The sequence below is a fragment of the Gadus macrocephalus genome, chromosome 9 (genome assembly GCF_031168955.1).
Source record: "Gadus macrocephalus chromosome 9, ASM3116895v1".
Lineage (NCBI taxonomy): Eukaryota > Metazoa > Chordata > Actinopteri > Gadiformes > Gadidae > Gadus > Gadus macrocephalus.
In genome coordinates, this window is record NC_082390.1 from 20,577,891 (window position 1) to 20,649,979 (window position 72,089).

At 45.0% G+C, this 72,089-nt stretch overlaps 2 protein-coding genes and 1 long non-coding RNA gene across 3 annotated transcripts; 1 reads left to right on the forward strand and 2 right to left on the reverse strand.

The window, feature by feature from the left end:
• The first annotated feature begins 6,163 nt into the window (after nt 1–6,163).
• LOC132464806 (guanine nucleotide-binding protein G(i) subunit alpha-1) lies at nt 6,164–36,611 on the forward strand. The gene is made up of 9 exons (XM_060061412.1): nt 6,164–6,593; nt 21,916–21,958; nt 22,203–22,344; nt 23,978–24,135; nt 25,045–25,173; nt 28,134–28,263; nt 28,355–28,508; nt 33,094–33,285; nt 35,554–36,611. The coding sequence occupies exons 1-8, from the start codon at nt 6,476–6,478 to the stop codon at nt 33,282–33,284; spliced, it is 1,065 nt and encodes a 354-aa protein (XP_059917395.1). The 5' UTR covers nt 6,164–6,475; the 3' UTR covers nt 33,285; nt 35,554–36,611.
• Nucleotides 36,612–53,418: 16,807 nt separating this feature from the next.
• On the reverse strand, nt 53,419–54,487 carry LOC132463928 (putative nuclease HARBI1). The gene is given in 4 exon segments (XM_060060041.1): nt 53,419–53,599; nt 53,710–53,805; nt 54,027–54,409; nt 54,412–54,487. Coding segments are annotated over 4 exon segments (726 nt in total). The 3' UTR covers nt 53,419–53,428.
• An 11,291-nt stretch (nt 54,488–65,778) lies between these two features.
• LOC132463923 (uncharacterized) lies at nt 65,779–66,290 on the reverse strand. Its single transcript, XR_009527144.1, has 2 exons — nt 66,158–66,290; nt 65,779–66,081 (listed from the first exon to the last, which is right to left on the reverse strand). It is a non-coding gene; the product is annotated as an uncharacterized LOC132463923 (long non-coding RNA).
• Nucleotides 66,291–72,089: the final 5,799 nt, after the last annotated feature.

The window sequence follows — 72,089 nt, forward strand, 5'->3', positions numbered from 1 at the left end:
TCATCACATCGAGGACATCATGTGCGACCTCAACCTCGACAGAAATGCGGATGTGATTTACCTTGACTTCAGTAAAGCCTTTGATAAGGTAGATCACAAAATTATTTTAAAGAAGCTGCGCTCTTTCGGCATCAAAGGCAAGCTCTACGACTGGATTGCTAGCTTCTTGGCGGGCCGGAAGCAGCACGTCATCGTAGATGGAGTCAGGTCCTCAACCATAGAAGTCATCAGTGGGGTCCCTCAGGGTACCGTCCTAGGCCCCCTTCTTTTCCTCATCTATATCGATGACATCTTCTCTGTTGTCAAACACAGCAAAATCAAAGTGTTTGCAGATGATTCTAAGCTCCACAAAGACATATCCTCGCATGTTGATCGCATCCTTCTCGAAGAAGATCTCCTCTCTGTGGTCAACTGGGCAGAGGCCAACAACATGGAACTTAACGAGGAAAAGTTCCAGCTTCTGCAGCACGGCAAACTGCCTGACTGGAAGCAGCCCTACACCTTACCATCTGGACAAGTCCTCCATGGTTCCGACCATGTGAAAGACCTGGGCGTCTATGTTGATGTCAACCTCAATTGGAGAACACACATAGCTATGAAATCCTCCAAGGCAAAGAACATGGCTAGCTGGGTGCTACGCACTTTCACCTCCAGGGATGTAGCCACCATGATACTACTCTACAAATCCTATGTGCGGTCCCACCTGGAATACTGCTGTCCACTGTGGTCTCCTCACCTGCAGTGCGATATTACCCAACTTGAAGCAGTCCAAAGATCCTTTACTGCGAAGATTCAGGGACTTGGATCGTCAAACTACTGGGATCGACTCCATCGCCTATCCATGTACTCCCTCCAACGGCGGCGTGAGAGATACACCATCATCCTAGTTTGGAAGATCTACAACAACATCATCCCGAATGCTGTGAACCTCGACTTTCGCGAGACCTCACGGCACGGCACTTCCTGCATACGGCCACTAGGATCATCGAAATACAGCAGCATTAACACCTTGAGGTTCCACTCATTCGCCTCGAGAGCCTCAGCACTGTATAACGTGGTCCCTCCTAGCATCAAAGTGCACACATCTCTGGCTACTTTCAAGTCAGCACTTGATGCGTTCCTTCACACTTTCCCTGACACTCCACCAACACCTGGGTACACTGGACAGAACAGGAACTCAATGTTGGAGTGGGCCGGTAGCACGTGTCTGTAATGTTGCTACAACACTGGCGGTGGAGATGCGAGACATCTTGGCCTGAGCCCTCCAGCTCAAAACCAACCCAAGTAACCCAAGTAAGTAACCCTCTGGTCTGGTCAACCCTCTGATCAACCCTCTGGTCAACCCTCTGGTCAACCCTCTGGTCTGGTCAACCCTCTGGTCTGGTCAACCTCTCTGATCAACCTCTCTGATCAACCCTCTGGTCTGGTCAACCCTCCGGTCAATCCTCTGGTCAACCCTCTGGTCAACCTCTCTGATCAACCCTCTGGTCAACCTCTCTGATCAACCTCTCCGATCAACCTCTCTGATCAACCCTCTGGTCAACCCTCTGGTCACCTCTCTGATCTTATGGCTTATCAACACGGGAATGACCCCCACTCACACCGTAGGGAGCTCAGCAGGCGTCATGGAGATCATAAAGCTGTAGCGGTCCATACCACTCAAGCAGGCGTCATGGAGACCATAAAGCTGTAGCTGTCCATACCACTCAAGCCACTAAAGGTACGGCCACACCAAACGCGTTACCTGCGTACCACGCGTATAAAATCGGCAATTTTTCCATAGGGCATTGGTTTACGCGCGTATGAGGTGCGTACACGCGTATCATGCGTACCAAGCAACATTTTACTCGCTGTAGGGGCGTATGAGGCGCGTACATATACGCGCGCATATATACGCGCGTACATATACGCGCGTACATATACGCGCGTACATATACGCGCGTACATATACGCGCGTACATACAGGTCCTTCTCAAAAAATTTGCATATTGTGATAAAGTTCATTCTTTTCCATAATGTAATGATAAAAATTAAACTTTCATATATTTTAGATTCATTGCACACCAACTGAAATATTTCAGGTCTTTTATTGTTTTAATACTGATGATTTTGGCATACAGCTCATGAAAACCCAAAATTCCTATCTCAAAAAATTGGCATATTTCATCCGACCAATAAAAGAAAAGCGTTTTTAATACAAAAAAAGTCAACCTTCAAATAATATTGTTCAGTTATGCACTCAATACTTGGTCGGGAATCCTTTTGCAGAAATGACTGCTTCAATGCGGCGTGGCATGGAGGCAATCAGCCTGTGGCACTGCTGAGGTCTTATGGAGGCCCAGGATGCTTCGATAGCGGCCTTAAGCTCATCCAGAGTGTTGGGTCTTGCGTCTCTCAACTTTCTCTTCACAATATCCCACAGATTCTCTATGGGGTTCAGGTCAGGAGAGTTGGCAGGCCAATTGAGCACAGTAATACCATGGTCAGTAAACCATTTACCAGTGGTTTTGGCACTGTGAGCAGGTGCCAGGTCGTGCTGAAAAATGAAATCTTCATCTCCATAAAGCTTTTCAGCAGATGGAAGCATGAAGTGCTCCAAAATCTCCTGGTAGCTAGCTGCATTGACCCTGCCCTTGATAAAACACAGTGGACCAACACCAGCAGCTGACATGGCACCCCAGACCATCACTGACTGTGGGTACTTGACACTGGACTTCAGGCATTTTGGCATTTCCTTCTCCCCAGTCTTCCTCCAGACTCTGGCACCTTGATTTCCGAATGACATGCAAAATTTGCTTGCATCCGAAAAAAGTACTTTGGACCACTGAGCAACAGTCCAGTGCTGCTTCTCTGTGGCCCAGGTCAGGCGCTTCTGCCGCTGTTTCTGGTTCAAAAGTGGCTTGACTTGGGGAATGCGGCACCTGTAGCCCATTTCCTGCACACGCCTGTGCACGGTGGCTCTGGATGTTTCTACTCCAGACTCAGTCCACTGCTTCCGCAGGTCCCCCAAGGTCTGGAATCTGCCCTTCTCCACAATCTTCCTCAGGGTCCGGTCACCTCTTCTCGTCGTGCAGCGTTTTCTGCAACACTTTTTCCTTCCCACAGACTTCCCACTGAGGTGCCTTGATACGGCACTCTGGGAACAGCCTATTCGTTCAGAAATTTCTTTCTGTGTCTTACCCTCTTGCTTGAGGGTGTCAATGATGGCCTTCTGGACAGCAGTCAGGTCGGCAGTCTTACCCATGATTGCGGTTTTGAGTAATGAACCAGGCTGGGAGTTTTTAAAAGCCTCAGGAATCTTTTGCAGGTGTTTAGAGTTAATTTGTTGATTCAGATGATTAGGTTAATAGCTCGTTTAGAGAACCTTTTCATGATATGCTAATTTTTTTAGATAGGAATTTTGGGTTTTCATGAGCTGTATGCCAAAATCATCAGTATTAAAACAATAAAAGACCTGAAATATTTCAGTTGGTGTGCAATGAATCTAAAATATATGAAAGTTTAATTTTTATCATTACATTATGGAAAAGAATGAACTTTATCACAATATGCTAATTTTTTGAGAAGGACCTGTATACGCGCGTACATGTACGCGAGGAGTTCAAAAAATTGAACTTTTTACGCTCATACGCGCCGCAATAGCCAATCAGCGTTGAGCTTGACCCGACGTCACTGGCAGAGAGTAGTGAGCTTGGACAGAAGCATACGGCCGACATCTTTCTTTATTCTGTGTGGAAATAGTAACATAGTTACGCCATTAAATGCTTTTATGGAAACATTTTTAGCGAGAAATGTGCATTTTACTTTCATAATGTTCGCTCGGTGAATGTGAAGGATGTTTGGTTTGATAGTTATGACGAAGAGGGAACGCTCCGTTCACTTGCATGGACAGAGTCTCTGGTTACTAATCAACCTCAACGTCTTGGCGGACTATATATCTGCTGATCAACACTACGAATGCTGGAAACACACCAGACACACCATGTGAAGTTATTTAACCCGATTATTGTTATTTATATCCGAGATTATTTAATCTAACCCGATCTAAACTCTATCACCCAAACACGGCGGCGTTTGGGTTTCCTACCTCGGACTCCAGCGCAGCCATGTCCATGGCAGCCACGGCCGGCAACTTTCTTTATTCTGGGTGGAAATAGTAACATAGTTACGCCATTAAATGCGTTTATGGAAACATTTCTAGCGAGAAATGTGCATTTTACTCTCATAATGTTCGCTCGGTGAATGTGAAGGATGTTTGGTGTGATAGTTATGACGAAGAGTGAACGCTCCGTTCACTTGCATGGACAGAGTCTCTGATTGCTAAGCAACCTCAACGTCTTGGCGGACTATTTCTCTGCTGATCAACACTACGAATGCTGGAAACACACCAGACACACCATGTGAAGTTATTTAACCCGATTATTGTTATTTATATCCGAGATTATTTAATCTAACCCGATCCAAGCTCTATCATCCACCCAAACACGGCGGGGTTTGGGTTTCCTTCCTCGGACTCCTAAATCCAGCGCAGCCACAGGCTGGGGGGGGGGGGAGAGGAGTTTTGGGCGGTCTCATCTACGCGCGTATGCGTACGCGCGTATCTGACCATCTTTGACACAAAATGGTCAAGCAACATTTTAGCTGCATTACACGCGTACATGGTACGCGAGGTACGCGCTTGGTGTGTTCGCACCTTAAAGGTTGCAATCGGGAAACCAAAATAAAATATAAATATAAATACAAATGTGTATACATTAGGTTGTAGTATTATTCACTAGTGGTAGCAGTGTATATGGCAGTAAGATGACTGAATGAGGATGGAATTACACTTCCTATTGAGGCATGTGTATGAATGACACGTGCAATATTGTGCAATAATAGGCACATATCCGAGGCAGAAATAACAGGGTTAGGGGTCCATGCAATTATTATACATATTTTTTAAACATCTTTCTGAAGCAAAATCATCCATAAAAAGACATGATTGTTTCCATAAATGTATTAAAAACCTTGTTAGAACATGTCCACACTGTACACCATGCATAGGGAAATATGAGCACATAGGATTGAATTATGGGCCTGGTTTGCATGATGGAGGGGCCATCTGCAATGGAAATGTCCATGTAAAGTGAAGAGGTAAGCGGTGACCACAACTCCATTCCAATAACAACCCCATTAAGACACAACCATTAGCACGACACTAGCTGAACACAATGCATTCCATATTAGGAACAATGTTGCGTCTGCTAAATTAATTAACAATTTCATAGATGGATGGATGAAGTACATTTATTTAATTTATTTACATTATTGTTACTTTCATTACACTTACATCCATGCAAATGTTATTATTACAAAAATCTATGCAAAGAATTGGGGTGCACATATATATATGTCGGCAAACTTTTTCAGGGTCATAACTAAAAGAATGAAATGTGTGTTCATTGTTTCAGCCTCAGATGCTCTTAGGGCTGGAGCAGGAGATGATCTACCGCACAGCATTTACATCTCTGGATGTGGTACTCAAACGGATTACCACAGTTTTAAATCTTTCCTTTGGATATTACCAACTCTTTTGGGAATAACCGGACAACCATTTCTGTGTCATCATGACTTTAAATAAGCACATATAATGAAAAAAGTACATATGTTGCATTGTACACTTGAAAAGTTGAAATACTCGATGATTGATTTGAGTAAACTGGCTGACTGAATGTATCTATAACTGATCCAAATACTAACACACAATATCTCCTTTAGTAGAACTTCAAATCCAAGTGTCAGACTGTGTGCTGTAAACCATTATAAACCTTTTTGAAAGGCTTTTGTTATGATATCATATTACTGGCAGTTTTGTTACTGTGTTTTTTTCGTTAAATGTTCTTCAAATGCACATTGTAAAACGACTTATTGAGGAGTGTGAGAGATTCAAAACTCTACCTCTGTAAAGACAAACATGCGCATATATATATATATATATATATATATATATATATATATATATATATATATATATATGTGTGTGTGTGTATCCACATATTAATACAATCCTGTCATTTTTTATTGAAATGCACTCTGTGCTCGATGACTTGATTTGCATCAGATGCACCACGTGCTCCAGTCCTCAGGGGTGTGCAGGGTGTTGGTATCTACCGCGCAGGCGCAGCTAAATGTACCCTAAAGAACAGGAAATGAGCATTCAACACATCTCCAATAACGACATGTCGCCTGCTTGAACAGCCCCATTTCTAAATTATAACGTTGTTTTTTTTTGGCAAACATCTATTACTAACAATATACATATAGCGTGAACATACGTGGCTTTTGAAGTTTAATTCCAAAAGTCTCGACTGTGAACGGAGTGTTTTTCCGTGAGCAGGGCGTGTTGGAGTGTGTTTGGGGACTCCTCGTTAGATGTTAGCTGGTTAGCTCCGGTTCGTTACTTTCTTTGGGGTTTGATCTTCGGGGTTTGAAGATGGGCTGCACGCTGAGCACGGACGACAAGGCGGCGCAGGAGCGCAGCAAGATGATCGACAGGAACCTGCGGGACGACGGAGAGAAGGCGGCCCGGGAGGTGAAGCTTCTGCTGCTGGGTAAGAGACGGTCTGGTCTACTTCATGGAGGAATAGGGGGTCTGGTCTACTTCCTGGAGAGAGATGGGGTCTGGTGTACTTGCTGGAGAGGGAGGGGTACGGGGTCTGGGTCTACTTGCTGGAAAGGGAAGGAGTGTGAGTCGACTTGCTGGAGAGCGGGGTCTTGGTCTACTTGCTGGAGAGGGAGGCGGTCTGGGTCTACTTGCTGGAGAGGGAGGCGGTCTGGGTCTACTTGCTGGAGAGGGAGGCGGTCTGGGTCTACTTGCTGGAGAGGGAGGCGGTCTGGGTCTACTTTCCCGCAGACCATAGATGAGAACGTCAGCCTGTGTTATTTAATCACAATTTGAGGATTTTGTATCAACGATAAAGAAATGAACTTATGCGTATTGGATTTGAAAACACTAAGTGGAGTCATTATGCTCATGGGCGGGTAGTGAAAAGTTGGGCTGGAGTATTTTCTTCTGGATAGCATATTAGCCACCGAGAGCTACACTAGTGTAACACAGTTAGATATATTGAAACAGAACATATACATGAAACAGGATTAAATTAAAGATATTCATGAAACGGAGTTAATTAAAGATATTCATAAAACAGGGTTCAATTAGAGATATACCTGATACAAGTTAAATACAAGATGTAGATGATGCAGGGTTAAATTAAAGACATACATGATAAAGGGTTAAATCAAAGATGTACATGATGCAGGGGTTAAAAATATCCATGATACAGGGGGATAGCCCAGTGGCCATCAGCTAAAGACGAGGTTGGGTTTTTAGATCAAATTAATACAGAGTTAAAAGGTCAGCTACTAATGCATCTCGCATCAAACTTGTGCGTTGTAAACGTGTTTAAGATGATCAATTGCGTTTTGTTAACTATCTTAAAGCTACTATTTTGTAAATTCCAATAATGTTACATTCTGTTTTGAAGTCAACCATTAGCTGCCTTCTTGAATGTAAAACCATTAGTCTGAATTTAAATCTCAAACTCTGTCTCATGAGTGTATCAGTCGTTCAGTTATGGAGCGTTTGATATCCGATACGGTCTTCCCCGATTCCTCATTAAACCAGGACGCGGATCATTTGGCTACAACTGGGAGTGGGGGGATAGTGAGAACATGTGTGGCAACCTGGATATGCCAAAACACAACTGAGTTTCATTATGCTGCCACTGCTGCGTTAGGCTCCATCCCTTCTGATCTACAAAGGATTTGTTTACTGTGTTGAAACAAGCAGTTCCCTACAGTTGCATCGATGACCTCGTCAGTCAATTATAGAAATAAGTTGTTGGATGTACATGGGTTATTTGAGATGGACCGGAGTCGGTCTTCATGGTAGCTTATGTTTGCCTGTATTTCGAATGACCGTCTGAATCTTATGTGTGAACTCATTTGTATTATCCCCGAATGGGGAGAGGATTCTGTGATGCTATCCATGATTGGAAATCTTACACTATGTCTTTTTGAAGGGGAATATGAGCCCCATATTAGCTACATGGTTGTTATTCCAGTAAAACCAGACATTAAACGGTCTATAATGCCCTTTGAGCAAAAGTAAACACTGTCATGTTTCCTATTCTTACAACTATGTATTTTGTCCAACAATGTCCTGGGGAGAGTGAAACAGGCCTTCTTGGTGTGGCGCTGTATCCTCCCGTAGCAATTTAATATTGGCAGTGCCTCAGTGGAGGTCGCAGGCTTTTGATGAAGTGGAAGTCTGATGAGCTGTTAGTCACCTCTGGTGCCTGGTCCCACGGGGTGCTTCTGTTTATTCATTTGGGAAGGAGAGTCGGAGAACTGTTGTAGTCGCAGAGGAGCCCCAGTTCCCAGCTCAGGGAAGGCTAATTAAAATGTTGTGTGTTCAGGTGAAAACATGCCTACCTCAACTCGGCATGAAATCCTGCATGAAAGCCTCAACGGGGCAAATTAACAGACCTGTGCTGAGTATCCCCATGGCTCACAAGAAATTACTACTTGCATACCTTGGTGTTGGATGATGGAAATATGTTTGTCTAAGATGGTGGGAACCGTCCGATTGAGGTGGCCACTAGCAGTGAGGCTACAGTGTGAGGTGGACACTAGCAGTGAGGGTACAGAGTGAGGTGGCCACTAGCAGTGAGGGTACAGAGTGAGGTGGCCACTAGCAGTGAGGGTACAGAGTGAGGTGGCCACTAGCAGTGAGGGTACAGAGTGAAGTGGCCACTAGCAGTGAGGGTACAGAGTGAAGTGGCCACTAGCAGTGAGGGTACAGAGTGAAGTGGCCACTAGCAGTGAGGGTACAGATTGCCCCCCCGATAACGACTGCAGAGGCCTGTTTTGTGTTGGGTGTCTTGTACTGGCCTGTATTGTGTGAGGTGGCCTGTTTTGTGTGAGGTGGCCTGTACTGGCCTGTATTGTGTGAGGTGGCCTGTATTGTGTGAGGTGGCCTGTACTGGCCTGTATTAGTGCTGGCCCGAATTATTCGAATACTCGTTCGGAAAATTCGTATTCAAAGCTTAAATCAGTATTAGCTTCGTTGTTTTTTTCACGTATGGGACGTTACCAGAGCGAGGGAGGCAAACTATAAGCGACACAAAGCAGAGAAGCAAGGGAGGTGGAGGAAGAATAGATATCTTGTTTCCCTTTACTTTATAACACAACATCAGCGGGATCTCGGGAGGTAAAGTACTGCTTAGCGAAATGCTAACCTTAGCTTAGTTGTTTGTTTACGTTCGCTGTACAGCGCCACGCCAATCAAATGTGACTGGCTTGCTGAAGAGCGTGAGCGTCTTGGGAACACCAGGTCAATATAATGGATAGAATATGGACACTTATAAAGACAATCAATGTTCGGTATTTGTTATGGATTTATTGTACAAAGTCCCTGAAAAGATGCACGTTCCAGGATGAATTGAAAAGCTCCCGTAAGGGCTGAGATGGCAGAGGACAGCTGATTTGGAACGGAACAACAGCTGTTCACTTCCACGGGGAAAAACTAAGAAACTCCAACTTACTTAGGCCTACTAATTAACGTTCAAAAGCTATTAAATCTTCAACAAAATATGCAGATACTGTCAAAATCGGTTCCAGGGAGTATATAGGGATTATTAATGCTTTTGATGGTGTGTTTTTCTGGAACGAGTATTCGAATATTCGCTTGGAAAAACCAACGAGTATTCGAAGCCGGAAAAATGGCATTCGGGCCAGCCCTAGCCTGTATTGTGTGAGGTGGCCTGTACTCGCCTGAATTGTGTGTAGGGCTGAAACTAACGATTATTTTAATATTTGATTAATCGGTCGATTTATTTTTTAGATGAATCTGATAAAAAAAGAAACATTTGTAATTGCCGCATCTTTATTCAAAAACTGAACATTACTTAAAATTCACAATGCACGCTGAGGTGTAAAAACAGGTTATTGCTCCAACGTCCCGGAACTATTAAAAGTAATAATAAATGATAAAAAAAACAAAAACATAACTGGGATAACACAAAAAAAACATACAATGTATGATATACATTTATATGCGTGATCCGATGCGTGATCCACACATCAGTTGATAAAAAAAAAAAAAGGTTGTGCCTTCACGTGATCAATTACGGTACTTACAGCATCATCGTAGAATCGTAGCGAAATACAGTTTCTGTTTTGTTTTATTTGGCGTTCCGTAAATCCCATTGAAACGGAATCCGGAAGCGGAAATGTTTCTGCTTGGTTGTAGTCTTTTCGCTCGGTTCTTCCAACAGAAATCAAAGGATTTACAAAATGCCAAATAAAACACGATAGAAACTGTATTTCGCTACCATACTTGTACCGTTGAATATGAACTCTAAACTCTCCCAAGGCAATGCAGACATCCTGAATTTAAAGTCTTGATTCCAGGGTTAAGGATTATCTACCATCCATGTTAAAAAGAAGGAATAATGCCTCGGATTGCATTTTTTTTAAAATATTGACTATGCTTAAAGGAAGCAGGATTATTACCAAATTTTTCACTTTATTTTGTTTTTACACAGTTGAAGATTTTATTTAAGGTCACATTTGTCTTGTTATCTTTTTTGTTGTTGATCCGAAAATGATCCGACCCCTGACTCAAAAACCGTTACACGATCTGAACCGTGAGTTTTGTGATCCATTGAACCCCTAGAGACCTAGAGAGTGATTAAGTTGTATGTTTTTGTTATTCTGTCTGCTTTATTTGTTAAAATCAGGTCCAGTAGTGTTTGTGAAGGTTTTGTTATTCTTGTAGGTTTATTGGGCCCTATTGTTGTTAAGGCCTTAACAACACAGTACTTGGGGAAACACTGGGGTGTTAGGAGTTAACCAAGTTTCTGCAAGACACAGATATTCAAGGTTCGAGTCTATGATGACTATATGCTCTGTAAGGTGACCTTGGGTGTCTTGAAAGGCGCCTCTAAATTAAATGTATTATTATTATTAAGTAAATGTTCAAGTTGTTCCGTCTTTGAAACAACGCTCCGTATGTTTAAATGTCCGCCGAATATCCCTTTCGGTTTTCTATTCGGGTTCCACAATACACTCGCGTGATTGACAGTTTGAAACAGTTTGGTTTTCAGTTTTTTGTTCGTCAGAGTTATTATTCATAGTCCGTGGTACATTTGTCACAATAGTGGGACCAGCATTTAGAAGAATGTAGCCAATGTAGTTTAGTCTCCCGAGTTTGCAGCCGTAAGTGTACCTTGTAATCCTGCGGGGAATGCATGGTGGAGTTTCTCCGGTGTTGTGGGAAACTGTTGATAGACCCAAAACAGCTGTTTTACCAGTCAATAGCCTGGAATTACATAGGGTCCATGGGCCCGGGATTTAAGTGAACATCGGCACATAGCCAGCAGTGTTTCCGCTAGAAGAAATTGGTGCCGGTCATGTGACCGGGAAGGTTTCATTTTACCGGTCAAATTGGAAAAAAAAACGGTCGGATATTGTCCGTATTTATTGCACTTAAAAAAATTGATAGGCAGGCTATATAAAGAAGTGTGTGATCATATTTTGATTCGCCATGGTTGTTAAATACCGGTGCTCCGCAAAGCTTGCCGCCGGCTTTCGCTAGCTTGCCGCCGTTTAGTTCATAAACCGACGGTAGTCTATAGGGAAGCGTGTCTATGTTCCCCGAGTCCTATGTTCCCCTCTTTGTATGAGACTGGGGAACATGGACCCTTTTTTTTAAAGAGTCCTATGTTCCCTGCTTTTCCCAAAAAAGGGTCCTATGTTCCCCGATATGTATGTGACCGGGGAACATAGGACCCTTTTTTTTAAAAAGGGTTCTATGTTCCCCGGTCTGTTACTTTTTCAACCATTACTGCCAAATTCCGGCCGAGATAACTACCATTGCATGTCTTTACCTTTTGTGGAAGAGGGAGAGACGTCGGAGAACCTGACGCAGTATATTCATACGCCGGTAAACAAACCCCGAGAAGCCCAATCCCTACGAGAGCTCCCCGCGCTACGGCCATCCGGAGGCGCACAGAGCTTTTGGCCGTGATATTATTATACAATTATATTATATACTATTATATAAAGAGCTCCGGGAGTCGCAAACGGCAACAATCACTTTCTCCTCCATGCTGCAGTTCACCCCAGACTGCACTGCACTGAGTTGGCCGGTTGAACGCTGATTGGCTGTTACGTTCGACATGTCACACTGTTGAACGCCGATTGGCTGTCATTACGCGAATGCCGCGTCAAAGTTTAAATATTTTTCGGATCGTTTTCGCCCGTTTCGGCTCCGTGTGGACGGGGCCTTATTTCCAATCGGTCATTCTGACCGGAGACATTTAGAATTTTCGGTCCTCATTTTTTTCCGGTAATTACCGGACAACGGGAACTCTGATAGCCAGTTCCTCCAGGTTTTCGCGGCCTGAAATGCCTGATGTTGCGTGAGCTTTTCCAAAAAGTTGCGATGAAAGTTGCAGTGTTTTTTAAAAGTTGTGAATGTTGCGATTTTCCTGATGTTAGATATTAAGTTATTACTGCATTTTTCCCTGAGTAATTTGTTAATTAATTGATGTTTCTTTCAGTAACAACATAATTCGCCTCTGGCGGCCATGTTGTTTTGTCCATCAACTTCATTTTACTTGAGCAGTTAGAACTTTGGTCCCCAACCGCCATTAAGTTGGTCTCGCTCAAATCAACCATTCTGTCTAGGAACTGTGGTGATTTCAGTCACAGGCCACGCCCATATCGATGCCACACCATAATTAAAAATATGTGGATTTCATCTTGTTGAGAATTTGATCCTGAACAACATTTTTTTATTGGACTCAAGTAGGGCTGCAACGACAAATCGATAAAAATTGATTGCTAAATGCGTTGGCAACGAATTTGGTCGTCTATCGTTGTGTCGCGCGATTAATAAGTTACTCATAGGCGCAGCACTGTTTACAGCCAGCCGCCAACAGGTTGGTTCACGGTTCATGTACGCCCACAGCGAGCGGTAACTGTGGCCTGGCCACGGTAGGCTCTTGTACATACGTCATCACGTTGTAACACGTCATCACCAAGCGTCCGTTGCATGGACCATAATAAAGTCTGCCGCCAGTCAGAGTTTTAACAACAATGGACAACAACACAGAGAACACACCAACAGTTGAACCGCTTGACGCGATGTTTACCGTTTAAGGGGAAAGAAGGCTCGTCGCCTTTATTATGTCCGTTGTCGTCGCATGGGCTATACGCCATCCAGCTCAGGTTGCGTAACCGTGCGCGTGTCGGCTCATTAGCATCTGTACCGTAGCGGCCCGTACCTTAGCAGCACACCTCTCCCAAGTGGCCAAATTGGCCTGGCCTGGCCAGACTGGCCACACTCACACTGGCAGATTTGAGCACGGTTAGGTGTGAAAACGGCCACGGCCAGATGGCCTAGTGTGAGTGCACCCTTAGTGTGAGCGACCACAGCTTGTATTTTGGTCATATCTTAAAACTGGACTGTAGGCCTACATAAAAGTGTTGTACCTTCACTGTCTTTGGGTTAAAAAAACTCCTTCAACTCGGTATCCGTCTAGTAGTCCAACCGAAAACTGTCAGCTGCTGCTGCTGCAGACGTTGTGCAGACGGGCTCGGAGTCGGCACCGCGTGCAACAACAGTCATACAAAGCAGCGGTAGTAATCACACAACCGGACGGTGTAGAAAGTCCCGTCAGTTAAAAATAGTAATGCAGTTTTTCAATCCATGTTATAATCGGCAGGATATTGAGCTAGTTAGCTTAAAAAAAAAAAACTGACCAATGGTCACAAACAGTGTCAAATGTGATGTGTTCAGGTCGGCTCAGTAATATGATTGATGCGTTCAAATGCAGCAGAAAAAAAATAATAATAATTGAGATTTTGGTGAAAACTTGTTTTCCCAGTAATATAAAATAGATAGTAAAGATAGAATTATGACCTGTTTAATGTCCTATCTTGAACTATCATCATCTTATCAGTAATTAAAGCAATATTACAAGTTCTATTTCAAGGGGTCTCGAAAATGGTATCAATAGGTTTGACCGGTTAACCATGGACATCCCTTATATACATTAGGGTTGGGCAATCGTCTACAAGCTTCCATCGTCCGATAGCGCCCCCTAGCGATCGCCGATAGTCGATACTATCGGGGGGTCATCTTTATAATAATTTTATAATATTAATTATTTATAATAATTTCAGCGTGAGCCTCCGCTGATTTAAGTTTCGATGCGTCGGCGCCGGCGGCGCTTTCATGATGACACACGCTGATGACACACAGCTCGTAGCTGTGTTCGAAATCGTTCCCTATCACGGATATAGTGCACTATATAGGGTGCTCGCTATTTTGTAGTGTTGTTCGAATTCTCACTGGTTAATTTCATGCCCTATATAGTGCACTTAAAATACCCAAAATGTGAGTGTACATATGATGTTCCCTACGTGTTACTCCCATATACCACAATGCAATGCAGTCGTGTTTTTCCGGAGGAGAAGAAGAAGCTCAATAACCGCAAGCGGCGAAAACTACTACATTTAATGATGGAGTCTCCGGCTTTCGTTTAGAAATATCAACAATTTATTTGGGATTTAACAAGAAAATGAAACATTCAAAATTAATAAGAAAAACCTTGTTCAAGGAAATGTAACATTCAACATCAATGCAAACTCCAGCTTTCCTCTAGAGTGCCCGGTTTGTTTACACAATCTGGGCGCATCTGTCTGCGTCACACAAATACCCGGCGCATTTACTGACGCAAATGACGTTTAGAAATGTTCAGCGTAGTGTCCGAATTCTCGTTTGTACGTTCCCTATGTAGTGCACTATATGATGAACACTATAGGGAATAGTGAGTGAGTGATAGGGCTGTCACTTTTTCCAAAAATGAAATTCGAACGAATTTCCCCCCCCCCCAATTTCCCCCCCCCCCCCCCCCCATAGAACACGACACGATTTATTGTGGAAATCACGTATACCTACTGAATTCATAACAGCACAGGATAAAAACACATCTTTGATAACACATTTGTAAACACAACAAGAGGAAGCTCCGACACACAAGTGCGGCTGTCTTTTACACATTAACAATAACTGCTCGGAGCGCGATATGCGGAGCGCATGTCGTCCATGGCACGCAGCGTCGCAGCCTATATAAACGAACAAAATGTGAAGCCGACCTCCAACACGGCATGCTGCTCGTTTTATTCCTTACGGAAAGAAAATTACAAGTAGTCTCGCAGCTCTCCGTTACCGTTGCAGCTGCTTCTGTCAGCCGTGCTGTATAAGTCCCCAAACAGGCTGCCCATCGCGCCCAGCGCAGCAGCGGACTTTTCTCCCTGTCGTGTGCGACGATCAGTGTCGGTCTCCGTTTCAGTGAGCTCGTGTGAGAGGCTTTCAGTCACGAGATGTTTCTGTGCAGGGGAAAGGTGGACTAACCGGGAGAAGCGGGGATCAAGGAGGGCCGCTTTATTGAGGAGAAGCCACTCGCCGCTCTCTTCTTTATAGCGCATTTTTACAGTTCGAATGGAGAATTACACTTCGAATTCGAATTTTTCACCCCACCTTCGAACGAATATTCGAACTTCGAATAAAAAGTGACAGCCCTAGTGAGTGAATAGGGAACGATTTCGAACACAGCTCATGTACCACAGCTGTGACCCGGAAATGGTGCAGCGGGGTGTGATGTCATTTCGCCGTGCGAGCAGACCGGTAGGTTTCGAGCCCCTCCCCTCTCATCTCGCAGCAGTGAGTGAATACGGCAGGTCAGCGCTACATAGTATGTTTTCCACCGGTGCCAGTTAATTTCAATTACAATTTGCGGGGCTTTTTAAGTTGAAAAAATAGCTACCACAGCGCTTTTAAAAAATATATATATATATATTTTTTTTTTTAATTAATTAAAATATAATTATTGGCTACTTGAGACGATCGACGATGGAATCCATCTATCGTCGATAGAATTGACTATCGGCCCATCCCTAATATACATGTAAAAGTCATACATTGTATGTTTTCTTTTGTGTTATCCCAGTTATGTTTTTTAATCTTTTTATTATTTAATATTACTTTTAATAGTTCCGGGACGTTGGAGCAATAACCTGGTGTTTTTACACTTCAGTCTGCACTGTGAATTTGAAGTAATGTTCAGCTTTTTAATTTTTTTAAAAAAATAATTATATTCGATTAATCGAAGAAATAATCTACAGATTAGTCGATTATTAAAATAATCGATTAATCTGTCTAATTTTTTCGATTAATCGATGAATCGGATAAAAAAATATATATATTTAATTGCCGCATCTTTATTAAAAAACTGAACATTACTTCAAATTCACAGTGCAGACTGAAGTGTAAAAACAACAGGTTATTGCTCCAACGTCCCAGAAGTATTAAAAGTAATATTAAATAATAAAACAATTAAAAAAACATAACTGGGATAACACAAAAAAAACATACAATGTATGATATACTTTTATATGTATATAAGGGATGTCCATGGTTAACCGGTCAAACCTATTGATACGATTTTCGAGACTCCTTGAAATAGAACTTGTAATATTGCTTTAATTGCTGATAAGATGATGATAGTTCAAGATAGGACATTAAACAGGTCATAATTCTATCTTTACTATCTATTTTATATTACTGGGAAAACAAGTTTTCACCAAAATCTAAATTTTTTTTCTTTTTTTTTCTGTTGCATTTGAACGCATCAATCATATTACTGAGCCGACCTGAACACATCACATTTGACACTGTGTGTGACCATTGGTCAGTTTTTTTTTTTAAGCTAACTAGCTCTATATCCTGCCGATTATAACATGGATTGAAAAACGGCATTACTATTTTTAACCGACGGGACTTTCTACACCGTCCTGTTGTCTGATTACTTTGAATGACGCGGTGTTGATGCACGCGGTGCCGACTCCGAGCCCGTCTGCACAACGTCTGCAGCAGCAGCAGCTGACAGTTTTCGGTTGGACTATACTGAGTTGAAGGAGTTTTTTTAACCCAAAGACAGTGAAGGTACAACACTTTTATGTAGGCCTACAGTCCAGTGTTAAGATACGACCAAAATACAAGCTGTGGTCGCTCACACTAAAGCTCGATGTGGGCGTGCATGAACCATGAAACAACCTGTCGGCGGCTGGCTGTAAACAGTGCTGCGCCTACGAGTAACTTCTTAATCGCCCGAAACAACGAATCGACGACCAAATTCGTTGCCAACGCATTTAGTAATCGATTTTTATCGATTTTATCGATTCGTTGTTGCAGCCCTAGTTGCAGCCCTAGACTCAAGATCATAGGAGTCCATCTTGATATTGATGTAAGCATTTAAGTCTTTACAAGTCTTAAACCACACCCTTTTCAGAACGGGTGCTTTAAACTTTATTGTACAGACTTCCCTTTATGTCAGATTGAAGACAATAGATTGCTAAAGGATTTTTGTCTAATTCAAATAACCTAGGATCCTTAGGGAATTGTGTGTTTGTAGCAAAGCTCAAGATAGTCGTAAATCTATCCAAATAAAGGTTCTTGAGGCCTATTTGTTGTTGAGGAAGTGCATGCGTGAACAAAGTTTCATGGCTATAAGTCAAAGCGGTTACGAGATATGTTTGTCCAAAGTTAGCATTTTTGGACTGTTGCTGTAGCGCCACCTTTGGGCCAATTGGTGTAATATTTGCTCTCTGTTAATCTTGAGTCAGCCTCTATAGCTGTAGTAAGTTTCATAAAAAGTGTGCAAGGCCTTGAAAAGTCTTAGATTGTTACAAATGTCATATGCTGGTCTTAAATACTGTAACACAAGGTCTTAAATTTGTCGGGGCAGGACAATTATTTTTATTTTTTTCTCGTGGGATTTTTCAGGAAGGACATGAAGAGAGGCTTCTTTCTTGCTAGCTGCATATATAAACGATTATCTGCGTGCTTGCTAGCTAGTCTGCGACAATGGGTAGGTGAATGAGTCTCATTGAGTGACACACATGCTATGCTTGGGTTATAATACAGCGGGATCCCACGCACCATCGCATGTTTTAGTTCTTAAATTTCATTCAAGGTGGGATTAAAAAGGTCTTAAAAAGTCTTACATTTGACTTGCTGAAACCTGCAGATACCCTGTTATCAATTGACTAAATCTTACTTGAGCAGTTGGAACTTTGGTCCCCAACAGCCACTAAGTTGGTCCCGCCCAAATCAACCACTCCGTCTATGAACTGTGGTGATTTGAGTCACAGGCCACGCCCATCTCGATGCCACACCCTAATTGAAATTACGATTCAATTTCTTATTCTGAACAACTTTTGTATTAGACTCAAGATGATAGGAGTCCATCTTGATGTTGATGTAAGCATTTAAGTCTTTTACGCATTTTAAACCACACCCTTTTCACAAATGAATGGCTCCTGGGTGCTTCAATCTTTATTGTACAGACTTCTGTTAATGTCAGATTGAAGAAATTGGTCCACAGGATTTTTGTCCAAGTCAAAAAACCTGGGATTTGTTTGAGGGTATTTAGTGTTTCTAACAAAATTCAAGAAGGCCACCCTTCAATCTTTTCAAAGGAAGCCATAGGTTCTTGAGGCAGATTTGTTCAACATGAGGATATGTGCCTGTGTAAACAAAGTTTCATGACTAAGTCAAAGCGGTAATATTTGCTTTTGCTATAGCACCACCTTTGGGCCAATCAGTATAATATTTGCTCTCTGTTAATCTTGAGTCAGCCTCTACAGCTGTAGTAAGTTTCATAAAAAGGGTGCGAGCGGTTTAGGCTGTAAGTCAAACATGGCGGAATGCTAATAAAAACATTTTATTATTATGATTTCAATGGTTGCCTTCGAACTTTTTTGCTTGACACCCTAATAAAACTAACAATTACATTAGGTTTCCTCGCACTTTGTGCTTGGCCCCCTAAATATAGCTGCAAGACAATAACCGGAAGACAAAAAACAGCCTCAAGCACGCATCTGCCTGATGTTGGACAAGTTCGGAAAATGAAGGAACTGGTTACAATGGTAATACATTATTGAGAATGATTACAATTTGACAGTTTTAGTTTCACTGGACCGGCTTTTCTAGCCATTATGGCTCTGGCTTAGCGGCCCAGCCAATCAACCCTGTGCTTTCCGAAAAGAATTTTGATTCAAGTTAGTGAGTGAGATACAGTAACAAACAGGAGAGACAAGACATGAGAACTGTCAGGGAAAAGTATTTAGATTTAGATGCATACTTTATTGATCCCCAGGGGAAATTCAATTCCTTTAACATGGCGTGCTGTAAACACTAAAGATAAACAGTGAAAAAAAGCTTTTATTTAAGAACGGACAGGTGTTTTCTTTCGGCAGTGTAAAAGAAGTGTCTCGTGTTCCGAGACCCTGGCGATGGTTCATGGTTCATGTTAACCATGGCGATGTTTCATATTGACCATGGGCCATGGCGATGGTTCTTGTTGACAGTACACTTGTATCATGGCAATGGTACAAATGGACCTTGGCTCCACTTGCAGCTATGAGGCAGCTCTCTCCACTATGCACAACCCAATATTATTCCAGCTTCAAAGATGAGCACCTATACATTAGGGATGAAACGGTTACCAGTTTTACGAAATACCGCAGTAAGATTCCAGACGGTTATCATTACCGTGTCAAATTAGTATTAGTAAGTATCATTACAACACTAGGTACGTTTACATGCACAGCTTAATCAGATTAAGGCCGTAGTTATATTATGCTCCACAATCGGACAACTGCAATTGTCCGAGTATACATGGCGGTGAGAAAATCTCTTAATTGGCCAAAGCATTTCTTTCCCCGGTACAATAGGTGGCGCTGTGCCCATTTCAACTAGTGGTAATAGAGCCACCGGTTGACCTCTTTACGTCACTAGCAACAACCAACTCAGGCGACCGCAGCTTTCGAGAAAGATGTTTTCAGTAGACGGCTGTCAGTTCACTTTGGGTCCATGTCATTTCTCAGACGCTCCATTGTTCCGTCCTCTCAGTCATATGCAGACTCCTCCGGTGGCGGAGCAGCGGGTGGAGTCCAGCCGGAGGAGTCCGCATACGACCGAGAGAACGGAACAATGGAGCGTCTGAGAAATGGACCCAAAGTGAACTAACAGCTGTCCCGCATACGGCAACAATCCCTTTCTCCTCAATGTAGCGTTTCAATATGGACTTCAGAGAGTCAAAGCCAAAGTTCCTTTACCCCAATTCCTTCTCTACAATGGCTGAGATAACCCTCACTACGAGTATTTATTGTTGCTGAAGTACCAGAGAGTCGGAGAACCTGACGTAGTCTTTAAGATTCATAATATCAGAGAATATCCCCATCAGTTCGGCCGCTGTGCCCGAAGTTACTACTTTACAACCTTGTTGATGACCAACATTTAGAAAGACATGCACTTTTAATTCAGCATTGGGTGAAATCGAAATGTTGAACCTTTCCTGCTGTCGGCTCCCAGACCGTAGTCGAGGAGCACAGGAGAGACGTTGCCTCTAGGGCTGATGTTCTCTCGGGGGTAACACCCTTCACTTTGACCGGCAGTGCCGTGTTTTTGAAGAAAGTAGTCTAAACCGGATCGCTTTTAACTCACTTTATTTGTTAAAGTTTTTCGGTATGGTAACTATGAAGCAGAAGGAGGGGAATTGTATTGAACGCGCGTGGAGCGACCCAAGGCTGACCTGTCTTCCAGCCACAGGGCAACCAACGGGGCTGCCATGGGTTTTTGACCTGATCCCACTCCCGCTCCGCGTTTCTTTCAAGTAGGCATGGCCTATGTGACGCATTGGCTCAGGCTTCCGCGTCTGTCTTAAAGATGCTGCCTTCTCTGGCAGGAGTAGTTATTAGGGATGGGCATGATTAATCGACGGTCGACTAATTGATCGTTAAGAATTTCGTCGACTACGTACATTTTTCATCGATTAAACTAATGCAGTGTGCAATTAAACATTTTACCACACGGGGGCAATATTTAAATTTGCGGCTCCTCCCCCGCAATAAACATCCCGCTTTGAACGGTGAACTCTTTACGCCTAGTATTGGATTTATTGATTTATTTTGAGATTTTGCCTAAACCTTACATCTACTAAAACTTCTTTCTTTATTCTACTTCACTTTGTTGACATTCAATATTGACCCAGGTTCTCATCAGATGTTGTGCTATGGCCTTATAGTATTACAGGGCTACCAACTGATAATGACTACCTGGTATTCACTCTAAAACATGACATTTATTTTGGGCAGAAATTAAATGTTCCACTTGTGCTGTGTTCTAGCTTTATTCACTCTAACCAAATGGTATCCACATTGATTATTTCACTTGCTCAACAATCACACAGGTGTTGTCCTACTTTTGGTACCAAGATTACATATTACAGCCCTTGCAGTTGTGGAGATGTCCTCCTATTTACATTTGGTATGTTTTTTTAGAAAACAAAACGTGTGTGTGTGTGTGTGTTTCCATTTACAGCTTTTGCATTTGCCTAGTTTGTTGGCAGGCAAGTTAATCTTGTTAGAGCAAACTTTGCTTTTATACAAATTCTAGTAGACAACCTTTTTAAAAGAAAGCGGGCTGGAATGTAGTTTAGGCGTTTTACTAGCTCCATTCACACCGCCTTAGGTCTGCAGTGACGGGATCTCCTGGTTCATTGAATGTATAATAATAATGGTCTGGTCCTGTTTGGAAATTAGATCAGCTGATACTCAGTAGGCCATGTTCTTAAGTGCTTCCAGACACACTTCTCCATGGGACTGACCATTTGTTCATAATTAACACTTGGTTGGCTAAATCACACTGCTATCTGCTCGCCTAATGTCTACATAGCACCTAAAAACAGTGGATGCATTTACAGATCTCATGCATATTGTTCTGTCCATCTTCCTCAGGTGCTGGAGAGTCTGGCAAGAGTACCATTGTCAAACAAATGAAGTAAGTGTATTATTGCCTAAAGGAAAGATCCTATAGACCTCGCTTGATTTGTTTGTTACTTGGCGTGTTCATTCACTTGTAATGTTTCTAACGGGTCGATTTTGACATTGAACTTGTTTAAAATAAAGTGCCTTGCCTCGGGGACACCATCCAAAACCATTAATGTATGTGAATAAAGAAGGCCTTTTGAGAGGTCAGTGCTGTATAAAAGAAGTGCATTGAGTACATGTTCCTGTTTCCTCAGGATCATCCATGAGGCTGGGTATTCTGAGGAGGAATGTAAGCAGTACAAGGCTGTGGTCTACAGCAACACCATCCAGTCCATCATCGCCATCATCAGAGCCATGGGCCGCCTCAAGATCGACTTTGCTGACTCCGCCAGGGCGGTGAGTAGGGATGGTCTGAAACTCAGGGGAAAGGTGGTCTTGGTACATGTAGGTAGCATTTTGCGAATATCGATTTATGTTCGCTACCAGCCATTTATGCCGTTTGTTTTGGCCAGCTATGTTTCTACAGGTTCTCTGAAGGTTTTTAAAATGTTCTCTCTCTTGTTATGGGTTCGTTTGTGTCATATTGTTGATTGCACCAAGTTTGGATAATTGACAAGACCACCGGAAGACACTTAAAGCTTCTGGCCCTCAGTCTTCAACAGGTCGCCAACAACATCAACCACATCTCTCTAGCTGATGTGGATCAGCTGTGGCTCTCTCGCTCGCTATCTGTCTGTCTTGCTCTAGTGCTTGTCTCATGGTTTTCTCCAAACAATGCAGTAGTGGAGCTGTGCCCCCATGTAACCTTTCAAAATAGTTGCTGCGGCAGGGATATTCAAATGTTTCCCAATTTAGTTTCTATAACGATTCAATTTGTTTAAAAAAATGCGCTGCAGGTTTTTAAGCATTCCTGGAAGTTATGGCGTGGCTGGATGGCAGAGCCAGTGTTGGTGCTCTCCTTTGAAACACAACCCTTTGAACAAATTTAAATTATAATTCCAAATCCCCATATATGTTCAAAGTTTCATTGACATTGCTCAACAGCACTACTGCTGTTCGAAAGCATGTGAAGATAAATATCCACACGCTGTTCTGGATATCCACACGCTATTCTGGATATCCACACGCTATTCTGGATGCGGGATCACCAAAAACCTTTATAATATATATTAAATATATTTAGGAGGAAGAGCGCAAAGAATTGGTTCGGGAGGAAAGCTGTCGAGGCACTGATAGACAGTACATTTGTTTTAAAATGAATTTCAAGTGAGAAGAAGTCATATTTCAAATAAATGTACACAAAAGTGGTTGGCTACATGACAAAGAAATGCCAATTAGTGTAACACCTGAGGTTTTTTTTTATCCGTTTGTTCAAACCCTGGCTTTAGACAGATGCACGTAAACCTTTCCTAGATTGAAATTATGTCTTGTAAGGCGCTCGTGCTATTAGCTTTTTCCCAACACCAAAGCCCAATAAAAGTTCCCAAAGACCAAGCAAAGCCTCCATTATTCTCACAAAAAGTAAGCGTTTCCTGAAGATTATGAGTCTAATCGACAAACAACCTGTGGTCCGCGTGGCATGTGCTTACATTGTTTGGTTCATTTGACAGGCCTGTTTGAACTCAAACAGAACCATATCAAAGATGCATACAAAGTAGCAACTTCCCCAATAAACCGCACCAAATCTTCTAATCTCTCTGAAACTGTAGTCTTGAGGCCTGCGTGTGTTTTAGCATTGTGGGTTAAGGACTTCACTGCTAACATTGAACCAGACCAGAAGAGCATGGCAATTATCTTTGAAAGGCCAGGTTGGATGACGGTAGGGAAGTACAACACTGCTAATCAATAGTGTATATAATGTGGATCAATAACCGACTTTAGATACTATACGAAAATCCAGCCTCTTTGGAAGGATATTATGAGCTTACGTTTATAAAATAAATGATTTAAATTCCCTTAAGGTTATTGTGCTCTGAACTAAAACATCTCATATTTTAAACAATGTGTATTTGTAAATGATGCACTCCAGGACGATGCGCGCCAGCTGTTTGTCCTGGCGGGCTCTGCAGAGGAGGGCTTCATGACCGGAGAGCTGGCCGGGGTGATCCAGCGGCTGTGGAAGGACGGCGGCGTCCAGGCCTGCTTCGGGCGCTCCCGAGAGTATCAGCTCAACGACTCGGCTGCTTAGTGAGTCCTCAGGGGTTAACTAGCTTACAATGACCTGAACAAGTTATTTCAATTAAGGTATCGATATAATCACATCTCGTGACTGATATATTCTACAAATTAAGAAATACTGTCCAGCCAGTGCCTTTTTTGTAAACTCATATCGACTGACTTTAATCGTTAACAACTTGAATAAAAGTGTTGGCTTTATCTGAACAACGGAAAGGTCTATCAAAGTAAAAATGGGCCAGCAATAGTACTACATGACATCATTGTCATTTGGAATCTTTCTATCAACGCTGAAAAAACTCTGACACCGTCGAGCCAGCCAAGCTGTGCTTGTTTGTGTCCCACAGTTGCAGAGCAAGTTAGAGTGGACAGAACTATTCCCTGCCTAGTAACTGGGAGTGCCTCAATCATACGCATGTCAAAGTGAAATTAAACCCTTTGGCCCTTTCCCATAGGGTCTTCCCATGATGCATCGGAAGTGGTTGTTGATCAGATCAGGGGTAGTAATGTCCTAGTATATATTTTGAAATGGTTAGTTGGTAAGATCAGGGGAAGTAATGTCCTGGTATCATTGAGCTAATGCTACGACCACACACACACAAATACAGACCAGACACACTGACTAGACACACACAAACAGGTAGCTTAGCTCACTTGTTAACTGGTGGTTAATTTAGGTGGTTTAAGAAAGGATCGTAGATAAGGTAATCTCAGTAAGTACCTGAGGATAACAATGCATCATCGGAATGGACCAGTGGTTATTGCACCCTGAATCCTTGGGACGCAGTCACCCTGAATCAAAGAGGCATCACTGAACTCAACTTGTGGTGCCATTGGTTGTAATGGCCTCCCTCCGTGGTACAGAAGAGGAACCATTATGGCCACTCATTTGCCAAATCTCTTCCCCTGTTTTTCCCGCAGCTATCTGAATGACCTGGACAGGATAGCCAATGCTGTTTATGTGCCCACGCAGCAGGACGTGCTCCGGACCCGGGTCAAGACCACTGGCATCGTGGAAACACACTTCACCTTCAAGGACCTGCACTTCAAGTCAGTCCCTCAGAGAACCCTAGGCCTGGTTAAGAGTTCGCTAATAAAATGTACTTTGTATTAGTCCTAGACCAGACCTTGTTATATGTCCCCCATAAAATATATATTAATCCCAGTAAAGACTTGTTTTGTGTTCCAATATCCATACTATCTCTACTTACTAGCCTTAGTTTGAGCACATAGGGTGTTCCAATTCAGATCGTGTGGATCGATGTACACTATTCGTGCTCAACGGCAGCCATCATAGCTACGTAGCGGAGAGGGCGGAGCCAGGCTGAGCCAAAGTCTGGGCATTTTCCACATAGCCTGCATTAAGTCATTTTGTATTTTTTGTAGCTTTTTATAGCTGCTAGGCGTAAAGAGTTCACCGTTCAAAGCGCAATGTTTATTGCGGGGGAGGAGCCGCGGCGGCAGTCGTGATCGTAATTTCCGGTTAGTGCACCACGGAGTATTCGATTTGAAACGACACTGACATCTGAAAATTTGCGCGCTTAGTGAGTGCGGATAGTGTACTACGTTTAAGTGTTCTCATGGAAGTATGGATATTGGAAAACAGCATTGGTTAGGAGTCCTCTACTAAGATGTACTTTGTATTAATCCCAGTCCAGACCTGGTTTTGAGTCCTCTAAAATGTTCTTTGTATTAATCCCAGTCCAGATATGTGGGTGCAAGGGCAGAAGGTTTCAACATCCCCACAAACCAGCAAAGATATTTTTCCATGATGGCCCTTCCTATATCAGTAGCACCTGAGGGTGGCTGCTTGGAAATACACACCGCTCAGCGTATGTTGGAGCGAAGTCACGTAGTAGATCCCCTCAGCGTGGCATGATGTCCAGCAGTAGATCCCCTCAGCGTGGCATGATGTCCAGCTGTAGATCCCCTCAGCGTGGCATGATGTCCAGCAGTAGATCGCCCTCAGCGTGGCATGATGTCCAGCTGTAGATCCCCTCAGCGTGGCATGATGTCCAGCAGTAGATCCCCTCAGCGTGGCATGATGTCCAGCAGTAGATCCCCTCAGCGTGGCATGATGTCCAGCAGTAGATCCCCTCAGCGTGGCATGATGTCCAGCAGTAGATCCCCTCAGCGTGGCATGATGTCCAGCAGTAGATCCCCTCAGCGTGGCATGATGTCCAGCAGTAAATCCCCTCAGCGTGGCATGATGTCCACACCATGTGCTGCCGTGATGTCCAGCAGTAGATCCCCTCAGCGTGGCATGATGTCCAGCTGTAGATCCCCTCAGCGTGGCATGATGTCCAGCAGTAGATCCCCCTCAGCGTGGCATGATGTCCAGCTGTAGATCCCCTCAGCGTGGCATGATGTCCAGCAGTAGATCCCCTCAGCGTGGCATGATGTCCAGCTGTAGATCGCCTCAGCGTGGCATGATGTCCAGCTGTAGATCGCCTCAGCGTGGCATGATGTCCACTGTCACGCATCAGATTCTCAGCTAATGCTCGATAAATCCTTTCAGATTGTGCTGAAGTGCTGACACTCAATACAATTATAATTAGGGCATTTAGCAGACGCTTTCATCCAAAGTGACCTGCATGGGTTAATACACACATTGACACACCGACGGCAGAGTCAACCATGCAAGCTGACAGCCAGCTCGTCAGGATTTCGTTAGGGTCACATCAACACTCCAACACAGCTAGGAGGAGCTGGGGATCGAACTAGCAACCTTTCGATTACAAGACAACCGCTCTTCCACCTGAGCTAAGCCGACCCGACAGTAGATCCCCCTAAGCGTGTCTTGTCTTGATGTCACGCAGTAGATCCCCTTAGGGCTGTACACTGACATATATGTTGCACCTGCTATGAAAATAATGGGTCTGTGTGATGGGTGAACTCTCCAGTGTTAGTGTTGCGCATGTGAGACGGAGCTCACTGATCCCGATGTTTGATCCCTATTCTATTTAGTAGTTGTAGTCAATCATCCTATTAAAAACCATGTCCCGGCTTGTGTAAAATTCCTAGAGAATGATCCCTGTTTCCTCAACAAAGTTGTCCTCCGCAAGTAGAGCCAGCTGTAGATGTTTGGGGCTTTGTTGTACAATCAATCAAAAAAGTGCAATACATTTTGTAATATAACATTACGCCTGCCACGAATGTAAACAAGAACCGTAGAACCCATCTGGTGACCCGGCGCTCCGGGGCCGGACTGGACACTCGCAGCTCCGGGGCCGGACCGGACACCCGGCGCTCCGGGGCCAGACTGGAGACCCGGCGCTCCGGACTGGTGACCGGGGGGCCGGACTGGTTACCCGGCGCTCCAGGGCCGGACTGGTCTGGCCAACCGGTGCTCCAGGGCCGGACTGGTGCTCCAGGGCCGGACTGGTGCTCCAGGGCCGGACTGGTGACCCGGGGGCCGGACTGGTGACCCGGGGGCCGGACTGGTGACCCGGGGGCCGGACTGGTGACCCGGGGGCCGGACTGGTGACCCGGGGGCCGGACTGGTGACCCGGCACTCCGGGGCTGGACTGGTCTGGCCACCCGGCGCTCTGGGGCTGTACTGGTCTGGCCACCCGGCGCTCTGGGGCTGTACTGGTCTGGCCACCCGGCGCTCTTGGGCTGTACTGGTCTGGCCACCCGGCGCTCTGGGGCTGTACTGGTCTGGCCACCCGGCGCTCTTGGGCTGTACTGGTCTGGCCACCCGGCGCTCTGGGGTTGTACTGGTCTGGCCACCCGGCGCTCTGGGGTTGTACTGGTCTGGCCACCCGGCGCTCTGGGGTTGTACTGGTCTGGCCACCCGGCGCTCTGGGGTTGTACTGGTCTGGCCACCCGGCGCTCCGGGGCTGTACTGGTCTGGCCACCCGGTGCTCCGGGGCTGGACTGGTCTGGTCTGGTGACCCGGGATTAATCCTGTTACTGTTTCAAAGCATTATCCGTGAGCTCTTTCTCCACATGGTTGGTTCTACACACGCCGTCCCGGTAACCTCGGGCTGTGGTGTTTCTCCCTGCAGGATGTTTGACGTTGGCGGACAGCGATCCGAGAGGAAGAAGTGGATCCACTGCTTCGAGGGCGTGACCGCCATCATCTTCTGCGTGGCGCTCAGCGACTACGACCTGGTGCTGGCGGAGGACGAGGAGATGGTATTGAAACATCAGAGATCAGAATGAGGTCCCTTTACTTTAGAGCTCTTGGTATGTGTGTGTTCTTACCGGTCCTGGCTGTTTCCCTCAGAACCGGATGCACGAGAGCATGAAGCTGTTCGACTCCATCTGCAACAACAAGTGGTTCACGGACACCTCCATCATCCTCTTCCTCAACAAGAAGGACCTGTTCGAGGAGAAGATCAAGAGGAGTCCTCTGACCATCTGCTTCCCTGAATACGCAGGTGAGGTTGCCAAGAGGACTCAAAGCTACATATCACAGACATGCAAACGGCGCGCTTTTTGGCGCGAGTCGCTTTTTTATCATACATTTTGGGGACCTGTGTGATCCGTGCAGATCCGAAGAGTTTTTTTAGGGGGGGGGGGGGGGCGTGCTGGTGACAATATTCGGTAATCTGACTGACCCCCGGTGCCTTCGAAGTAAAGAAAAGTGATTCCAGAAATGATTTTGTTAGGGGACCAATCACAGCCCTTGCGTCGCGTCGAAATATTGGATGCGCATGCGCACGGTAGAGCTTAGATCGGGCTCAGAAAATCAAGCCCGACCCCGAGCCCGTGCACGTTCTGTCCGAGCCCGACCCGACACATTAACTGTAATTATGAGCCCTAGCCCGATTTCAACCCGACATTTATTTTAACACATTTGTAACTTTGTACACATTAGTTTCTAGGCCTACTCAGCTAAATATATATTTAAGGGATAATGTATAGCACGCCGGTCATTATCGGGAAAATTAGCCCCGACAGGGCGAACAGTACACCGACGCGCAGCGAAGGCGTCTTGCTTCGCCCTGAAGGGGCTTATTTTCGAAAATGACCGGCGACGTTCTATACATGATCCCGCTTATAACACGGCTACTTGCCTAAACTAAACAATGTCTTGTTTTTAAAAGATTTATGATGACTTTTTGCTCTGTAAGGTGACCTTGGATGCCTTGAAAGGCGCCTCTAAATTAAATGTATTATTATTATTCGTAGTGTTGATCAGCAGAGCAATAATAAATTGTCTGCAAAGACGGTGACGTCGCTTAGCAACAGAAGACACTGGGGTTAACAAGTCACCGGACTAGCTACCAAAGTGAACGGAGTGTTCCACGGCATTGAGAAGACCTGTGTAATAAAGGCCTATAATATTTCTGTTTATGGCATAGATTTCTCCTCAGATTAGGCCAATAAACCAATGATAAAAATAAAAATAAAAACGCTTGATCAAAGGCCCGGCCCGACCCGGCCCGAGGATAGTGGTGGGAAATATCGGAGAAGGATGCACTTATTGTGCAGCAGGACGCAGGGTGCAAGTGCAGTTGGAAGTGGTCATGGCTAAAATTAGAAGCCACGACTGAGGTGAATACAGTGAAGCATAACTTACCACTGTCTGACTTTTTAAAAAAAATTGAGAAAAAAGGATGTGCTAAATGCACACACTGCATTAAAGAAATTAATTATGCCAGCAGGGGTGTACATGCCCTGTATGCACACTTTAAGGCAGACATTCATCGGAGGAAAGTGACAACAACAATAACTACACAAAGTGTTGCACAGCTTCTCCGAAACCCTCTTCCAGAAACCCCCTAAGCAGCAGATATGATCAGGGACAGTGCCAGGCCTATACTGCCAGTACCTGTACCTGTGATCGCATATCCAATGCAGAGGTGTGTGTTTGTGTGTGTGTGAAAATAAATGAACTTAGTTTAAAAAGGCACTTTAACTGAGTAACTAATATATTTTTTATCTTTCTAGGCATATAGCATATAGCATAGGCCTTCTCATGATAATAGGATATCATGCCGTCATATCTTTTCCGACTTCGGGTAGCTCTCTTTTTTTGTCATACATGTGTTTGCATCCCTGATATCAGTTATCCTACTTGGAATACTTCAGAATTTAGCAAACTCTTTTAAAGGTCCCATGGCATGAAAATCTCACTTTATGAGGTGATCACACACACTGTAACGCAAGTGTTTGCTGTTGGTTTTATGGCGCATAACACGTCGGTTCTTTGACGTCTCTTGTATTTCCACAACGAGACTAGTTGGGGTTATCTCAGCCATGGTTGAGAAGGAATTGGGGGCAAGGAACTTTGGCTTTGACTCCCTGAACTACATGAACCACGACATGGCGGAAAAAGGGATTGTTGGCTGCGAATGTCTCCTGCTTGAGCCCCGCTTCCTGCTACTGAGTGCAGGAGGCGGTGGTGCCTCGGCAGCAAGGCTCTGGCGAGAGACAACCGCGGTCAACAATCCCTTTCTCCTCCATGTCATGGTTGAGTCTACTTCAGTTTGATGTGGACGTGGAAGAACCAGAGACGTTGGAGAACCCGTCGTGGTCGTTTGAGCCTCCAGACGAACTTATGAATCTCAAACAGCTTTTGGCCGTAATAATATATATTACATGATATAGATATCTGTATAATATGATATTATTTAGATGTAGAGCTCCATGACTGCCGGAGCACCCAGAGTATTCTTGAATATTTACAGAACACGGCTAAAGGCTGTGTGCGCCTCGCCATTGCGATACATCCACTGTAAACAGAGCGCATGGTACCGTGGCCGCAAGCTGCTCAGGGCCACACCCCCACCCTCCTCCTTGACCCGCCTCTCTCCTCTTCATTTGCATTAAAGCTACTGACACAGAAACGGCGGATTTGGGGAAAGCTCAATGTGCAACTGGCTCGTAGTGACTGTAATTCTGCACCACGGCTGAATTTCGGGAATGTCTTCAAATACTGTGGGTGGGGCCCACTAATATCTATATTAAAGCATGCCATGGGACCTTTAACCAAAGTGGCCAGTATTGTTTGGTTGGGTATCTTGCGTAACAGGGGTGCCAACATGTAGTCTCGGACATGAAGGTTTAAACTGGATAACCCTTACACCTGGGAATTTACCCCCCAACAAGTACACCATCCTGCCCCTTTTTATTTGTCAGGTTTACAGACACTCATCAATATGGATTTAGTAAATACCATTGAGCTTATTCTTTCCACATACGAAATGAGGGATATAATAAATAAATGAATAATAATGTGCAGCTTTTTCTTGGCACAAACTTTTTCTTGACGCACACGTCTTCTCGGGCCCTAAACGAAGACCCCATGACCCATGGCAGTGATAAGCTAGTGTCCTCCTATCATGGGTTCTGAACGGTGGAAGGGCCTCGGAGGCTGTCCCCATCGTGCAGGTTCTCTGCAGACGCCCTGGGTCTATCCCATTCAAAGCCTTTAACAAAAATGGTCAAATGCTAGGATCAATCAGAGAGTTTCAGTTCATGGCGAACGAGCGCCGAAGCCTAACAAAAAAGAAATGGTGGTCCACAAGGAAAGCAATAAAACGAGAAGCTGAAATGCACAATGCTCCTCATTATGGTTTGTCTCTATTGGAATCGGTCTGAGTAAAAACCTGAATTTTAGGTTAAGTTGTAAGATTGTTTGTAAGATTCTTCTTCATATCTTTCAATAAATTATTCTTTTATGAATAGTTGATCAGTCAAACAAGCAGAACTGATGACGTGAGGCCAACAGTGGTTATGCAAAGCATGCAAATAGGCGGTCAGTGTCGGAACTAGGAGGCTTTGAAGTTCTGGCCTCACCTCGGGTGACTGAACTAGGAGGCTTTGTGCTCTGGCCTCCTCTATTGACTGAACTTGGAGGCTTAGGGCTCTGGCCTCCTCTATTGACTGAACTAGGAGGCTTAAGGCGCTGGCCTCCTCTATTGACTGAACTAGGAGGCTTTGTGGCTCTGGCCTCTCTATTGACTGAACTAGGAGGCTTAGGGCTCTGGCCTCCTCTATTGACTGAACTAGGAGGCTTTGTGGCTCTGGCCTCCTTTATTGACTGAACTAGGAGGCTTAGGGCTCTGGCCTCCTCTCTATGGACTGAACTAGGAGGCTTTGTGGCTCTGGCCTCCTTTATTGACTGAACTAGGAGGCTTATGGCTCTGGCCTCCTCTATTGACTGAACTAGGAGGCTTTGTGGCTCTGGCCTCTCTATTGACTGAACTAGGAGGCTTAGGGCTCTGGCCTCCTCTATTGACTGAACTAGGAGGCTTTGTGGCTCTGGCCTCTCTATTGACTGAACTAGGAGGCTTTGTGGCTCTGGCCTCCTTTATTGACTGAACTAGGAGGCTTAGGGCTCTGGCCTCCTCTATTGACTGAACTAGGAGGCTTAGGGCTCTGGCCTCCTCTCTATTGACTGAACTTGGAGGCTTTGGGGCTCTGGCCTCCTCTTTTGACTGAAGGGCAGATCCTACCCCTAGATAATTGATACAAGTTTTTTTTTCTTGTCTATTGAGAACATGATTTAATAAATTCATGGGGTATTTAAAATATTTTGAAAAGGGCAATTTAACTAATAATTTCACTTATTCAGAATTAAGTAAAATATAAAATGCACCCGTGAAATGGCTGAAAAGCATTGAGGTAATTCTGCTGTTAACTGTTAGCTATTTTCACACTGGATTCATATTCACTGATAAGAGGTAACTTTGTTTTCATTGGGGTCGTTAATGTAAACTGGCACATGGGATTATCAAAAGATGGAGCTCTTGTTTGGTTTGCTCATGTGGTTTTGCTAGCGGTGCTGTTCAGACCTGTGCTCAGTCAGAGCGGTCATCTGATGGGTTGGATGGCTGTACAGAGCAGCGCCCTGTGGGGGCGCCATTGAGCTATTATCAGAAGCAACCAAGATGGCTGTCGCTTATGTGGGACAGGTTTCGTTGCTCTGATCGGTTGGAGGTCTATCCAAGTTACTGTAGTCTTTTTACCCAGAGAGGTAAGAAAGCCCAACTTGTGTTTGTATGCTCTCTTCAGGCTCCAACACATACGAGGAGGCGGCCGCCTACATCCAGTGTCAGTTCGAGGACCTGAACAAGAGGAAGGACACCAAGGAGATCTACACCCACTTCACCTGCGCCACCGACACCAAGAACGTGCAGTTTGTGTTTGACGCCGTCACTGACGTCATCATCAAGAACAACCTGAAGGACTGCGGCCTCTTCTGAGGTGAGCCCCTCTCCACTGTGGAGTAGGACAGGTTTTGTGTCCCCATGCTGCCCATAGCTAGATCAATCAGCCTTTGTAAAACCCTCTTTTGAGGTTGGCCATAGAGCGAAACAGAGACCGCCCATTTTGCACAGCTCTGGTCCTGGAAGTAAATTTCCCATTTATTTTCTTCATTGACTTTTCGTAAAATCGTTACATAAAGTTTTAAGCCTGGCACCAAGCCAATCATTTAAGTTCTCCTGAAAAATACTAACCTATGTGTGATGAATGAGGTGTAGAAAGTCTGTATTGCTCACACCCCGTGAGTCGGCGTGTTGATGACGCTTCGGTCTGCATTTGTATGTCATTGAGTGGCAACCTAAATGATGATCAGCCTGTTGCCTTTTGTTCGCTGAATGATTAGAAAATATGTATCATAGCTGCACGCATATAAAGAAAATGTTTTTATGATTATTTGGAACAGTTAGCTGAGCATATAGGGTCATGGCCTTCCCAGATCCTTCCCTGCCGTCAAAACAGGTTAAACGGCAAAAACGCTCTTTCTCCGGTAACACAGTCGTTTGCGACGTCTTTCTTCTTCTTTTCCCCTCATGCTCCAAACTTCCGTCGATGCTTCGTATATTGTGGATGCAGCGAAATATATGATGCATCGTTGCAGCAACATTTAATATGATGGCGATGAGTTCTGCCCGCTCTGCCTCCATGCGGCTGTGGTAAAACCCCAACAAACTACAGTGACAGCGGGCGCACTCAACCCGCCCCTTAGAGCGAACTTAGACCCTACGTCATATCCCGCCCCTTGCAATCCCGACCACCTAAACCACCCTGAGATTCTACTGATGTCTGAACGTCAACAATGTCTGCATATAAAGCATGAAGTCTGAATCACCCTCAGGGTCAAATCTCCTGATGTAAAAATGCGGAGAACACGTCTGAAAACGGCTATAGTATTGTCATTGAAATGGTACGTTCCTTTGTTCCTGACTGCAATCGCCGCATTAATAACGTTCCTCGTTTTTAATTCTGTCTCTTATTCCAGTAACGTATTCATTCAACATTATGTATACCTAGCTTTTATACTGCCACAATTACTAAAAGGCCATCCTAGTGCTATATCAAATATTTTTACTTTTATTTGCTTTTTAAACCTCTGAACAAATGAATGGGATTTTTACTTCCGGAACCAAACTGTTGCGCTCTATTACAAGCCATTTCTAAATCTGCCCTGTGACATCCCACGTGGGAGTGTCCAGCCAGATATACGATGAATAAATCAGCCTCCCAGTGGATAGAGCAGCTGTGAGGCTGATCTATCCATCCTACATTGAGGTGGACACTGGGGATGTCAGAGGGCAGGACAGGTTTCTATTGGTGCTCCACGTTAACACCTGGTGGTAAGATAGGGAACCTTGAAAGTCATAATACCGAACATTTCCTCATTCAAATATTTAGATCTATGTTCAGTGGTGGACATCAGACATACTGAGACAAATCCTGGTACCCTGGTATAAAGTCCTAACGATTTCCCCGGCCCGCCTGGTCTCTACCCTCTGTGTCTGGGTCTCTCTACCCTGTGTCTGGGTCTCTCTACTCTCTGTGTCTGGGTCTCTCTACCCTCTGTGTCTGGGTCTCTCTACTCTCTGTGTCTGGGTCTCTCTACTCTCTGTGTCTGGGTCTCTCTACTCTCTGTGTCTGGGTCTCTCTACTCTCTGTGTCTGGGTCTCTCTACTCTCTGTGTCTGGGTCTCTCTACTCTCTGTGTCTGGGTCTCTCTACTCTCTGTGTCTGGGTCTCTACTCTCTGTGTCTGGGTCTCTCTACTCTCTGTGTCTGGGTCTCTCTACTCTCTGTGTCTGGGTCTCTCTACTCTCTGTGTCTGGGTCTCTCTACTCTCTGTGTCTGGGTCTCTACTCTCTGTGTCTGGGTCTCTCTACCCTCTATGTCTGGGTCTCTCTTCTCTCTGTGTGTGGGTCAAAGTAATGGCGGGGCCCAACTATAACTGACTATTGTATACCAACCCTACCAGCGGGCTGGGCCAAGCCAAGAAGTCCAGGATGGAACTTCTCTCCCAGATCTCCCCTGCCTGAGAAATCTGTTATTTTAACTTTAGACATCGTGAGGTTGCCTGTTAATTATATCATATCCCCGTTACCCAGTGAAAACGGTAATGCAGTCGAGAGAACAGCTGGGGAGTCGATCCCCCAGTGGCAGAAATGACCATTTGACCCTGAGCAGTAACGTGACTGACCTGTGTTTGTGTGTTTGTGCAGGCAGTGCTCGGCCGCCCGCAGTGACTTGTCTTCAAAGGGAGTCTGTGACCGAGGGACCTCTACATGGACGCTGTGGAGAATGGCACTGTTAACCTCTTAACTTATGATGCTATCTAAAAGGTTTTAAAGATGGTGTGTAGAGAAAAAAAAAAAGCATTTGTGTATAATATTTGTACAACTGTCTATGGCTGGGGTTTTTCACTGTTTTTAAATGTGTTTTACTTCTCATTTTTTATTTTAAGGAAAAATGCTTTTTTGCATTTATTTCTTAATGCTTTTTGAAAGGATCAAACTTCATCTTTGATTTCTCTTTGTAGGAACTTGTGCCTTGCATGCCTTCGTTGCCGTGTTTTTTAATTTCCTTTGCCTCAAGTTAGCTGTTTGATCGTATAGATGTTACCATGGAAACATTTTAAACCCTCACCATTCATGATGATCTTGTTTCCACAAGCATGCATCACAGATAATAATTTTTTTTTTGCTAGCAAGGAAAACCAAGTCGCCCTCTGAAGACCAATTTACTCTGAGCCTGGAAGACTGTGAGCATGATGTCGGCCATTTTATGTGTGTTCCTCCCTCCCTTCAAATGGCTTCTTGGTGTGTGTGTGTGTGTGTGTGTGTGTGTCTGAGCGTGTTCATCTTTCCATACACGTGTATACAAAATAGAAATCAAAGGGACCTATTTTCCTCCTATTCATCCTCAAAACTTGTGATTTTTTTTATGAGACCAAAAATGATACACTGATTAACATGTGCATGGTCTTGATTGTTGCTATCAAGGCAAACATTCCTATTCCAAATACACTGAGATGCTTTGACACAAGGATCATCAAGCGACTCTGTAGAAGCATGGTGGTAAGTCCACTGCTACCATGGATGATAATATGTCCTAATAGTCCCTAATCACGTGCACTTTGGATAGATTAGGATCTGTACTGGATTAAGGTTACAAACCCCAAGCCCCAAACCTTTTGATTCCATTGGATGGGGACCAGCAATTTCCATATTTTTTTTGCTAATAAAAGTGTTGCTATGGTGAGACATGGCAATCCATCCTACCTATTTATCTGACTGTTTTCTCTGTCAATTTTTACGTTTTGGATGGAAAATATGAATTTATGGGTCGTCATTGTGTGTCTGGTACGTACATACCCGGTTTTACTGCTGACTTGATGTACTGTATCTGGATGTGTTGCTGAGCATGGAAAGCTGTGACTGCGGACCATGCCTAGGTGTTGGAAGACGAGACCCTCACCCTTTAACAGTTTTCCACAGTATTACTGCTTGTTTTCAATGCATGTCTACTCTGAAATGCCGCCCAGTGTTTAACGTATGAATGTGTCCGGTCACTGGTCTGACACACTGATCACTGGTCTGTGGGGGGTTCTCACCAGCATGTCTTCTGAAGTTGCTGATAGGCTAAAGGTGAGATGTCTAGAATTGAATGGCATGTAGCAGAATTGGAATATAATAGTCACTTTTTTTTATTATTGATGTGTCTCCATGAGAATAAGGTGTTTTCGTTAGCAGAGAATGAGACGTTATTTCTACAGAGGTGCAGTCCTCTTCCAGTAGCCCAGAAAGGACTAACCTTTCCAGAGAGGTTTTTACTCTTGTGTGGCTTGTGTTTTATTACCGAAATGGTTTAGCAGCTCCATCTAGTGGTTCAAACTGGTCTAAGTGGCTGGGATCGCCATTACGACAGGCTTCCCAATTATTCGCTGGTGTCCTTGAACAACACACGTACTTAATAGTATAGCTTGGATACCATTAAATGTTAGTGATTCGTTGAAGAGACGCTTAGGTTTGTTTCAGATAGAATCAGCCCATAATTATATCCACAGGGATGTATTCAGTTTCAAATAAATATTTACTCTTTTATGCTCATTGTTCGCTTTCCCTGCTTAAGGTTAGAGACTTGTAGGGAAGCACCTCTGCTTCCCCTTCTCTCCAGGAGATCCTCTTACAGGGGAGATTCCAAGAACTGTTAAACTATCACATACTGTTGAGACGTGGACACTTGGCTCATTTGTTCACCATAGACTAAATGTTTAACGAAATGAATGTAAACCAGTCTGGAATAGGTTGACTAGAAGCAGTGGCATAACATCATGGTGATATGCCCGGGTGCAAATGTTTAATGGGGGGGGCGTTAGGACTTTAATGGGGGGGGGGGGCGTGGGGGGGCGTTAATCGCGTTGTCCTGCTTACTGCGGTGAGGGTTTCGTATAATTTAATTAATTAAGGGTGCGACCAGAGGGAGCCACTGACACATTTGCCGCCCTGGACGATATATATTTTTTCCTTCTATGAAGGTATTATTGTAGTAAAAGTCTTTAGCACCTGGAACTGCATATTTTGTATGCGTACACTAAAGACACAAATGTGTAACAGTATATTTGAAGTCTTTAATATTTTTTTGCATGTGCCTACTCTAAAGTCACAAATGTGTAACAGTACATTTAAAGTCGTAAATATTTTTCTACCATTGTAAACACTAAATAGGGTCTACGAGTTCACAAGTTTTACAGGTGCGATCTATGTAATTGCATTTGTGAGGAAATATTTCACAGATGTGCAACTTCTGATGCATTAGTTCACATTTGGGTTTGAGTACTCGTTTAAAACTAATCTATTTTAAGAATGCAACGCATCTGCAGCAGGAATTGGCCTAATGATGAACGGCAATATTACCAACCAAACATGTAATGCTTATTCTCAATCAAAACAGTCGAGAGTTATCAGAGTATTCGTTATTTATTTTGGCAAACGTTCAAAACATATTTTCCTTGCAAAAATAAATATGCGTCTCACAATTTAAATCACGTCGAACAAAGGCCTGTAACGGTTTTTTAAAAAAAACCGAAACAAGTAGCCTAACCATTGCAAATAATTTAAAGCTGCAAATAAAACGGCAGCAAATGAACTAAAAAAATACTCAGCGTTGTGATCTTCTATACACGGCCGTGATTACAGCTGCGTCTTGCGGCGGTGAAAATAACCGACACACTTGGTTGCTGCGGGTCTGCTTTCCCGAACTCACCGTTGTGTTTCAGGAGCATATGTTGCTGCATAGTACTTGTAGTACTCTGGTAGCTCAATTTCTCTTGGCATATTCGACATTTCCCCTTATGATCTCCTATTTCTGTAAAGTATTTCAATACTTCGCTGCGCTTTGCTCTAACCGCCATCTCTTAACTTTTTGAATTCTGGCGTTGTGCACACACGGCACTGCACGCGCCGCACACAAATTTGATACATTTCATTTGCTTTGTGCACGGCACGCGCCAGTGGTGCCACACAGAAAATGTATACATTTCCTTCAGTAAACTTGTCTGTGTGTGTATATATGCAAACTCGAGTTTGCCTGTCCACCAACCGAGTTCATTTGTAACGAGGAGTACTCGAGTAATCGATTCCTCACGCCCATCCCTAGTTACTGGCAGGTGGAGGTTGCTGAGGACGACAGGGAGAAAACTGCCTTCACCACCGGCAGGGGTCTCTATCAGTGGCGGTCAATGCCAATGGGCCTCACTAACTCACCTGCAACATTTCAGCGCATGATGGAGCTGGTGCTAAGAGGGCTTCCCTGGCAGGTGTGCATGGTCCATCTCTATGATGTGCTGATCTACAGCCCCACCTTTGAGGGACATCTTTCCTCTTTGCGTGAAGTGTTTTCCAGGATTCAATCAACAGGCCTCAGGTTAAACCCTAAAAAATGTCATCTTGCCCAAGATCATGTGGTGTTCCTCGGCCATGTTGTGTCCCGTCATGGCCTGCAGCCAGACCCTCGAAACACAGACAAAGTCAGAACGTGGCCCACACCAAAGACTCCGACCGAGGTGAGAGCATTTGTGGGTCTTTGCTCATACTATAGACGTTTTATCGAGGGCTTTTCCCGGCGTGCAGCTCCTCTGCATCGCTTAACATGCAAAGACGTACCATTCTAGTGGACAACGGAATGTGAGGGAGCCTTTGAATATTTGAAGGGAGTACTTTCATCTGCCCCAATTGTCACAATGACAGACCTTCATGTTCCCTTTAAAGTGTATACAGATGCCTCCATGGATGCTGTGGGGGCTGTGTTGGCTCAAGACAGGGAAGGGCTGCAGAGAGTGGTGGTGTATGTGTAACCGGTCTGGCTCTGCGTTGTGTGTTGTGAAATGGAGTAGGACACAGGGACTTGGTGTGTCACTTTAGCCGAACTGTAGCGACAGTGGCGTATTTATTTCTGAATGAAATAAATGCACAAATAATGCAGCAGCATTAGTACACAGGACACTGCAGCACGTCAATCTCCTCACAGCATTAAAACAACAAGTGAGCTTGGCCAGAAGTGCCTTACAATACATATATTCAAATATATGAAGTCACAAAAGTTCACAATACAGACACACATTCAAATCCACCTGAAAACTATACACCACCGGCTAATTAATATTTTATATTAAAATAAAGTACAACATGGGAGCAACATAACATACCTGAATGAAATAAATGCACAAATAATGCAGCAGCATTAGTACACAGGACACTGCAGCACGTCAATCTGAAATGGCGGGAAACGAACAATGAACAGGCTGCCGTCACTGTGTGTGTATCCTCAAGTGCTGCTAAACAGTGCGCTAGCTAAATAGTTCGCTAAAACACTCAAAACTCTTGCTAAACAAATACACAGGAACACATGAACAACACCAACAAGCACAGAATCACACCATAACTCTATCTCACCGTTTACACTGGTTATTTTCTCATTAACAATTTTAGAACAGAAAGCTGCACAGAGCAGAGGAAAAACACTCACCTCCTCACAGCATTAAAACAACAAGTGAGGAATGGCGAGCGCAACGGAAGAAAATGACGTCACGATCGAAACTTCAAAATAAAATAACAAAAGCTCCCAAACGATCTATTTACAGAGAATATCACGAAATAAAAGTAATAAATAAAACATGAGGGAATTTTGGTGGAATGCATACATACATCATATGTACCTGCTACATTCACCCCTCCTGAATTACACCAAAATCCTGAGTGGCTGCCAGGACATAAAACTTACAGGGACAACCAATACTGGTTTACTGGCACGGGTTCACATAAAGATCTAATCTTCACATCCAGCTCAAAAGCTACCTGGGAAACAGGTTCAGAGAAATCAAAGGGCGTACAAGCCTTAGTCCCTCCTAGAATTGTCTGGTGCCGTGTACACCAAACCACCCGGCCTACCCAAGTCCCAAACCATAGTCGTAAGCATACATAAGCACACCATCTTAGTGAGACACAGTGTAAAGCAAATACTCAAAACAACAGTGGAAAAGACACAAATCAACCCCTTTTGAACAGAACAGGGCAAAAAGAGTCCTTGATCTTTAACCAAATGAGGTAGTCATGTCACACGGCTTTTGAGCCATCGTTTCGATCAGACGGTTGACTTTCCCAACAACCCTGCCAACACGTGTCCTGACCACACCGTCTCCCTGCATAGGTGGTGCCTGGCCTACTCTGCCCCATTCCCCAACCGGTGACATTGCGTCAGGGATAACTGCTGGGACATGGCCTGCGGCAACCATCGGCACTGTGTCTGATGTGTCAACTGCTGGCACTGTGACTGGGTGAAACGACTGGATACTACTCGCGTCAATCACTGACGCTGTATCTGGTGCAGCCGACTGTTCCGACCCCGCATCAGACGGATCGTGCCCCGCATCAGACTGATCTTCATCCGCATCAGCTTCGCTACAGGACCGGAGGCTGGCAGCTTCCTCCGCCCCACTCAGAACCCATGCGCTTGCCCTATCCATCGAACCCTCCTCATTCAAAGAGTCGATGAGATCCTCCATGTGGGACTTGTCCTCAGAATCACCAAGACTGTCCTCCGATCCTGACAATCCTCCATCAGCAGACTCCACAGGTAAGAAACTGATATCCATGATAAGGTTGCGATGTACCACCTTTGCGTTCCCCTTGTCATCTACCAACTTGTAGATATGAGTCTGCGGTTTGCTGTCCATGACAGTATAAACAGTCGGTTCCCACTTATCCGCAAGTTTCTTCTTTCCCCTTTCGCCTTTATTGGCGAGCAGTACTCTATCTCCCACGTTCAGGTAAGTCCCCTTGACCCTTCGATTGTAACCTCTCGCTTGCTTGTCTTGCTCCTTGATGGCATGCCTTTGAGCGATGCCTGCTGCCTCATGGAGGTGAGACATAAGCGATGTCACATAGCTGCCGTAGTCAACAACCACTGGGTCGTGCAGGACCTGTTTGAACATCACATCAACAGGGAGTCTTGGGACCCGACCAAACATGAGGTAAAAAGGCGCGTACCCAGTTGTCTCATGCACCGTCGCATTATATGCAAATGTCAGGGTCTGGATTTGCTGGGGCCACTTGGCCTTCTCTCTCAGCGGCAGCGAACGGAGCATATTCCCCAGAGTCCTGTTAAATCTCTGTTCCTCCGTTCCCCATGGGGTGATAAGCTGTAGTGTGCGACTTGGAGACTCCCGATAGCCGAAGCAACTCTGCAATGAGCTCACTCTCAAAGTTGGCTCCTTGATCTGTGTGGATGCGCTCTGGAAACCCATACACACAGAAAACATTGTCCCATAACTTCTTAGCAACCTGCTTCGCCTGTTTGTTTGTGCAGGGAAAGGCGTGGGCCAACTTTGTGAAATGATCTGTCAAGACAAGAACATCCACGGAGCGCTGCTTGCTATCTTCTGCACTCCAGAAATCCAAACACACCAGCTCCATAGGATTAGATGTCCTGATACTTTCAAGCGGAGCTCTGGCAGAAGGATCTGGTGTCTTGGCCAGGATGCACCTCTGACAGCATTTGACATAGCCTTTAATCTGACGCTCCATTCCAGGCCAAAAGAAGCGCTGTCTCGCTAGGTGAATTGTTCTCGCCTGCCCCTGATGACCGGCCAAGTCATGCACACCACGCAAGGCCTTCTCCACCAGGCTCCGGGGCAAGACAAACTGGTGTCTCTTCTGCTTGCTCATGGAATCCTTAACGACTCTGTAGAGCACTCCATCAACGACTTTAAGTCTCTCCCACTGTCTGATAAGGACCAAGGCACTTGAGTCCAAACCATCCCTCTCCCGCCTTGAGGGCCTCCTCCGCCGATTCAGAAATGGCATGACCGTAGAGATGCCAGGGTCAAGCTCTTGGTTTCGCTGGAGCTCTTCTACGGAGAAGGCAGGCAGCAGGTCTTGCCCTGGTGGAAGGAAGTGCTGAACAGACTGGATCAACCCTGTCGCCCTGGACTCTGCAGCCGCATCCCAGTTGTTGTGAGAATCAAGGACAGCTTCTACAATGCTGTCACAGAGAGGTGGGGGACAACAGGACTGAGTCGCAGTATCTTGTTCCGTCCCCATCGCCTGATACTGGACTTTTAAACGAAAGACATTCTGAACTCCATCTTCTCCAACCCCATCAGATTCGGCAAGCAGATCGTTGTAGGACTCTGAGACAAGTCTACGCCCAGCAGTCTTCGCAAACGGGTCCCGGCTGAGAGCGTCAGCCACTATGTTCTTGGTTCCCGCAATGTGCTTTAGACTAAATGTGTAGGGAGCGAGCTTCGCAACCCATCGCTGTTCGCAGGCGTCGAGTTTTGGCTTAGTCATTATATATGTGAGTGGATTGTTGTCCGTCCATACTGTGAAGGAATTGCCCTTCAGCCAATGGCTGAATTTGTCACAGACACTCCACTTCAATGCCAGAAACTCGAGCCGATGAGCTGGGTAGTTCTGAGAGCTGCTGAGGGTCTTACTCGCAAACGCTATGGGTCGTGCTTTACTTTCACCAGCAGGGACTTGTGACAACACTGCACCGAGCCCATCCAAGGAAGCATCAGTCGACAGGATCAGAGGACGTGAAAAGTCAGGATGTGCAAGGACCGCACAGTTCAGCAGACGTTCTTTAAGACCGGCAAAGGCAATGTCACACTCTGGAATCCAGTCATCAGGCTTGAGTTTCCTGAATGTTCCTGCCTTCACATTCATTTTTTTTCTTCCTCTTCTCTTCTGCCCAGCAGTCAGAGCAAAGAGTGGCTTGGCAATGGAAGAGCAGTTGGGGATGAAGTGCTGGTAGAAGAAAACCATGCCCAAAAAGGATTTGATCCTCCGCACTGAAGGTGTACATCCGTCATCCTCCATAAGATCAGACCTCGACATACTGGATATGACATCCACCTTCGCAGGATCCACAGCCACCCCGTTTCCATCTATGATGTGACCCAGAAACTTGACAGACGATCGCATCAGATGACACTTCTTAGGACTCAACTTCAGGTTGTTCTCTCGCAGGCGCTGGAACACGCCCTCCAGTCTCCGTAGAGCCTCCTCTTCAGTTGATGCGAAGACGAGCAAATCGTCTAAATAGCATAAAAGGCTGCTGAAGTTCAAATCCCCAAATATACTGAGCATCATGCGCATAAATGAGGCCGGACTATTGCACAGTCCCTGCGGCATCCTATTATACTCATGCAGGCCTAGCGGTGTGGTGAAGGCAGTGTATTTTTTGTCCTCTTCTGCCATGGGAATGTTGTAGAAACCGGACGTTAAATCCATTGTGCTGAAGTAGGTGTTCCCTCCCAAGGCAGCCAAGCAGTCCGACTGGTGTGGAAGGGGATGGGCGTCCTTGAGTGTTCTCGCATTCAACCACCGAAAGTCGGTGCAGATCCTCAAGTTTCCATCCTTTTTCCATACCATCACTAGCGGTGATGCATAATCACTCACTGACTTCCGAATTATCCCTTGCTCCTCCATATCTGTCAACACTTGACGTAGCTTCTGGTAGTGAGCAGGCGGTACTCTCCGGTAGGGGAGGCGGAATGGACGATCATCTGTTAGTCGAATGCGGTGGACAAAGCCCTTTGCCTCACCGCAATCCATTTCGTGCTTGGAAAAGACATCGTTGTAGCATTCGAGCAGCTGGACTAACTTCACAGTACCTGCGGGGCTAGTCTGACAAGGCTGTATGTCAAGTTTGTCAAGGCCAACATCTCGCAATCTCTGTTCGAGACCTGAAGGACTGAGTGGTGTATGACGCTTGCCTGGAACAGCTGTGTCGATCTGGCTATAGCCTTGGAGGAGTTCAAAATCTTCCAGAGCTAGACAAGGGGACACATCTGCCAGCTTACAGTTCCTCTTCAGTGTGACTGGTCTATCAGACAGATTGGTGACCTTCATGGGGACCCACCTATCACCCCACAGAGGTGTCACGACACGGCCAACCATGATGTTACGTGGCATGGACTTGGATGAGGTTGGTTCAACCAGCACAGTGCTTCCCGGTGACATGGGCGCATTGTTAGGCAGCTTACCCCAGACCAGGTGCTCTTGCATCGCTAGAAGAGTAACTGACTGTTGGAGCTTGACTGTGCCAATCTTGTCCGGTAGCTCCTCACCCCTCCAACGAGACGTGTTCGCCATGAGATCCAAGAACTGTTCACACTCAGGGGATGAAGAAAGACTGCGAACAGAGATAAGCCGCCAGTAATCATCACTGTTCTTCAACTGGCGCATGAGAAACTTGATCACATTCGTGCCAATGATGAGATCATCTCGCTGGCCTGGCACCACCAAAACTGGAACGATACAGCTCAACCCATACACCTTCAGTTCAACCTCATGCATACACTTTGGTTTGGTGAGCTTCCCTCCACAGCCCACTAAAACCACTTCCTGTGTCATCGGTCTTGGATCTGACAGCACTTTCTCACTCAGCATCCTCTCCTCTGCTTCTACACTGAAAGTACAGGCCATGGAACCTGAATCAAGCATTCCTTGCATCTGGAACACATTATTCACATCGACTGGAGCATAGAATAGCTCATCATATGGCTCAACTCTGTGTGTGTTCTGTGCTATTATCTTCACACCAGCCGGTGCTGCACTGCACACTTTCACATAACACTGTTCAAATTCACTCCCACTTCTGAAGGTTTGATTGTCCTCACCCGCACATCCCCTCTCCCAATGCGGGCCAATCAGTTTAAATGCTGTTGCTCTTGAGGTAGATGTGTGGCCTGGTCCTCCCGTCCGGGAGTGTAACTTGAGCATTCTCTCTTGATATGACCCGGCTTGAAGCAAGACAAACACAGGCGATCTCGCCGGCAGTGCATTAGGGTAGTGTGTTCTGCAGACTTGTAAACCTTGCAGTATCTTCTCTGTGACTGGTCAGACGGGTGCTGTCTATACATCGGCCTGTTATTCTGAGCCATCACCTGGCTGTTCTGAGAAAGTGTGCGGTCAAGCAGGCCAATCAGGGTCTTTAGGCAGTTTTCATCAAACTGAGTGGTAGACGTGGCACTCACTTCGGCCTGCACAGGGAGTACCTCCGGATGGCTGGCCAAAAACACCTCCTCAGACACAGGTGTTTGAATATGAACTGCCACATGTCTTGCTGGGACATGAAGGTTTGGTCTGGTATTCAGCTGTTTTCTCATGTCAATCTGATAACGGTCAACGTGCTCCTGTATTTCACCAGCTGTCCATTTCTCTGGCGCCTTGAACCGTAGCACTGCAGCAAGGGAGGGATCGGGACAGTACTTGACAAACATCATGGTTACCTCTCGACTGAGATCATCAATATGCCGCCCCTGTCTGCTCAAACCCTCCTCAGCTGCATCAACAGCCTTGTTAAGGCGGATCCAGTACTTGACTGGGTTCTCTCCTGCTACAGGCACAGTGCTATAGAAGTCTGCAAGAGGCATACTGGAACACGCCACACCACTGAAATGCTGTTTCAGTATGTTGATAATTACTTTTGGGTTCTCATGAGGCTTCAGTGAAGGATTGCTACGGAGTGTTATCTTCACAATGTCCCTGGCTTTCCCCATTAATCTAGACAACATCTCCTGGTGCTGCTCTCCCAGCTCCACATGTCTTCTTCTCAAGTAGGTGAACATGAGCTCTTCCCACTCATGTACCGAAAGCTTGTCGGACCCATCCCCTCTGTACACAGGAGGCTCTCTCACATCGGACTGCATGACTAACTTCACACCAGTCAGGTTAAGTGTGGAGTCAACGAACGACTGGCCTGCACCTGAGTTCTCAACTCGTGCTTGAGCACCTTCATTCGCCTGACTCACTCCCTTCAACTGAGCTGATATAGACTGTCCTACTTGCTGGGCGATATGCGTGATGAGATCACTCAAAGCTGGGTCACTCCTGTCTGGGATGGCCGAAAGTGAAAGAGTAGGTCTGTGAGTAAGTGGTGTGTGACTAGGTAGATGGGTGGAGGTGAAAACTGAGGAAGCCACATTGTCTGGGACATCAACTCGACGGATGGAGCTGAACGCTGGTGACCTCACGTCACCTGGACTTGCAACTGGAGAGTTAAACAACTGTACCCCCCTCCCAAAAGAGTTCAATAGCTGTGTTCGCCTCCCAAAAGAGCTCAATAGCTGTGTTCCCCTCCCCGAATCAGCAACTGGAGAGGTGAACATCTGTGCCCCCCTCCCGGAAATAGAATCAACAGTACGAATAGCAGTCCCATTTTCAACATTGGAATCCATTTTTCTTAAGTAAAAAAAACAATGAAAATACTGCCTCAATAAACCACGGAAAGTACTGTATTCCTTTCCTTAATTTGACACTGTACATTTCTTTTCTTTATAAGAAAATGTAACAAAAAAATAAATAAACCAAATCCCCCTAATGTCCTTGAACCGTGACAAAGTCACTCTAATGTAACCCTCTTAAGGAAACCTTTTTTTCGTTCGTCGTTGTTCTGTTGTCCAACAACCTCCGGTGACCAAGCTGGTGTTGGTCCACGACGTCAATCCGGGTCACGGCACCAATGTAACCGGTCTGGCTCTGCGTTGTGTGTTGTGAAATGGAGTAGGACACAGGGACTTGGTGTGTCACTTTAGCCGAACTGTAGCGACAGTGGCGTATTTATTTCTGAATGAAATAAATGCACAAATAATGCAGCAGCATTAGTACACAGGACACTGCAGCACGTCAATCTCCTCACAGCATTAAAACAACAAGTGAGCTTGGCCAGAAGTGCCTTACAATACATATATTCAAATATATGAAGTCACAAAAGTTCACAATACAGACACACATTCAAATCCACCTGAAAACTATACACCACCGGCTAATTAATATTTTATATTAAAATAAAGTACAACATGGGAGCAACATTAACATACCTGAATGAAATAAATGCACAAATAATGCAGCAGCATTAGTACACAGGACACTGCAGCACGTCAATCTGAAATGGCGGGAAACGAACAATGAACAGGCTGCCGTCACTGTGTGTGTATCCTCAAGTGCTGCTAAACAGTGCGCTAGCTAAATAGTTCGCTAAAACACTCAAAACTCTTGCTAAACAAATACACAGGAACACATGAACAACACCAACAAGCACAGAATCACACCATAACTCTATCTCACCGTTTACACTGGTTATTTTCTCATTAACAATTTTAGAACAGAAAGCTGCACAGAGCAGAGGAAAAACACTCACCTCCTCACAGCATTAAAACAACAAGTGAGGAATGGCGAGCGCAACGGAAGAAAATGACGTCACGATCGAAACTTCAAAATAAAATAACAAAAGCTCCCAAACGATCTATTTACAGAGAATATCACGAAATAAAAGTAATAAATAAAACATGAGGGAATTTTGGTGGAATGCATACATACATCATATGTACCTGCTACATATGCTAGTCAGTCGCTGGCTCCTACCAAAAAGCGCTGTACGCCAGTTCAGACCCTACATTGGATCAGCTGCTTTCCCCATTATAACCAGGCACGTGCGGGGGGGAGGGGGGGGGCTATGGGTGCCCGAGTCCCTGCCCTTTTCCCTCTGAAGGACCAAAGTGCCCTTTTGAGTGGTCATTTAAATTTTCAATGCTTTGTAAAATTACACATGAACAATTAGACTTTAACATGTGAATCAATGATTCGAGAATAAAAATGTCTGAAAGTAATAATATAGAAGTAAAGTTTGTACTTTTTAGCCTCGTTTACCAGCGCTCAGTGCGCTGCTGCAGCTGGGTGACGTCATAGGCTATCAACGTGACCTTTCACAATTTGCCTGCCTGCAAGATGCGCTTGTTGTTTTAAGAGACGGTACAACGCAGGGTAAGATCACTACAGAGTCAGACACAGACAGTTGTTTCCAAAACCATTAAGTTGATAATGCTAAATAAACGGTTATCTCGTTTTGTAGTGTCATTTTGAAGTATAGGCCTATGTTTGCCAGCAAAAGCTTTTCAACGAGCATCGTTTTAACTGACCTGTGAAAGTGGCTACCACTCGGCTTATTTTCTATAGCCTACCAGCTAGTTATACAGCTAACCTGTCTGGGAAACCTTATGAAATTGCTAAGGGAAAGCATACATCGTTATATTGAATCTGTATACTCTGTAGTAACTACTTGGACACATGACATGGCCAAATCCGTTTCATGTCTACTCTGTCTCAGTGTCTCTGGCAGTAGGCTGTGAAAAACAAATGTGGTATGATGGACTTTCAATGCCTTTTTACACAGTGTCAGAATTACCTTGTCAATTATTTTAGGTATATATACCGGCTGTTCACATTGCAATGGTACTGAATACCTAGGGTACTGCTCAGCAAATTGTTACTTGTTCTCATGAGAGGACAATGATTCATCATCAGATGAGGAGATGGAGGAGACAGAGGTGGTGAATGAGGGAGATACAGAGGCGGAAGATGTGCAGGTAGCAACTCATGATACTCAACCACATGCAGTGAATGAGGGAGATGCAGAGGTATGTGCTGCAGCTCAGGGGTCAGCACATGAGGACATTGAAGCCATAGAAGGGCCATTTTCAGAATGACTTAAACTGCAACACCCAACTGATCCTAATCATATCCTCAAATACAATATAAATTATGATGAGGCTGTTGGGAAAATTTGCAACAATATTGGTCCCTGCCAGCCAGGGACCAATAGTATTCTCCCAGTGCTGATGCCATGTTTTGTTTTAGTTGCCGTCTTTTTTCTAAAGATACAAGCCGCAACACCTGGAAAACGGAAGGGGTGAATAAGTGAGAAAGGCTTTAGAAAAAATTAAAGAACACAGTGCATCAGAGTCTCACATGTGTTGCATGGTGAGTTGGAATTCATTCAAGAAAAAATCATTGGAGGCTGCTTTTGAAGTTGGTCATCTTGAATTGCAGTCTGCGAAACAACGAGAGAGGGAGAGAAACAGAAGTGTTGTCCCGTTTAATCGATATTACTCTTTACCTGGCAAGACAGGGTTTGTCTTTTAGGGGGGACAATGAATCCTCATCAAGCCAAAATCAAGGGAATTTCCTGGAGTTGGTGGAGTTGTTAAGAAAATATGACAATATGTGCAATCAAACTACACCTTGATGCGGTAAAAGAAAGGCAGGGACGTCAAACAAGACCTCTTGTCTCACTTCTCTCAAATAGAACACAGTATGACTTAATCAAAGCTCAGGCCATATCAGTGAAGTGTGACATCCAAAAAGAGATTGAAGAGAGCAAGATCTTTTCCATACTGATGGATGAAACCACAGATGTTTCACACACTGAACAGGTTTCCTTTGTTATCAGATATGTACATAATTTGCAAATTAAGGAGCGCTTCCTTCAGGTGTGTAATGTTCCTTCAACGAGTGGAGATGTTCTCGAAAATCTGGTGATGGCATTACTGGAAGAAAATGGCCTCAAAGTAGAGAATATCCGTGGTCAAGGATCTGATGGGGCTGCAAACATGAGTGTTTGCTACAAGGGCCTTCAATCAAGAATCCTCAGGCAAAATCCCAAGGCCTTGTACGTGCATTGCCAAGCACATTGCCTGAACCTGGTGTTGGTGGAAAGTGCCAAGTCAAACATCACCTTTCTCACATTTTTCAATGTAGTTGAAAGATTGTACGCTTTTGTGGCCAATTCATCCAAACGACACTGTGCATTTATTGAGACACAGAAGCTAATGCACCATGGTCAACGACCACTGGAGCTTCAGAAACTGACACCCGGTGGGCCTGCAGAGAGATGGCCCTCAAGACTCTAAGGAAGGTCCTTCCTGCTGTTATGAAGTTTCTTCAGGAAATGATAGAAAAAGATCCCCCAGACTCTTCAGCTGGTGATGCAGTGAGCCTGCTCAATGGCATTAATTTTGAGTTGTTCTTGTGTCTGGAGATCACCTGTCCAATCTTCCAGGTAACTGCAAGTGCTTCTGATGCTTTGCTGCAGAAAGGGATGGACCTGGCTGCATCATACAAGATTGTGGAAGGAGTTCTCCAAAGGTTGGTCTATTGCAGAGATGAAAAAGAGTTCGAAAACATTTACGAACGTGCTACAGTGGAGGCTGCATCAATGGGCCTGGACCCTCCATCCGAGGTACCTGGACAAGCTAGGAAGAGGAAAGTGCCAGAGAGGTTCAAGTATAATGCCAGGTCAGCTGTCAGCTGTCATTTATCACTACAGGACTACTACCGTGCTAAAGTGTACTACGTTTTTTTGGACACAATGACACAAGAGCTTCAGAGACGCTTTAAAGGAGGCGAAAACACCACATGGGATGTATTAAATGCATTCCACCATCTTATAGAAGCAGCAGAATTGGAATACCCAGAGCTGCCCAACAGAGGCACTTGAAGCTGTCAGGAAGATCTGTCAATTCTATGACATTGCTGATGAGGATAAATTGTTGACAGAACTGAAAGTCTTTCATACATCCTACTCATGCCCCCCCCTCACTTTTGCATCTGTTCTATCTGTTGTCAAAGACAACAGTGCTGATGTGATTTTCCCTTAATTCTCTAAGTTGCTGACCACCTACCTGTGTCCACAGCGACTGTGGAACGTTCATTTTCCAAGTTAAAACTGGTGAAGACAAAACTCTGCAGCCTTTGTAAGGAGGAGAGACTGTCTGAACTGCTTTTGTTGGCCATTTATAAAGGATGTTCCAATCAATCACAGTGTTGTGATTGACATTTTCCGGGACATGGCTGACAGAAAGATTCTCTTATGAAGAGTGCCGTATGTTCCACACACTCTTCTTTCTTTGTATCTCTTTGTGTCTCACACACACACACACACACACACACACACACACACACACACACACACACACACACACACACACACACACACACACACACACACACACACACACACACATTTTATTTCAATCACATAGTTCGATGTCAGATTGTTGCATTTTGGATGGATAATATTTGTGTGAATGTAGTCTGATGTAAGGCTCCATGTTTCATTCTAAGGTGTACAGTATTGTGGATTTACTATTATGTTAAATGTCATATTGCACTTTCTAGATACAGTATAGTTTGAATACTGTATGTTTACATTTTGCTTGGACAACAGTAGCATTTTTTGGATATATTTGTGTGAATGTCTAACTTAAGGCTCCATATTTCATTCTAAGGTGTACAGTATTGTGGATTTACTATTAAGATGGGTGTTAGAACTCTACCCTTTTAGCTGGGTCATGCAGCACAAAGAGGGTCACCTACACGGGGGTCCTGCCTCGGCACACTTTTCTGCAGAGCGAGTATGGGAATGGGCCAGGCAAACTTATTATTGGCCCTCTATGTTTAAAGATATTCAAAAAGCAAGCAGTGCATCCCATGCCAAACCCGCAAAGCCCCATCGCCCAAGCATAGGGCGCCGATGGGGGGTTCTCAAGCTACTCTACCATTTCAGAGAGTGGCGACTGACATTCTTGAACTGCCTATGACTTCCAAGGGTAACAGATATGTATTGGTGGTAGAAGACTACTTTACCAAATTTGTAAATCTGTATGCTCTTCCTAACCAAACAGCCCAGTCGGTAACACAGTGTTTGTTTGAGGATTATGTTTTAGTGCATGGTATTCCAGAAGCTGTTCACAGTGATCAAGGTCGGCAGTTTGAAGCCGAGATTGTGCAAAGACTGTGTAAATGTTTAGGGATTAACAAGACACGCACCACCCCGTATACTCCTATTATTATATTACCTAGACTTTCTTCGGTTAAGTTCGACTGAACCACTGAAATAATGTTTATTTTTCTACTTTCACAGCAACTGCACGACGATTTCTAAAAAATAAATCGCAAATAAATGAACATGTAAAAATGTACTTCCGTCCATTGTATTTAATGAACAAAAGTCCAAATGAAGTTAAATGAGATTATCAAATGGAATGACACATTATCATTCATAACAAATGTAGACTACTTATTATATAAGCAAAAACTAGACCAAGTGATCTTGAGACTTTTATTGACTCACTCAGTGTGGGTTGAATATGAAATTTACGGAACACCAAAGATTAGGGAATGGTAAACAGGCTGTCACTTCCTGCAAGGGTAATTGAATGTAATGTAAGTGGAACTAAAATCATTTCTGATATGAATGTTAACATTCTGTGGGCAAAACCATTCAAAAGAGGAAAAAAAAGGGAACGTGCGTCAATTTGGATTACTCGCGTTAAATAAATCGCGTAATAAACGCGTTGACTTGCCCAGCCCTAAAAAAAACTCTGCCTCCTTCCAATAGAAAACCTGACTGAAACAAAAACAAACCAAAAAACTGGTTAGAGATGGCCCGTCTGACCGCCGCTCCTGTGGGATGATCCACCGTGATGGGGTCCATGACATTATCTGGCACCAACGGCACATGTGGGGCTCTCTCTTTGCAAATTTTTGCAATATTGTGGAGCATTGCCGTGATAATTTGGCTTGCCCTCAAAGCACGGAGGCAGTTCCAGCTGGCCTTGTTGACCCCAAAGGTAATCTCTATCCTCACCTGTAATGTGCTTAAGGCCCTGTTGTACCGGGCCTCCGATTGACTCTGTGGGTTGCCGCAGAATTCCCTCATAACGGCCTATTAGAGCATAATGTGATCATTGCCTTAATCAACATTTACAGTTAATGATCTCGTGTATTGCGCCACACCTTGCTGAAACAGTCGGCAAAGACTTGACTCCCGGAAAATACGGGAGTCATGGACCGAGCAAGGCCATTTGGCATCCACACTGGTAACCATAAGTTGATGGTCACAAGTCATCGGAAAACGGTATTTCTGTTACCATAGTTGGGCCATTTTGAAGCACCATAAACAAGTTTTAGAAGGCTACCTGCATGCAATTACACTTCTCACATGATATAGCCCAGATAATAGGCCTACTTTACCTGTACATTGATACTATAGGTTGACTTTCTGTTGACAAAGTCAGCCTCATGTTCCCCTAAAGGTCCAGTGATGGGGACATGAGTGCAGTCAATGCTCTAATCAGTTTGGAGAATCCAATAGGGATTAGAGAACTGTAGAATGTTACAAATGCAAACATGTACACACTAGGCATTATTCCGTAACCTTTAGTGAATAAGTCCTGTTCCATATGACATAAGAATTGGGACATTTTATGCTACACATGAATGCACATCACTTGGGAGACGTACCCCGCACGCATAAATTCAGGACTGACGCGCTACCTCCACTCAATCACTCTCACTGAGGCGGAGGTTTTCTCTTTACCTGAAAGTCTATAAAATCCTTCGTTGACAATTTGACTGGGCAAAATGCTGGGAAACGCCATGAACACATTAAGCAAAGTATTGAGTGCAGCTACAACCTTGCGACTAGCACAGGACACCGTGTTTTTGCTAATATGTTCTGCATCACCAACTGCATGCAAATATGTGCCCGTGGCAAAAAATCGCAGTGAAACACAGACACACTGTGCAACAGTAAGTGCACGGCTTCTTTGTGTAGCATTGCCTGCATACGGTCCAACAAGGACAGTCAAATAACGAATACCCTCTGATGAGAATCTGTATCTCTCATAAAGAATATCGTTAGGCAATGCCAAGGGATCGGTTTTGTCCCGAAAACCCTCTGTCTCCGGAGAGACGCCTGTACGATAAGTGCGCCGAGGTCCACGGGAACACTCACAAATGGTGACGCCATTGTCGGAAGAGGGGCGAGGAAGCTGTGCGTCGCTTTAAGTAGCCAATCTTCCGATAGACTAGGCTGAAAACCTGCTCCCGACCAGGTTTGGTTGAGAGGATAAGTCACCATGGTGATACAGCGACGCTAAGAGATCGACTTTCGTGTCCCAGCTAACCCAGGCTTTGAGCGCAATAAACCTCGCTAACCCACTAATCGAGGTTCGTAGTACAGGCCACTGGTCACTGATATCTTTGCAACACAAACAGTGAGGAGGATTGACTCGATCTAAACTTAAAAAGTAAGGACATTTGCGTTTGGTAGATTATTTCTCTGTGGTAACAATGCTTTTTGGCAATAAATCTTATACCGTTGGAAAGCCTGTTTAGTTCCCTTCCAAACGGTGCCCCATTTGTAAGGAACATGCATTTGTGGGATGAGCAGCAGCGCTGAGTATGTGGGATGCACCCATGAAAATCAGCCAAATCTTTTCTGCCATAGCCAAACAGGTTATTTTGCTGTTGCTATTGAAACTTGTTTGGAGCTTCTGGCCGCACCTGTGAGCATGGGCCCTTCTACTGTAAGTACAGCTACAGTCAGTAAGTGTCTGGTCCAAGACCGGCATGCCGCGTTTGACTGATCTGGATAGGGCCCTTGCGATAGGGCAACTTCAAGCTGGTTTTCCTCAAAACCAAGTTGTGGTATTATTTGGAGTGAGCCATAGTACACTCTCCAAACTGAAGGCCAAGTACCATATAACGGGGGATGTCAAAGACAGGCCACGAAGTGGGCGTCCCAAGAAGACGACACCCCAATAACACCATTTCATCACCCTGTCAGCACTTAGGCGCGTAGGCTGGCTTCGACAGATTTGCAGTCAAGGTTTGCAGGACGATATGGCCGACGGTTCTCTGCCCAGACAATCCGGAACAGACTACATACAGCCGATCTCTGGTCTCATAGGATTGCCAGGAGTCCTGCCATGACTGCCCTTCACCGTCAGGCCCGTGTGCGCTGGTGTCTGCAACACGTGCACTGGAACCTGAACATGTGGAGGAACGTTATGTTCAGTGATGAGTCCAGATTCTGCCTACGGCAGTTGGATCGTAGGGTCAAAGTGTGGAGAAGACGCGGAGAACGCTATGCTGATTGCTGCACCGATAGAATAACATGTTTTGGTGGAGGCAAAACAGCCTGGGACCGAACTCTATCCTCCAAGATGACAACGCTCGCCCCACAGGGCGGGGTTTAAGTCCACAACAACATAAGAAGTCAACAACAACATACTTTATTTCAGCAATTTAAAATTCCAGAAATACATGCGCAGCCGAAATGTACCTATCAAACGCCACTTCACAAGGCAACCCTATCACAAGGCATATAATAAAATCAAATGATTCCATTGCTCTTGTGGGGGAGGTCGCTTTCAAGATGCATTTGCTGTCTCACTCTGATTTTAATTCAACCATCGTTAAAATTTCCTCATACTTATCAATAACAGAGGACATACTGCACATGAATCATGCTGAAACCAGCGGATGTCGGAGAATTTGCCTTTTTTGTTGCGATTGTTTGCCATAAAGCGATGTAGGCGCTTTGGTGAGGCTGTAATGAAGTTCACTATTTATTGGACCATGTCTAGACCGTTACAAACATCCCTGAGGGGTATTCCACGAACGCTAAACCTATAACGCCAAACCTATAAAGACGTGATGTATGGATCATGGAAACCCTGATCGAAATGGCGAAACGGGCCGCTTATTTCACTGAAATGGAACTCCAGATTCTCCTGGAGAGCTATAACGAGGGGAAGGACATTATCACAAGAAAAGGGAACGCTGAAGCCTCTGCAACCCAGAGAACCAAAGCCTGGCAGCGGATCACTGACCGCGTAAATGCGTAAGTTAGATGTCAAAAGCATGATCCTTAATATTTGAGCCATGAATCTATTAATATCCATGTTAAGCATTCTTAACGTGCCTACCACATAACCCTTTTCTTCTGAAAAATATGTACTCCGATGGCTCCCAAGTATAAAAACATCGTACAAACTGGTAAGCTTTTCCCACCATCTTATTGTCATGACTTTTCATGGATGCTAAAGCAGCATACAAACAGAAGATCGAGGACCTCTTTAGCAGCTCTGACCCCCGCCGGGCATGGCAGGGGATACGTCACATCACCAGGCAAAAACAACACCAGCAGCACTACCAGCGGAAGTGCCTTGGAGGCGGAGCAGCTGAACCGGTTCTTCGCCCGCTTTGAGGTGGAGGGAATGACAACCACCAGTCCGGCTCCAGACACCAACAGCCAGACCCTCGTCCTTCAGCCTGCTGACGTCATCCGCACTCTCCGCAGGATTAACACACGGAAGGCAGCCGGCCCAGATGGGGTCCCAGGACGGGTCTTCAGAGACTGTGCTGCAGAGTTAGGTGAAGTATTCACAAATATTTTCAATCTCTCTCTATCACAGTGCACTGTCCCCACCTGCCTGAAGACATCCACCATAGTTCCAGTTCCCAAACCGACTTCAATAACATCTTTCAATGACTACAGGCCTGTGGCACTGACACCTGAAATCATGAAGTGTTTTGAAAGACTGGTTCTACAACACATCAAAGCTGCCCTACCACCCACTTTGGATCCTCATCAATTTGCATACCGAGCCAACAGGTCAACAGACGATGCAATCTCCACGACCCTCCACTCCGTTCTGCGCCACCTGGATCTGCAGAGCTGTAGTCCTCAAGGGGACCTATGCACGGCTACTGTTTGTGGACTACAGCTCTGCGTTTAATACCATCGTCTCCAGCAGACTATTCTCCAAGATGTCCTACCTAGGTATACCACTCAACCTCTACCTTTGGATTAAGGACTTCCTGACAAACAGGCCACAGGCGGTCAGAATGGGCCCGCACCTTTCGCCCACTCTGACACTCAGCACAGGGGCCCCACAGAGTGGTGTACTGAGCCCTTTACTCTACTCTTTGTACCCACATGACTGTGCTCCATCTCACACTACCAACACCATAGTGAAATTCGCAGATGACTCAACTGTGGTGGGACTGATCACCAAAGGTGATGAGGCCGCTTACAGAGAGGAGGTTCAAAGGCTGACAGAGTGGTGCTCACCACTCTCTCTCGACTTCGTCACGGGGCTCCCGGCTTCTCAAGGCAAAAAAAAAAGAAAAATAACAGTTCAGTGATTTAAAAATATCAAAACAAAATGTAATGTTGCAGGCAAAACTCAGGCTACCACCCGGAAGCCAACGGCCAGACCGAGCGCCTTAACCAACAAATGGAAACCGTGTTCCGCTGCATGGTTTACCAGAACCAGTACTCCACATGGAGCCAGCACCTGGTCTGGGTAGAGTATGCGCACAACTCGTTATCCACTCCTGCCGGTTTTTCACCATTTCACTGTGTTTACGGTTATCAACCGTTATTTCCAGACAACGAGCTGGAAGTGTAGGCCTAATTAATTGTGTTTTAATATTTGTAGTATCCATTTTAGTCTATTCTTTTCGTAGGTTACTCTGTTGTTGGCCTTGATGGGGAGATATATTTTTGCTGCCACAAAATATAATTTCATCCAACATTCCTGCGTCTCCCCTCCTACAGAGCCCATATCAGCACCGTGTCAGTAGACTGTTACAAGCCTAAGAACATTGATAGAGCAGTGCACGCGCATTCATGTCAAGAGGAGTTTTGGCAAACGCTAAAACAAGACAAATGTCTTACAATTTCCCCAGGACCCAAATATAACTTGCAAAAACCAATGGTAAAGTTAATGTTAATATTAATGTTAGTGATAGTGAAGTCTTTGTCACAATGACAAAGACACTGCTGCATGGGAAATAGTCAGCCACATTAATTCCTTTCAGGTGAGCTTCTCTGCAGGCAGCCGAGAACACCTCCTTGGGTTCCTTGGGTTGGCTTCGAGCTGGATCGCTCGGGCCAAGATATCGAGTATCTCCACCACCAACGTTCCCGTAATAGTAGATAGCAATTATTGACTCTTGCTACCAGCCCACTCCAACAGAGAGTTTCCGTTTGCCCCAGTGTAGCCAGGGGTAGGAGGAGTGTCGGGAACAGAATGGAGAAAGCTATCAAGTGCTGCCTTAAACTTGTCAAGGGTTGGAATCGACTTGATGTCTGGTGGTACAACATTGTACAGTGCAGAGGCTGTAGATGAGAAGGAATGGAATCTCATTGTATTAATGCTGCTGTACTTGGAGCTGCCGAGAGGTCGCAAACATGTAACACCTCGCCTTTGTGAATGTTGGAAGACGATGTTAACATTGTTGGGGATCACTTCGTGGTAGATCTTCCAGACGAGAATCACAATGTATCTCTCGCTGCGGCGCTGCAGGGAGTAGAGGTCGAGCTGCTTGAGTCGATCCCAGTAGCTGAGGTTCGTGTAGCCCGCTATTTTGGCAGTGAATGAGCGTTGGATAGACTCAACCATGATGATATCGCAGAGCAGGTGGGGAGACCAGAGAGCACAGCAGTATTCGATGATGGAGCGAACGTATGTTTTGTAGAGCAACATCATAGTGTCTCTGTCTCTGACTGAAAAGGTCCTTAATACCCAGCCAGCTTTGCCAGAGGCTTCGGTTGACTTTTTGGAGATGTGCTGGCGCCATCGGAGATCCTTGTCGATGTACACACCAAGGTCTTTTACAACGTCGTCTGAGGATATTGATTTCCCAGATAGTAAAAGGTAGGGGTGCTTCAGATCCTGGTTTTTACCGTGTTGTAAAAGTTGGAACTTGTTTTCGTTTAGTTCCATGTTGTTGCTGTTGGCCCAACGAACTACCGCATGCAGATCTTCTTGGAGAAGCTGGCAGTCTGACGGGGAGCTGATATTCTTGAGCAGCTTAGAATCGTCTGCAAAAACTTTTACTTTGCTGTGTTTAACAACTGAGAACAAGTCATTAATGTACAAAATAAAAAGTAGTGGACCCAACACAGTGCCCTGTGGGACCCCACTCAAAACCCTGATGATGTTGGATTCCACACCATCAATAACAACGTGCTGCGTTCTGCCGTGTAGGAAGCTGGAGAGCCACTGGTGTACTTTTCCCTGGATGCCGTAGAGATTACGTTTTTTTAGCAGAATAGCATGATCGACTTTGTCAAATGCTTTACTGAAATCCAGATAGAGGATGTCAGCGTTCTCGTCAGCATTCAAATCACACATGATGTCCTCAACATGGTGAAGGAGTTGGGTCAGGCAGCTTCTTCCAGCTCGGAAGCCATGCTGATCTTGATTGATGATATCCTTGGATTCAATAAAATCAACCAACTTAGCACGGAAGACCCGTTCGAACATCTTGATGAGATGAGATGTTAGGGAGACAGGTCGATAGTTGGCAGCTACCGATCTTTTTCCCTTTTTGAACAGAGGAATCACGCTTTGACTCTTGAACTTTGTCGCTATTTCTCCGGAGGTGAGTGATGATCTCCAGAGCTGAGTGACTACTGGGGCTAGCACGGTTCCACATTCCTTGAGGATGAGGGCTGGGAACTTATCCGGACCAGCAGCTGAGTAGCGGCCCATTGTTTTGATAGCATCAAGGACATCGTGCTCGTCAAAGTCAATATCCGTTATCGACTCTGACTGGGCGACAAGCTTGGATACACAAACCTCAGCGAGGTTAGCTTTGTCGGGGTTGCTAAATGCCTTTGCATATTGCTCCTGCAATATACTGCCCATTCTAACGGGATCTGACCGGAGCTGGTCGTCACTGTCCAGTAGGGGGCCAACAGAGGAGACAGGAGACTTTGATTTCTTTGCAAAGGAGTAAAAGGCCTTGGGGTTGGTCTTTATTTTGCTGATGGCAGCTAATTCGTCTCCCAGGCGTTGCTGCTTGATGTCTGCTTTCAGAAGTAGCTCGATGGTAGCTCTCTCGTCATTAAGTTTTTGAAGCTTGGTGACGTTTCGTGGAGGAGCAGGGCCTGCGAATCTGTACTTGATAGAGTTGATCCTGGCGTTGAGGCGTTTCTTTTTACGGAGGAGGGCTCTTCGGGACTTGGGGATCTTTGAAGAGGATGAGGATGCGGCGGCTTGGCGGTTGCGGTTGTGTGAAGGAGCATGCTTCTTGCAAGCTTGGACGATGATACCTTCAAACATGTCCCAAGCAACATCTTGTGGTGTCGTTGGATTGACGACTGTAGACCAGTCTACAGCAAGAAGTGCATTGTTGATGGAGTCCCAGTCAGCAGAGTTGAAGTTGATATCGTCAAAAGCTGAAGTAGGAGCATACTGCAGCTTGGCTGGTTGCTTCAGCAGGAACTGCGGATGGAGGAGAGTACAGCTCACGATGTCGTGATCTGATTTCTCGGTCTTTGAGACTGACATGCTATGAATCATGTCCGTGTTGTTGGAGAAGATGAGGTCAAGGATGTTCAGGTCCTTCCGGGTCGGCTCATCTACTAGCTGCTCAAGGAAGTTGGAGGACATAAACTCTAGTATTGCTAAACCAGAGTTCCTGTCAGAGGCTAGGATACTGGAGGTAGGCTTGATAGACCTAGTCGACCAGTCGATGAATGGGAGATTGAAGTCTCCAGCGATGTACAGCTCGGGTACACCTGTTATACCGTTGATGAAGTCTTGTATAACGCACAAGCAGTCGTCGAACATGTCCAACGGTGCTAGTGGGGGACGGTACACTCCGACAAGCAAGAAGTTGGAGTTCGCGTTGTAGATCAGTGCGACTTCACAGTAGGAGTTGGAGTAAACTTTCACCATGTCAGCGGGTATGGTGTTGTGAAGATAGATGGCTACTCCACCTCGGGCACGTTTGTCCCGATCAGCCCTGAACGTGGTATAACCAGGGATTCCGGTCTCGGCTTCGAGATGGTAGGGCTTCAGATGGGTCTCTGTTGAGATAAATACTATGGTTAGTCAATTTAGAATATTCAAAGTTCTTTGATTTCTCCAGTAATCCTTCCTAAATTACTAATGCGTGGGGATTGAACCCCGGACGACCGGGTATAAGTCTGACACATTATCTGGAGACTATCTCCTTGATTAACTATGGTCAATATTCAATTAAAATATGTTACGCCTAATACTACTTATGCATTCAACAGATCAGCGATTTTTTTGCCAAGCATCCTCCCTGTTTTTATTAATGGTTACAGTGTTCCCTTTTCGAGTTATTATATGCTTGTACTCCTCATAGACCTCCACAAGTATGGAGGTAGATTTGTGTCTTTATTATGCAATCAAAAATAATATGTTTGAGAGCAAAACTTTCCACACTGCAATCAAAAAATAGGTTTGAGAGCAAAAATGTCCACATTGCAATCAAAAAATTGATTTGAGAGCAAAACTATCGACACTGCAATCAAAAAATGTTTTATTGCAAGATAAATGAATGTGATAAAAAAAATATTAATGGGAATCCAAAAGTTTTGTTTGCAAATCCAAAAGTTTTGTTTGCGAATCCAAAAGTTTTGTTTGCGAATCCCAAAGCTTTGCTTGCCTTTGAGCTGAATCTCGTGGGCGGGACCTACGCCGAAAGATGTAAGACACGTCTCTATTGGCCAGTCTCGATCGGAGTGACAGCTTGGCAACATCCACAGTTAGTAACGAGAGAGGGAGTTCTATTTCATGTAGGCTACACCGTCTAGGCTTCACCTTATGGGCTTGTCCCGTGTGCGCGCTTGCGCGCCCTGAAAATTCCGTAGGCCTCCCTGTCAGCCGACAAGGAGACCATGGCAGAGGAGAGCAGGGCGATGTTGTTGACCGCCGCCGCGGATTGAGAGGCACAAACGAACACCCTGTCCGTCAGGCCGACAATCTGCTTCTGGAGGCGGTCGGAGGGCAGCGGCTTTTCGGATGTTGCCAAGCTGTCACTCCGATCGAGACTGGCCAATAGAGACGTGTCTTACATCTTTCGGCGTAGGTCCCGCCCACGAGATTCAGCTCAACAGCAAGCAAAGCTTTTGGATTCGCAAGCAAAACTTTAGGATTCGCAAACAAAGCTTTTTGATTCGCAAACAAAACTTTTGGATTCGCAAACAAAACTTTTGGATTTGCAAACAAAACTTTTGGGTTTGCAAACAAAACTTTTGGATTTGCAAACAAAACTTTTGGATTCCCATTAATATTTTTTTTATCACATTAATTTATCTTGCAATAAAAAATTTTTTGATTGCAGTGTCGATAGTTTTGCTCTCAAATCTATTTTTTGATTGCAGTGTGGAAAGTTTTCCTCTCAAACCTATTTTTTGATTGCAGTGTGGAAAGTTTTGCTCTCAAACCTATTATTTTTGATTGCATAATAAAGACACAAATCTACCTCCATACACAAGCAGCTTCTGTCGCCGCTTGAAAAGAACCCGCTAAATCATATTCGGATATTTGATAGATGATTCGACATTCGGTTCTGGACTGCTTTCATGTCTTGTGAGCGAGCGTAATCCACGATAACTTTAGCCTGGTTTGAACTAACCTGAGCAAGGCATGGCTGAATTGGGTTGATGGAATGGCTTTAGTCTCAAGTGGAAATTGGCCTTTGTTCTAACTGGGCTTAATCAACTATGCGCCGCCTTCCTTTGCAACATGGAATACCCCTTTGGTGCTCTGTATTCTTGTTTATAACGGTTCTCTGTGTTCTTGTTTATAAAGGTTCTCTGTGTTGTTGTTTATAAAGGTTCTCTGGTGCTCCGATTGTTGTTTATAATGGTGCTCTGTATTGTTGTTTATAATGGTTCTCTGTGTTGTTTATAACAGTTCTCTGGTAATCTGTGTTCATGTTTTTAATGGATCTCTACAAGAACCTGTACTAGTGCAGAGGTTCTAGTAGAGAGGTTCTCGTAGTTAGGTTCGGGTACAGAGGTTCTAGTGCAGAGGTTCTATTGCAGAGATTCTAGAAGAGAGGTACTACTACAGTGGTTATAGTACAGAGGTTCTAGTAGAGGTTCTAGAACAGACAGAGGTTCTAGTAGAGGTTATAGTACAGACAGAGGTTCTAGTAGAGGTTATAGTACAGACAGAGGTTCTAGTAGAGAGGATCGAGTCGAGAGGTTCTAGTACAGAGGTTCTAGTAGAGGGTTTTTAGTACAGACAGAGGTTCTAGTTCAGAGGTTCTAGTGCAGACAGAGGTTCTAGTACAGAGGTTATAGTCCAGAGGTTCTAGTACCGAGGTTCTAGTCAAGAGGTTTTAGTACAGAGGTTATAGTACAGACGGGGGTTCTAGTACAGAGGTTCTAGTAGAGGGTTTCTAGTACAGACAGAGGTTCTAGTACGGAGGTTCTAGTACGGAGGTTCTAGTACAGAGGTTCTAGTACAGAGGTTCTAGTACAGAGGTTCTAGTACAGAGGTTCTAGTACAGAGGTTCTAGTCTCGAGGTTTTAATACAGAGGTTCTAGTACAGAGGTTCTAGTAGAGCAGTGGTTCCCAACCTTTTTTGGGCTGTGACCCCATTTTGACATCAACAATTTCTGGCGACCCCAGAGACATTCTTTTTTCTAGAATATTTTTTTTAACATGTTTGTTATACTGTGAACAAAACAGAGTAGCCAGGATAAGTCCACAAATTGACAATTTTCCAAAGATGTCCGGTATATATGTAAGGAGGCACATTTTCTGCTGGTAACCTCTCGACAACCACCGTGCCTCTGTGTGAAATGGTAAGTTTTCATATTCAGAGCCCCTGTCGGCGCAGTGTTGCAAACAGATGTGCGCACAGAGGATGTGGCTTGATGTAATTCACTATGGTTACGACCTGGTGCAGTATGTCTGCGATGGGCGCAATTTAGTTATTTTTTTAGCTTCTTCCTCCCCGCACATCGTTTTCACCATTTCGATGGCAGCTGACAATGTTAAAGTCTCAGCAATGCTATGTGGCTTCATATTCCTAGCAATGAGATAGCTCAACTCAAGAGGAGCTTTCAGGGCCCGTTCACTAGCAGTCGCAGCCTTTTTGAAATAGGCCTACACTTGCTGTTTGTTCGGTCGGCAAATTTATTTTCGAAAAAAGCTCTTGGTTTGCCGACATGCTCTTTGTGTGGTGTCTCAAAGTGTCTTTTGAGTTTGTTTGGCTTCATACTCTCGGCAGAGAGGACCTTACTACATAGCAGACATTTCGGCTTCTCCTCGTAGCATTCCATCACACTTGGACTTGGAACTCTCTTTGGAGGGACAGGGCCAGGCGGGCGAATAAATCTTTCCATTTTGTTTTATACACTCTGATTGCAAGTTTGTGTTTAAATTGTACAGGTTTGAGCTTGAACTCAAGTAATGTAATTGTGCAGTCACGTGATCGCGGCACTCAAAGATGCACCAGCTCAGATATTTGCTGCATTTTATTTGAACTAGATTTATATTCGAGAAAATGAAAGTATAGGAGACAGTTATGTACGATTTTTTTTTATCAATTACTAGACATTTCAGGCGACCCTATTTAAATTCCAGGCGACCCCACATGGGGTCAGGACCCCAAGGTGGAAAAACCCTGTAGTAGAGGGTTTCTAGTACAGACAGAGGTTCTAGTATGGAGGTTCTAGTACAGAGGTTATAGTACAGAGGTTCTAGTACAGACAGAGGTTCTAGTACAGAGGTTCTAGTGCAGAGGTTGTAGTTGAGAGGTTCTAGTACAGAGGTTCTAGTAGAGGGTTTCTAGTACAGACAGGTTCTAGTACAGAGGTTCTAGTACAGAGGTTCTAGTTCAGAGGTTCTAGTACAGAGGTTCTAGTTCAAAGGTTCTAGTTCAGAGGTTCTCTATACAAGTTGAAAGAGGCGTGAAGGAATCAATATAGCTGAAGAGCAAAAGTGAGTACCGGTAGCCTAATTCATTTAAATGTAACACTTTTAAATGAAGTAATAGTTGCCTGCGGTATTTGGTTGTTTGGCATTGTATTCACTAACAGTCAAACATACTTACACACACATTCACACAGACCCGCACACCCAACAATACACAATGACACTTTCTCACGCACACACAGGCAGACAGACAGACAGACAGACAGACAGCTTCATTTCAGAATTTCATTCTTTCCCTTTTCACTTGGACAGCTGTTGACCTTACTGTTAGATATGTAATTAAAGTTACCGTGCTGAGTTATGGCCATGAATATTTAATGGCAACATTTACATTTAGGGCATTTAGCAGACCCTTTTATCCAAAGCGACTTACAATAAGTACATTTGTCATAAGAAGTGCATCAATATATCGTTGTCGGTACAGAAAGGATGTTCATAGAACCAAGTGCAAGTACAACTATCGCTAGGCTAACCAATTCCCCGTGTTACAGCCATTATAGCAGCTACTGCAGTTGCTACACAGTTAAGTACTATAATACAATACAATACAACATAATACAATACAGTGTACAATGGTGGCCAGAAGGGGGAGGGTGGCTATGCAGTGTCGAGGTGGACTCTGAACAGGTGAGTCTTGAGTCTTTTTCTGAAGATAGTGAGCGACTCTGCGGTCCTGAGAGCGGCAGGGAGCTCGTTCCATCACTGAGGTCCCAAATCGAGAAAAGTTGTGACTTTGCTGAACGGCCTTTGCTAGCTCTTAGCGATGGCGGTACCAGACGTCCTGCTAAGGTAGTTGAGCGGAGGGATCGAGCTGGGGTGTGTGGCTTTAGCAATGCTTGGAGGTAGACAGGGGCAGTTCCATCGACTGCCTTGTATTCCAGTACCATCGTCTTAAATTTGGTGCAAGCTACTACAGGGAGCCAGGGAGGTCCCGGAAGAGGGGGGTCACATGGGAGAACTTCGGTAGGTTGAACACGAGGTGCGCTGCCGCATTCTGGATGCGCTGCAAAAGTTTAATTGCAGAGGCAAGAAGTCCAGCCAGGAGTGAGTTGCAGTAGTCGAGATGATCAGTGATTGGACTAGAAGCTTAGCTGCTTCCCTTGTGAGGAAGGGCCGGATTCTGCGGATGTTGTAAGTGTGCAAAGTGCAAATCTGCAGGATCGGGCCACCGCAGTGATGTTGGCGGTGCAGGATAACTGATTGTCCAATACCACACCGAGGTTTCTGGCAGTTGGAGAGGGAGATACAGTGATGTTCTCGACGGTGACCAGTAAATCCATGCGTGGGCAATCTTTCCCTGGGATTAGGAGGCAACAGGAAGTAAGTGTAATTTTGAGTTGACCTTAGATTAAAGGAGACATATTATGGTGTTTTCCCAACAAGTAAACATAGTATATGAATTCCAGAAAACATGTTTTTGAAGCTGTTTGCTGGAAAAGATCTCGCCTACTGCTGCCTACTGCACCTCTGCTTCAGTCCCTCCTGAATGCCCTATTTCTGGTGTCTGTAGCTTTAATGCAAATGAGCTGCTGCCCATTGACCAATGAGCTGTCAGATTGAACCACAGCATGGAGGAGAAGTGTTTGTTGCCGTTTGCGGACTCCTGGAGCTCTATATCTATATAATATAATATAATATAATAATAATAATACTCTTATATAATATATTGATATTTATATAATATTATATCAAGGCCAAAAGCTATGTGTGCCTCGGATGATATTATGAATCATAAAGACTGCGTCTGACATCTCTGGTACTTCCACAACAAGTAAAGACTCGTACTGGGGGTTATCTCGGCCATGGTTGAGAAAAATTGGGGGAATGGAACTTTGGCCTTGACTCTCTGAAGTCCATATTGAACCGCGACATGGAGGAGAAAGGGATTGTACTCCGGGAGCTGAGCTGCCGGGCTGCCACTGAGCTCCGCCCTCCAGAGCTGCTCGTCCGCTGGTCAACAAAATCTTAGCTATGCTCTGATTGGAGGGAGGTGGGGAATTGGGAGGTTATATTCAAATGTGCCCCCTTCCTACTTAGGAGGGGGTGCCGAAACTGACTGGCTACTTTCGGAAATGCATATGTCAGGACCACTTGGCTCGAGTAGAGCTGACATAACAAAGGGAGGCCACGCTGATTATAAAGATGGGACAATTATTTATTTAAAGTGCTAAATGCAAAACCTTATCAGTAAGGGGAAGCCAAACCAAAAGTGTAGTGCATATCAGTAGATGTAATATAAAGCAAAGTGAGGTAAAGATGAGGAGCGAAGCTGCAGCCAGCCCTTCCCCGTCAGGCCATAGCAGTAGTGAGAGAGCGAGCCGACGGGAAAGGCGTCTTTTATCTCCAGCTCAATCAGCCCAGTCATTAGCCTGGAACGGCCCATAGAGACAGCTCCCCCTAGTGGCGATAGAAGGAACACGGACACGGAATACGGATGATCATGACACGCCAAGCAAGGCATGTAGAGAGGCACATCCAGCACGGCAAAGCTGGGCGTGACATCACTCCCCCCTAAAAGACAGAGGCCCATATTAACGGGACTCTGTATCTACCCAACGATCCCAAATCACCCAAACACAATGAGTGAATTCTAACCAAATAATAAATTCACACTGGAAGACTCATACACTCTATTGTGCACATTCACCCATTTAACCGTGCGGACACAACTGTTACAACCCAACACCAACACCGGCCATTCTCACCACCCGATCTTCACGTCATACCACCAAGCAGATCCTGCGGAAGCTACTTAAGGGGGACAGACAAGACAAAGAAACGGAGGGAACAATAACACATTGACTCATCCGGTGCCAAACAAACTCAGAAATTAAAAACTTAAACTCAACACATTGCCCCTTGTCCAAATGTCCCAACAGGCTGTCCAACTTGGCCAATGTCTCTGTGTTGTTTAACCGAGCCCGTAGGTCCCCGTTCGTCCCGCTGCTCCCCGTTCGTCCTGCCGCTCTCCGTTCGTCCTGCCGCTCTCCGTTCGTCCTGCCGCTCTCCGTTCGTCCTGCCGCTCTCCGTTCGTCCTGCCGCTCTCCGTTCGTCCTGCCGCTCTCCGTTCGTCCTGCCGCTCTTCGTTCGTCCTGCCGCTCTTCGTTCGTCCTGCCGCTCTCCGTTCGTCCTGCCGCTCTCCGTTCGTCCTGCCGCTCTCCGTTCGTCCTGCCGCTCTTCGTTTGTCCTGCCGCTCTCCGTTCGTCCTGCCGCTCTCCGTTCGTCCTGCCGCTCTTCGTTCGTCCTGCCGCTCTCCGTTCGTCCTGCCGCTCTCCGTTCGTCCTGCCGCTCTCCGTTCATCCTGCCTCGCCGAACTCAAGGGGCCCCCAGACAATACCTGTTTCTCCTTTAAACGCTCCCGAATGAAATCCACTAACTGATCTTTATTAGACCTCTTTGGAATGGTCACCTCAATCACATAATAATCTGCTATACAAAACAACTGCTCTTTTGTCAACGCTACCAATAAACTCTCTGATGGAGCAGCCAAAAAGTCATCATATCCACTCATTATTCAAGCTCACAAATTATCCAATCACATGATCAATGTACACAATCCAAAAGCAGAACTAACCATCAGTCTTCCAGTACTTATCCAATAATCTAACCACATAGCCCAAACAAAACAAAAGATATAATGCAAAGTGAAATCAAATCACGCAGAAGAGCAGATCAATTAGAGCCCTCCCCCTAAACATTTACCCCCACTACTATAACCTATCTTCGCACTGAGTCCGAGGACCAGGATGATTACATCATTTCCTCACCAAACGCTGCTGAAGCCCGTACCGTCCCGACAGAAGCCAATGCGGTCGGTTCTCCACAGCGGTGCCCTGGTCCAGAAACAGTGACACGGCAGCCTATAAACCCAGCGCGGAAGTGCTCTAGAATGGGGATGACAATGGCTCCAAATGACTGGTCGCTCCACTACGAGAAAAGCATTCCCCCTTTCAAAACAAACAAAAACAATATGTGGCTAAATGAAAGCTCCCCAATTTTCCTCAAAACCAAGCTTAACCAAAGGATGACCAGCGCTGATCTGCCCAAATCAAACAATCGGCGTTCAGAAGCCGGTAGACCCAAACTACGCCTACCCCGACTTCAATCACAAAAAGTAATCGCCGATCACGTGACTACACTGCACTCAGCTGTTGAGTGGGAATTAGAGTAAACCTACCAAATTACCACCAAATGCAGGGTTACAATATGGCTGGACGAGCCCCCATTATGTCAGGACCACTTGGCTCGAGTAGAGCTGACATAACAAAGGGAGGCCACACTGATTATAAAGATGGGACAATTATTTATTTAAAGTGCTAAATGCAAAACCTTATCAGTAAGGGGAAGCCAAACCAAAAGTGTAGTGCATATCAGTAGATGTAATATAAAGCAAAATGAGGTAAAGATGAGGAGCGAAGCTGCAGCCAGCCCTTCCCCGTCAGGCAATAGCAGTAGTGAGAGAGAGCGAGCCGACGGGAAAGGCGTCTTTTATCTCCAGCTCAATCAGCCCAGTCATTAGCCTGGAACGGCCCATAGAGACAGCTCCCCCTAGTGGCGATAGAAGGAACACGGACACGGAACACGGATGATCATGACACGCCAAGCAAGGCATGTAGAGAGGCACATCCAGCACGGCAAAGCTGGGCGTGACACATATCTCACTCAAAACATCTCCAATTATTTCATGACATGTTGGGGGCACCACGGCATCATAACATTGCGTGGGGAATTGGCATATTGGCGCCCCCTCTGGCTGCAGGCGCAACTGCTTGTTGAGAAGGTGCCGTGCACAGACGGACTGACACCCCCCCTGAGGTCCGTCGGGCCACGAGCCCCCCTTCCCAACAACCGCCACTGATGGTGATGGTGTGTTCCAGGTGCCTCGGACACCAGCCTTCTGAGTTGCAAGTGGGGAAATCTCCCTGCTTTCTTACACCGGGATTCCACCGGACGCGTACGCGCCGCGGAACGGCTGCGTCCTCTGCCCTGCGTCCATTCCTACTGGGCGCGTAACGGCAGCGTAGCGCTGCCTTGCGAGCCAGCCGCATTCACGCGAGATCACGAGATCACGAGATCACGCGATAATCCTAAACCTAATGTACTCACCTTCCACTCCCAAAACTATTGCAATTAAATGCCAAGCTTTCTCCTTTCTGACATTTTCCTTATAAAAAGGAGGATTTGGTACATAAATGACTTCATGTTGCTGAACTTCGACAATGAATCTCTCGTCGTCCATGTTGCCGACCCTCTGAGACCCTTTGATTGATTGACTGCTGACCTGGTGCCACCGGTCATGACATAATAATGTTGATGTGAAGTTACAAGAGCTGAGTATTGTGTTTTATTTTGAAAATTGACCGGAAGCTCTATGGCTTTTATTTTTCACTTCCTGCCCGGCTCGACCTGCTCTGTCGAAATTGACGCGGTTTAGCAGCGGCTCGCAGCAAAAATAGAATTGGACGGAAAGATAGCGCCGCGGCGCAGCACGCCGCTCCTGGGACGCTGCTGAAACGTTCCCCGGCGCGCCCGGTGGAAATGGTCTCATTGATTAGAGTGGAAGCGATCAGCAGCGGTGACCGCCCCGAGCCGTCCCGTGGCGCGTACGCCTCCGGTGGAATCAAGGCTTTATGGCATTTCACGGAGGCACGCCCCCTTTTGGTCGGTCCCCCTCAGAATTCTACGAGTATACCAAGTTCAGTGAAGGAACTGAACAATAAAAATGTCTGCGCCCATGAAGATATTTGTTTTCTTTGCAAATATAGCTAACTATAACAATGAGTAGCCAATGACATGACACAATCACAAAGACAAACGTGAATGCTATAAATGCTACGAGACAGGACACCAGCCTTCCGAAATGCAACTCGAAAGGCTGTTGTCTGATAGTGATGGGTCGAATCATTGCGAATGAACAAATCTTTAACAACGAACCAAACTGATTGTTCTCTCTCGTTCGTCTTGTTCGTTCTCAGACTCGACTCCTCTCCGACCCACTAGTCGCTGAGTCGCTGACTCGCTGTTCGTTCACTGACTGTGAGTGTTGAAGAGGGAAGAGGCTTAGTGAGCGAGCGTACGATAATACTATTCAACATCAGTAAAATGGTAAATGCATGTTGTTTTTGTATTTTCTGTGTCATGCCAGATTAATAAAATATTTGAATGTCACTCTGTCTCGTTCTTTCATAGTTCATTCTCCACCCGGGACCATCACCATCATTGGGCCTAAAAAAAAAAATTGTTTGGTTCCGGTTTCCGACCGACCCTGTCAATTTATGTGCGACCCAAATTATTTTATGAGCTTTGAAAAAAAAAATATATATATATATATATATTATTTTTTTTATGCAAACTATAATCACGTTTTGGTACAGCACCTCTTCATTCTGTACAAGGATGAGCGAATTTTCTCGTTTTTAAATGAAAACAACCTACCTATCATTCGCTGCCGCTGGAAAAATTAAAATAAAAAAATAAAATAAATTCCCTACCTACCCATGACCTCAACTGACAACCAACAGGAACCAAATATTTTTTTTTTTAGGCCTTAAATCAAGTCTATTATCTTGCTGATATGTTAAACATCCAATCAACTACACCCCCCCCCCCATCCCGCTGCATTTGCTTAAAGTTTTGTTGATGGATGACCGACTTCCACAATCATTTGAGAATGAGAATGAGGGAGGAGCTGTGTCTGACTAGTCACGTTTCCATCTAAAAGGTGAAGCGAATCTTTAGAAAGTTCACAAAAAAGAAATTCGTATTGGGTGCATTTCCGTCAAGTGGTTGGAACGGAAAACTACACACATTCCAGGGCTTGTATCCTTTTGAAAACATCCTCTC

Excerpts from the sequence above, each read along its gene's own strand:
- LOC132464806 (XM_060061412.1), top strand. The coding sequence starts at position 6,476 with ATGGGCTGCACGCTGAGCACGGACGACAAGGCGGCGCAGGAGCGCAGC. Across the intron at positions 6,594-21,915 it reads GGTGAAGCTTCTGCTGCTGG|GTGCTGGAGAGTCTGGCAAG; the intron begins GTAAGAGACGGT and ends CATCTTCCTCAG. Across the intron at positions 22,345-23,977 it reads TTGCTGACTCCGCCAGGGCG|GACGATGCGCGCCAGCTGTT; the intron begins GTGAGTAGGGAT and ends GATGCACTCCAG.